The sequence below is a fragment of the Humulus lupulus genome, chromosome 3 (assembly GCF_963169125.1).
Source record: "Humulus lupulus chromosome 3, drHumLupu1.1, whole genome shotgun sequence".
Lineage (NCBI taxonomy): Eukaryota > Viridiplantae > Streptophyta > Magnoliopsida > Rosales > Cannabaceae > Humulus > Humulus lupulus.
Window position 1 is genome coordinate 39,861,530 of NC_084795.1, and position 72,089 is coordinate 39,933,618.

The following is a 72,089-nucleotide window of genomic DNA, read 5'->3' on the forward strand; positions in this document are numbered from 1 at the left end:
AAATAGAGCCAACAGACACCCAGAACACAAGGCCTAGCGATGTAGCGCCCAAAGGCTAGTGCTACAACGCTAGTCATAGCACAACCAACTCTATTTTTTCTTCCTTCGATTTTCCCCGAGCCAAACCTTTCCAAAACTCTTCCAAACTTCAACCAAACATCAAAGCAAGCCTACCAACATCTCCAACTCACCCCAAATGACCTAACCATATGAAATTCAATCACAGGCACCCCAAAATTCAAAAATCACCATGGCTGAGCTTAGAGCTCAAAAACTCAACAGAAAACAACTAAAACCTCAGGACTTTAGAGCTAGAATTTCATACCTTCAATGGAGATTCTCAACCTAGATTATCCCTCGTGTCTTTTCAGCCTCAAGCCCTTCACTTCCTCAAGCTTATCCCCCTTGTTTCAATCCAAAACTCAAGTTAGAAAATCATCTCAGCCAAAACCAGAAACACAAGAGCAGAACCTAGAAACTTACCTCACTTGGATGCCTACTCCCTACTGAATTCTCAAACTTGATCAAGGTCTCAAGTGCATAGCCTTAGCCAAGAGCTCCTCTGAATTTTAGTTCCAAAAGACCCCAAGAATTGAAGAAAGAACCCCAAACCGTGAGAGAGAGACTTCTATTTCTTTTCCTTTCTTTCCTTTCTTTTCTTCAGACTTCTACTACTTTCTACACATCCCACTAAGGCATAAAGCAGCATGACCCTTATCTCTGATTTTAAACACCAAAAGATGAAACTGCCCTCCCATGTAAAACTAAGCTTTTAAACCTCCTAAGGGCATTTTGTCATTACACCCAATTCCCGCTAATTCCTCGAATGTCTCTAATATTTACCGCTTACTTCCTGACACTAACTAAACACCAATTATATTCCTCAATATCAAAATATACTCCAATATATTTCCTAAATTCCCATAAATACCCCCAAGCTCGCCCCGAGCCGGATATAAATCCCCGCCGTGACTTTTTCGCTAAACCGCTCACTAGGATCGCCTCAAGTCACAAGCTACAAATATATCCACATAATGATGTGGTCTCGATAATTTATCACAGGTATTTACAGTTATGCCCTCAACTGGCCAAAATTACGAATATGCCCTTTTAACCTAATCAGGGCCTACATGCATACTAATACACATAGTCATGCATCACAGATATCTAAATTATCATATAAAATGCTTTTAATCATTTAATTCACATATAATCCAATTATGCCTTCCTAGCACACTAATTAAGGCCCTTAAGCCCTATTAGTAAATTTGGGTCGTTACAGAGACATTCTCTCCAACCTTTTTTGTTTTCTATTCCTCTTACAAGCCTTCTCAATCTAAGGATCAACATGCACTAGTGACACCAATCCTTGACGTCACATACACAGATTAACCCTAAAATCAAGTGGCAAGCAAGGAAATATATTAACTAAAACGTCAAAGAGAAGCCAAATTAGAACAAAAATCAATTATTTGATATTGATCAAATAGTCCACGGCAACGGCGCCAAAAACTTAATAGCGAAAATGTAACGCCCTACTACCTTAGAGCCATTACTAAGTGAGTTTAAAATGTGCAATTAACTCGCTCAGCGAGGTTTTTAGAACAAAAGTGTGATTAAACAAAAAGACAAGGCTGTAATCTTTAAAAGTACTCCATTTCACTAAAAGTTTCAGTAGTTTAACATTTGGGATCCCAAAACGAGGTTTGTAAACTATTTACAACTCAAAATAGATACACTGTTGACAAATTATCAAAAATAGAGTTTAGTACAGCCATTTCTCAAAAATGCCCCCAACCTAAGCAGTCGGGTAAGCCAAACATGTACGTGCCGCCCCCACGCTCTCCGTACTCATGGCTGGTTGACTTTCTCTTTGCCCTTACCTGCAACACAGAGCACCCGTGAGCCGAAGCCCAGCAAGAAAACTCACACAGCACATAACATATGCATAATATACAGTCACTATAGCAAATAGCTCATATCTAGTCAGACAGTCCATAAAATCTAAACACATATACGGCCATGCCGTCCCAAAAGCGTTACCAAAGCCTGGGATCTCGGTCTACACCGTAAGAATATCCCATGTATCCATTGGGGTCTCACCCTAACCACAAGCACTCCATGTGCTAAGTGGTATTCTCGGCCCCACTGCCGTTCTCAGCCTTCGCCATTCTAGGCCCTTCGCCGTTCCGGCCCCTTTGTCGTTCACTCTGCTATTACCACATTTAGCATTCTCAAATAGCAATCAAATATATAATCATTCATTTAAAGCTACATTCTAGCAATGATACAAACTAGGGCCGCGCCCTGCAACAATACTATGGGCCCAAGCCCTGCTCTACGGGTGCTACAGTTTTCTTACCTGTATCCCGAGCTTTCCAATGCACCAAGGCCGCGAGCACGGTCCTCTAACTCGAGCCTCTCCGAATACCTAGTCACAACACATATAAAACATCCTTTAATACTAACCAATCCAAAACCACTTCCTGGGACCAATCCCACACTCTCGGAATCCCCAAATTCCTAAAACAATACATCGAAAACATCCCCCGAACCCCCGGAGCAAAAGCTCAAAATTGCAAAATTCCTTGTTCTGAAAATAGCCTAGCGCCACAGCGCTGCCCTAGAGGGTCGCGGCGCCCAGCAAGTCAGAGAGCATTCCCCAGCTCTGAAGCAGCCTTGCACCGCGGCGCCAAAGAACAGGGCCGCGGCGCTCCTTCGCGAACCCAGAAATCTGGGTTTTCCCCTGCATTTTCCTCAAGCCATAACACTCCCAATTCAACCCAAACACATACCTAAACCCCAAAATCAATTTAAAACCCCATATAAACCATTTAACAACCTATAAACATCATAAACCAGCTCAATTACACAATCACCCCCATAAATCACACTTTGGTTCCATGCCTCAATAGTTCAAACCAGAAAGTTAGAAACTTAAACCAAAACCCAAACCATACTTCAAATTCCTTAAACCATAACAGAAATAAACCTTATAATTGCACAGAATCCTTACCTTAAGTGTAGAATTCAACCTTAAGCTCCCTTGCTTCCAGCTCCAAGCTAAGCCTTCTAATTTCACTAGCTGAATTCCCAAGCAAACCAGCCACAAACCATCTTTCAATTTCAATCTAAACTCTATAGAAACTTACTAAACACAGAAATTCAGAGATGAAACTTACCTCTGACCAAATCTTGATCCCTGCTTGGCTTTAATTACTTCAACCCACCTTGATTCCTCCTCCTAGGTTTCAAACTCAGCTTCCTTCCTTTTCTTCTCTTTTCCTCTAGGTTTCTCCCAATTTTCAGCTTAAACAAAACATGCCCAAGTGAAATAACGTAAATGATCCTTTTCCCTCAGCTGAAGTGATCTAAATCCCTGCCAAATTACTATTCTATCCTCCCATAATTATCCTCTCCTAGCTAAACCTCAAGGGCACTCTTGTCCTTTCACCTATATTACAATTCTACCATTTTTCCATCTAAACTTGTTACTCTCAGCAGTTACTAATGGTTACTCCATCACCAATAACCATTAACCACAAATTTTCAATTCAACTCATGAAATTCCCCAAAGTACCCTAGGCTCCTCCCGAGCCGGGTATGAAACCCCGTTGTGACTTTTGAGTTATCTAGCTCTCTAGGACCGTCTCGGCACGTGCATCACATTAATAACACCACACTCACGTGGTACAAATCACATAATACCATTAACACATTTATGCCCTCAGCGAGCTGAGATTACCAATTTACACCTATCATGCAAACGGGGTGCACATGCATATTTATACCACCTAAACATGCATTCTAATTACATATTCATTCAAATTCACATATTATCATGTTAATTCACTTATTGCCCTCCAGGCACGCTAATCAAGGTCCTAAACCTTATTAGCAACTTGGGGTGTTACAGAAAATATGACTTGCAAGTAAACACAATCGATTCAAGTAATATAGATAGTAAATAAGAGTCATTCCCATGGAGACTATCAATCAAGTACCAATAACCAATTCTATCTTTCTATTTCGCTGTCGAAAATAGAGTGATTTTTTAAACTAAGACTAAAAATTGAAATAAACTTTGCAATAATTAAGATTGATTAAATAATTAAATCCTAGGGTATTAACTTCATCAACTTTTCATTCTATTAATTTTACAAATCAGTTCTAAATCTCTTCTTCCTATTATAAGATCTCAACCTATATGCAGGTTTTCTACATCTCTGTGATAAACTTAAACACATAGCAGGCATTAAGAAAGGTTACCCAATTGATACACAAGTCATGCATGTACTCTCGTTCAATATGTAACATATGTTTATATAAAGATAACATATTCAACTCGCGTCTTTCGAATTTTGAATCAAAATCATAAATCAAGCAAATATTGATCAGGTACTTACAAGCATTAGGCAAACATCATACAAATTAGAATAAAGAAGAACAATCAATAGAACATCATAATAAAATTAAATCAAAATTCAAGCGACTACATTAACCCCTAGATAGAGGAATTGGTTCATATCAGGCATGACTACAATCATAAAATAATTATCAATACTCATACAATCCAAAAGCTTGAAGAAGAAATAAAAATATAAAACTGCAGAAAATAATGTCGCAACATAAGAATTGCTCTCTAAATTCGTAATAAAAAAATCTGACTTAATTCTCTTTTGAAAACCTAAAGTCTGAATTTATATATAAAAAAATGAATTCCTCTATGTTGGCAAAGGCAGGTCCTGACTTGGCCTTTCTTAGGTCGCAACCCGTGTCTTTTCAAGGCACTTCAGCATTCGTCAGGATCTTCAGACGCTGCGGCCCTCTTCACCCAGGTCGCGGCCCATGTCTCCATGCGCCTCCTAGATATGCCTCTATTTCTTCTAGCGTCGCGACTCTCTTTACCAAGACGGGGCCCTAATTCCTTTCAGCAGGTTATGCAGCCTCTGACTTTGCTAGAGCTACGACCCTTAAGCCCATGCCACGACTCTAATTCTATTTTTTTTTTCAGATTTTGACCATTTGAAATCCTTCCTTCATCAAAAACTTCTTGTAACTCATCTTAATGCCAATTTGACTCAAACAACCACAAAAATCTCCATTTTACCACCATTTCTTCTTCTTTTCTCATTTAAATCATGATTCATAGCACCGACCAACAACAAAGACAAACACAAGCATAATCTTGCACAAAACAAACAAAAAGACTCAAGATTACTACAAAAACACATCCTAAAACAACACTAAAATGGAGTTATCTAGGTTAGCGGGAATTGTGCAAAAAGATTAGAATGCCCTTGGCTTTGGATAAGGGACAATGTTTTGGCTAGGGGTAAAATAGTCAATTACCTTATACCTAGAGTAAGGGGTAATCTTTGCTAAAGGTTTTGGGGTCATTTACATTTCAGCTCATCTCTCCCTCTCTTGGTTCTCACTTAGAAGCTTTGAAGGGATTCTTATCTAGAATTCAAGCCAAGCTTAATTAAGGTGAAGGTTGGAGAATTCTTTGGAGATTAGGAGCTGCTAAACTAAGGATCTCACCAAGATTTTTGAATTTGGGTAGAGGGAATTCAGGTAACTCTCTAGTCCTTCCTTTTTCCAAATTGTGTTCTTGAGTCATTTTGGGTTTTGAATCCTAATTTGAGATTCTAGGGGATTTTGTGATGAGTTTGTTAGTAGGTTTTGTTGCCTAGGCTTAGTATATAGTTTATGTGGCTGGAATTATGTTAAAAACACTCAGATGGATCGGATTTGAGGTTTGTAATTGGCTGGAAATCACAGAGTTGCGATTTGGGGAAGAACACTTGTGTTCTGGCTAGATTTTTGAGTTCTGGCGACCCAGCGCGACCGCGATAGGTTGGGCACGACTGCGGTAGGTCAAGCATGGTCGTGCTGGTGTCCCAGAAAGGGGGAAATTTGGTTCCAATTTTGGGGCTCGAGTTGAGGGGCGCGACCGCGCCAAGGGTAGGGTCGACCTCGCCAATGGCCCAGAAGTCCCAATATTTCTGTGGGCTCGACTGCGCCAAGGGCCCCGAAATGATTAAATGCATATTTTTTTAGGGCTACACCCAGGGGATCAGGGAATCTAACTTGGGAGCCTGCTTGAGGGCTCGAGGGACATTTCTAGAGCCTCGTTAACTGGGAACCATGGTTTTAAGAGTTAGAGTTCAGTTTTTAACTCGGGTTCTGGGGTTAAGTCCTGATGAACATATATTTGTTTTGTGGCTAGGGTTTTCGCCAGGCTCAAGTCATGATTAGCGCTCAGGGTCGTTTCGTTATTCGCACGATGATCAAGGTAAGAAAACTGCAACTAACGCGTGATATATATGATTAGGGCTTGGCCCAATTGTTAAAAGTACATATGATTAGGGCTCAATCCAATTGTTAAATGTAATATGATTAGGGCTCGACCCAACTGTTTAATGTAATATGATTGGGGCTTGGCCCAACTGTTAAATGTAAACATGATTAGGGCTCGGGCCCAGGTATTATATGTATGTATGTTCCAGACTGGGAGGCTCGACTTATAAGTCGGGAGTCTGTTTGTAACGCCCTACTACCCAGGGACCATTACGTTGTGCATTTTAAACAATGCTAAACTCGTTAACCGGGTCATTTGGTCATAATCATGTCAATAAATGTGATTAACAGTTTAGGGTTAAAATTTTTTGTTAAAGATACAACGTTTCACTAAAACGTTTACTGTATACATTGGGATCCCAAAATATATTTTAAAGGGTAATTACAATAAAAGATTTACAACCAACCGACCTAAGCGGGAAAATAGGGGTTAACCCTAGTTCCTTTTTAAACCCTCGGTCGTGGTGGTCGAGCAACCGCATATGTACACATTGTCACCTAAGCTCTCCAACTCAAGGATGGTCTAGCTTTCTTTTGCCTTTACCAACACCACATAGCACCCGTGAGCCGAGGCTCAACAAGAAAACCCAACATGCTCATAAACAGGTAATTTCATGTCACTAAATCATAATAAGCAAGCCTAGCAGTAATAGCCTTATTCATGCATGCATGCAAGTCCAAATAAATGATTAAGGGCCCTGCCCCCTCTATAGATGACTATCAGTCAATCTGGGAATCTGTTCCCTGAATAGATGATTAATGAGTCTATCTCTAGGGATCTACTACCTCAATAGATGACTAATGAATCCATCTCTGGGGATATGCTCCCTAAATAGATGGCTAATGAGTCCATCTCTGGGGATCCGCTCCCCGAATACATGGCTAATGAGTCCATCTCTGGGGATCCGCTCCCTGAGTAGATGGCTAATGAGTCCATCTCTTGGAGTCCACTCCCTAAGCCATGTGACATTTCAGTCACCTGAGCCTTTTGGCCCTGGCTCTAAGTAACTAGACTTTATACCAGACAAGCGCTTTTAGTTTTCTTCGACCTTGGGGTCGGTCAAGCATTTAATGCTCATGTTGATTAGATCTAATCATTTTGGCTCTGCGTTCAATACGCTTATGTCATTCTTGACTCATTGGTCAATTCCATACGATCAGTGTCGTTTCTAATTAATGAGTCAGTACCATTCACAAGTAACCAATGCACCCAGGCATATATCATATGTCAAATATCAAAATATAAGGCATTCAGCATGCTTACTCAACATTCACTAGCATAATTATGAACATGCACATTTATAGAGACTCAAGCTCTGATAAATTCCATATTCTATATTCATGCCATGCCCTAATCACATGTATCATATGCATCACATGCATCACATACTGGGTGCAGTTTTCTTACCTTTGGTCCAAGCACAGGTTACCAATGAATGACCCTCAAGCAGGATCCTGTTTCCAAGCCCCTAGCGATAACCTAGTCACAACAATAATATAAAACCTCATCAAAATGAGTAAATAAATACTTCCAGACACAAACCTAGCCTCTGGGACATCAAATCATACTTAACTAGGTAGTAGGATCGATCCTAGGCCCTTAGAATTAAGTTCCCACGCCTAAAAACCAAATATGGCCAAAAATGCACAAACCAGTCGCGACTTGGCTCTGAGGGTCGCGACTTGCCTCAAGTCAGAGAACATTTTCCTGGGCTTCAGGGTGCGGGCCGCAACTTGGCCCCTCTTGGGTCGCGGCGCATGTTGCGTTATTTTTGCTATGCAAGTGCACATAGTCGCAATTCGTAATAAAATGGTAAAAACCAAGTATCGTCCTCAAGGACTGATTTATCAATTACCAATCAACCAATCTTTTTAATTCTATTTGATTGAACGATTTCAGAGATTTCAAACAAAGAAAAATACTAACGAAGCACAATGAAAATTTAAACAGAAAATAACAGAGAAAATGAAATTAGGACAATTATGATCCTCTATTTTCCACCCTTTTATTTCCTAATGCAATAATTTAAATCCCCTTCTCCCTATTCAAGAATAAGTTGCAAAAACAATTCATAATCTGGTCAAGATTTATGAAATTCAATCTAAATGACAACTTCCTATATTTCTATGGTAAGTTGAATCATGTAGAAGGCATTAACCACGCAACTCAGAAAAAAATAGGCAAACAATCTAGATACTTTCATTCTAAATTAAATTTGCATCCAAACAATCGAAGCATATCAAATTTCACTTTTCAGATTTCAATTTGATTCATGAAATAGCAATTAGAGGTGATCAATCAATAATCGCACAAATAACACAGATTGTAAGGAATTGAAAGAGATGAAGAAGAACATCAATTTTGCATTAAATCATAACAAGGGTTTCCAAAAGATTCACATAAAAGCCCTAAAAAAGAATTTAGCCCATGATATTCATTCTAGCCATAAGATAATTCAATTACAAACATAAAAATTTAAAGAAAAAGATGAAAAACACAGCAATCAATCCTCCAAGGTGGTATTCTTACTCCCAGCCGTCAAACCCCCTTCAGCCCTGTCTCAGTCGCATATATGTTTCCCAAGAATCCCTACTAAAAATTCCCTCTGGAAAAGACTCAATTGCTCATCAAAAGTACTCATATATGTCAAAAATTGCGAAACCAGCGCTGTAGCGCTACCCTTGTAGCGTTGTAGCACTACCCTTGTAGCACTGTAGCGCTACCCTTGTAGCGCTATAGCGCTAAAGTCAGAAATGAAATGGGGGAAATCTGGGCACCAGCACTGTAGCGCTAAAGTCAGAAACCAACTTCCTGAAAACTGCGTCCAAGCGCTGTAGCGCTAATGTTGTAGCGCTGTAGCGCTAAAGTCAGAGCCGAGCTTCTTCAGAACTTCTTCCTAGCGCTATGGCGTTCCCTTAGTGGCGTTGTAGCGCTACTTACAGAACCAAGAAAATTCACAAATCCGTCTCGATTTTGTTCCACTTTCGCTCCTTTTCATCAATTGTATCACTTTAACATTAATCACCCTGAAACAAAAACAAACGAGCATAATTCCGAAATAAAATAATCCTAACTAATAAAAAATAGCCTAAAAACTTGGACCATAAACGAGCCTAAAACTCGTTTATCAAACTCCCCCAAACTAAATCTTTACTCGCCCTCGAGTAAATACCAAGTTAAACTAACAAAAAGAAACAAACACAAAATGAACAAGCTAGACCATCATTACCATCTACACTGCTTTGCCAAACTCATGAAATCTCAATTGCAATAATAATAACCAGAATTTCAGCTCAATTGCCTTAAAGTCCAATTTGTAAAGTTCAATTAGGGAAATCAATAATATATCATGAAAATGACTACAACATTTGGACTCTGTCATATATGCTCAACTCATTCCAGACAATTCCACAAACCAATTTTTCAATATTCTTGCATTACTTGACCTTCTCCACTAATGTCAATAACACGTGTTTTGAAATCAAAAGGACTTTCACAGGTTATAGTGTTAGGCTTAGGCAAGGGTAGATGAAATTGTCATTTAGGCTCAATCGTTACCATAAGCATAAAAACCTTGAAACCAGCCAAATTTCTCTTCACCACACCGAAAATCACCCTTTTATACAATTAGAGAGAGAGAGATTACAACACTTTCATCATTTTCTTCTTTTCTTTTTATATCATTTTTTTTTTTGAAATCACACTCCCCCAAACTTAATATTTTCTATATAAATAAAATCAAGGAGTGTGACAAAGTGATTTTTTTTTCTCATAATCTAAAAAAAACTTCTCTCTCTTCTTTTCGTACAATCATACTACATTCAAATCATACCAATACCTCACTATTTTCCATTCTTCTTTCCCACAAATTATATGCTTATGATAACAAAGGAAAAGGAAAAAAAATAATGAAGTTAGGAAATTTAGGCTCAAATAGTATAATCAAGAACAAAAACCAAGTTTAAGGCTCAAAAAGGGTAACTAAGGATAAATTTTCACGGGTTAGCTGGAAAAGCACAATCGATCCAATAAAATTGCCTAAATCACTTTTCAAAACACATGTCATCAAGGATTTCGCCTCCAAGGCCAAATAATGCAAGTTCTATCAGATTCAAATTGTCATACCACCAACCCTAGTCAAACATATATAATGAAATCCAAAATGTTGCATTTTCAAAACATATTAAAAATTGCCCACAAAACTTTTAAATTAAACTCTAAAACAATTGAACCAAGCACACAGTTGAATTCAATTTCCTTTTCACGAGTAAGGACAAAGCAACAACAGACACGAATGATGGCTTAACAGTTACACTAAACAACACAGAAAATAACACAACAGACTAAAAGCTAAACTAAACAACGCACAAAACAAAAATAAAGCAAAATAAGCTCCCCCCCCCCCCCCCCCCAAACTTAGGATGCACATTGTCCCCAATGTGATAAAGAAAAGAACAAGGGAAGAGAACTTACCTGACGCCACATCAGTATGGCGGAGGAGGTGGTGGAGGCGGCCACTGGTATGGAGAGTACTGTGGCGGAGGAGTGAAGTAATTCTCATCAGCAGAGCTCATAGTCCACCTCGTTACTAAGGCATTCAACTCCTCTATGTGAACCCGCCCATACTCATTTTGTTGCACCATGAAGTCATTATAATGCTGATTTTGCGCATGATGCAATTGGATTAAGTATTGATTTTCCTGAATAAGGTAATCCAATCGATCATGCGTGCGCTGCGTGTGCTCATCAATAGGTCCACCAATTGCCAAATTCAAAGGTGGGTTACTGGGACCTGCTTCATCTACTTCCTCCTCCTCAGCTGGATCAATGTCCACTGGTTCATTAGCCCGGCTACACTTATTTGGCTGGCTAAAGGCAGGCGGCGTAAGAGAAGCCGAAGGGAAAGCCGTAAACATAGTCTGATTGATTTCCCCCATTGGCCTCCGGACTAGATCGCTTGGGTAGACTGGTACCTCATAAGTGTTGCATAGGGTCGAGAGGAAAGTACCATGGGCAACACCAGCTGTAGTATTGAATCTGCTGATGTTGTGAATACTGTAGCGAATTATTCAGCCCACATCAACTTTCATTTTGGTCATGATAGCATAAACCAACAAGCAGCGCTCTCTATCAACAGTAGACAGATGAGAGGTCGGAAATAAACGTGAACTTACAAAATAAACCCATGCCTTCGCAATTGGATTGAGCTGCCACCTGTTCATGTCTTTGGGCTTTCCATTATGATAGTTGAACCGTGCACCTTCCACACTCAGAACTGCAACCACAGCATCATAGTCTGGCTCATCAAAATGGGCCAACTGCCAATGTTCGTCCTCTTGTGCAGACAATGAAGGGAGGTCCAGTAATTGGTTAAATGAATAAGATTCTGTAGGCACCAATTGACCCCTAACAAAAAATTTCTTTTCTGCATTAAGATATGGGAAGTTGGCAAAGAATTCATACATCTGAGAGTAGTTGGCTGGTCCCACATAGGTAGAGTCGCAAAAGACACCCCAATTACGTCGCAATATTTCAGCTCTGATGATATCATAGGCAGGGTTTTGTACCAAGGGTGCCTCATGAAACTCAAATCCCCTTTCCCTTACCACAGATTTCTTATGAATCTTTTTAAACAAGTCAGCTGCTTCCTTATTGACAAATAATTGCGTGTCATAATCAGCCGGGGGAGGTGGTGGTGGTTGAGTGCGGGATGAGGAGGCTTTCTTTGAAGAGGTACCTCTCGAAGGATTTCTCTTATGACCCATTGGTTTTCAATACAAGAACAAACTAAACCCCCAAATTGGTTTTCAAGAACTTGAGTACAACTTCCCCTTGGTTTCACTCCCCCAAAACTTTCTGAGTAACAAAATCAACATCCCAACCACTAATCCCAGAAAAACAATTGACAAACCCCTTAAATGTCTCACAAGAAAAGCATAGCACAGTCCACAATACCACAATGTAATCTATTCTCCAATCAAAAGCACTAGAATAGATATGAGACACTTACTTGAATGGCACAAGACTTCTTCTTTTTGTCTCTTTGGCTGATGGAAGTCTCAAGAATTGAGAGAGAAAAGGAGGTTTGAGTAGGATGGCAGATTGTGAAAGTGGAAGTGAGTGAGAATGATGGCTAATTTAGGGCTTTTTACCCCAAATTTCGGACTCGGGCCGCGGCATTACTTTGACCATGCCACGGCCCGCATCAAATTTCCAGCCTAGAATGTCGCAGCATCATGGTATCCATGTCGCGGCCCGCCTCTATTTTCTGGGAAAAACTGGGTTTCAATGCCGCGACCCCCCTCAGCCATGCCGCGGCCCACCCCTAGACTTCAAAATCCGTGGGCCTCTGGAACCCCCAATGTCGCGGCATTATATGGCTATGCTGCGGCCCTTAAGGATTCTCCATTTTTTTGATTTTTTTTTACATTTTTTTATTTTTCACGTTTTTCACGATTCTAAAAGGCCAAAAATAAACCAAATATACATTGTTTACAAATACAAAAGTAAAATAAATAACAAGTAAAACATAGGGTGCCTCCTACAAGCGCTGTCGTTAACGTCATTTAGCCGGACGCTGAACCCCTCTTCAGAGAGGCTTCAGAAGGAGGATAGACTTTGCTTGATCAAAACTACCACCCAAGTAGGGCTTCAATCTCTGACCATTAACTTTAAAGGAATCACCTGAGTTGCCCTGAACTTCTACAGAACCATATGGAAAAACCTGAACAACAGTGAATGGCCCTGACCATCTTGACTTCAATTTTCCAGGAAACAGTCGCAGTCTTGAATTAAAAAGAAGTACCTGCTGCCCTGGTTGGAACTCTTTTCTGATTAAGTTCTTGTCATGCCAAGCCTTTGTTCTCTCTTTATAAATCTTGGCATTCTCATAAGCCTCATTTCTGAACTCGTCAAGTTCATTCAGTTGCAACAGCCTTCGTTCACTAGCGGCACTCCAATCAAAATTCAACTTTTTCATAGCCCAGAATGCCCTATGCTCCAATTCAACTGGTAGATGACACGCTTTACCAAACACCAACCTGTAAGGAGACATGCCTATTGGTGTTTTGAATGCAGTTCTGTAAGCCCAAATCGCATCATCTAACTTTTTCGACCAATTTTTCCTCGAACTGTCAACGGTCTTCTCAAGGATGCTTTTGATTTCTCTGTTTGAAACTTCAGCTTGCCCATTTGATTGAGGATGGTAAGGCAAAGCTTTTCGATGATATACTCCATAACGAGCCAGAAATGCATCAAGTTGTTTATTCACAAAGTGTTTCCCTTCATCACTAATCAGAGCTCGGGGAGTGCCAAATCTAGTAAAAATATGTTTATGCAAAAAATTAAGCACAGTTTTACCGTCATTGGCTCTAGTTGCTGCAGCCTCCACCCATTTGGATACATAATCTACTGCCAATAGAATGTATTCATTGTTGTAAGATGGTGGAAAAGGCCCCATGAAATCGATGCCCCATACATCAAACAGTTCCACTTCAAGAATCCCCTGTAAAGGCATTTCATTTCTCCTCGAAATATTACCAGTTCGCTGACACCTATCACATGCTTTGACAAAAACATTGGCATCCTTGAATAATGAAGGCCAATAGAAACCACTTTGTAATACCTTGGCCGCTGTTCTTGATGCTCCAAAGTGCCCTCCACATTGTTGAGTGTGACAGTGATTAAGAATGGACTGCATCTCTTCTTCAAGAACACACCTTCTGATAATCTGATCAACACAGTGCCTATAGAGAATAGGTTCCTCCCAATAGTAGTGTTTCACCTCAGAAAAGAATTTCTTTAATTGCTGCTTTGACATTTCAGGAGGCACAATCTTGGCAACCAAGAAGTTCACTATGTCAGCAAACCAAGGGACAGCTAAAGTCTCACGTACCCCAAACAACTGCTCATCAGGAAAGTGATCATTGATTTGCACTGCTTTCTTATTTTCAGTCTCCTCCACCTCAAGTCTAGAGAGTTGATCAGCTACCACATTCTCGCTGCCCTTCTTGTCACGAATCTCCATGTCAAATTCTTGAAGCAAAAGAATCCATCTAATCAGGCGGGGCTTGGCATCTTTCTTTGACATCAAGTATTTAATGGCAGAGTGATTAGTGTAGACAATCACTTTGTTACCAATCAGATACGGTCTAAATTTATCACAAGCAAACACAATAGCTAGCAACTCTTTTTCTGTAGAAGCATAATTCAGCTGAGCATCATTTAGAGTCCGACTAGCATAATAAATAGACTTGAATACCTTGTCAATTCGCTGTCCCAAAACTGCCCCCACTGCATAGTCACTGGCATCACACATCAACTCAAAAGGTAATTCCCAATTCGGAGCTATCACAATTGGAGCAGAAATAAGCTTTTCTTTCAAGAAATTGAAAGCCCTCAAACACTCATCATTAAAATCAAAGACAACTCCATTCATAAGCAGATTTGAGAGAGGCTTGGACACTTTAGAGAAATCTTTTATGAATCGTCGATAGAACCCAGCGTGACCAAGAAAACTTCTAACACCTTTGATTGAAACTGGTGGAGGCAGCTTTTCAATGGTAGAAATTTTTGCTCTATCTACCTCAATTCCCTCACTTGAAATTTTATGGCCAAGAACAATCCCCTATTTCACCATAAAATGGCATTTCTCCCAATTCAACACCAGATTAACCTTTTCACAACGATTCAGCACGTTCTCCAAGTTACCCAAACAGAGGTCAAATGATGAGCCAAAAACAGAGAAATCATCCATGAATATCTCAATACACCGGTCTACCATATCTGAAAATATGGCCATCATGCACCGTTGAAATGTGGCAGGGGCATTACATAGTCCAAATGGCATTCTCCTGAAAGCAAATGTGCCATAAGGACATGTAAAAGTTGTTTTCTCTTGATCCTCTGGTGCAATAGCAATCTGATGATACCCAGAATACCCATCCAAGAAACAGTAGTAGCTATGTCCTACCAATCTGTCAAGCATCTGATCAAGGAAAGGCAAAGGAAAATGATCCTTCCTTGTTGCCTTGTTGAGCTTGCGGTAGTCTATACAAATCCGCCGCCCCGTTACAGTTCTTGTTGGAATGAGTTCATTGTTCTCATTTTTCACCACAGTCATTCCACCCTTTTTAGGTACCACTTGCACAGGGCTCACCCATGCGCTATCAGAAATTGGGTAGATCACCCCAACATCCAACCATTTAAGAATTTTCTCCAATACTACTTCCTTCATGGTTGGATTGAGTCTTCTTTGGACCTCTATGGATGGCTTGCTATTCTCCTCCAATAAGATTTTATGCATCACTGTCGATGGGCTTATTCCTCTAATATCTGCCAAGGTCCACCCAATGGCCAATTTATGCTCCCTTAGAACCCTCAACAGTTTCTCCAATTCTATCTTTGATAGGTCAGCTGACACAATGACAGGTAAAGTTTCATTCTCTCCCAAATAAGCATAATCGCAAGTGATCTGGGAGGACCTTTAATTGCAACTGCGGTGGCTTCTGAATGGATGTTAGCAGTTTATCAGTCACATCTGCTAGTTCTTGAAACTTCTTCCAATATGGCAAGAAAGAGTTGATCCAGTTTACACAATCTCTGATCTCAGCATCATCATCATCATCGACCTCTTCACCCAATAATACTGCCTCTAAGGCATCACTGCTCATCCTTCTCTTGGAGACTGCCTTCTCTATCACATCCACACTAAAGCAACTGTCACTAGCCACTGGATACTTCATAGACTTGAAGACATTAAAGACCACCTCATCTCCTTGAACTCTAAGCTTTAGCTCTCCTTTGTGAACATCAATAAGAGCTTGGCCTGTGGCTAGAAATGGCCTACCCAGAATAATTGGTACATATGCATCCTCTTCCATGTCCAAAACGATAAAGTCGGCTGGAAATATGAACTTATCCACCTTCAGAAGAACATCTTCAATGATACCCCGTGGATGCATCAATGATCGGTCTACGAGCTGTAAAGTGACAGTTGTTGGTTTTGCCTCCCCCAAACCAAGTCTTTTAAACACAGATAAGGGCATCAGATTGATACTTGCCCCCAGATCACATAAGGCGTGCTTACATTCAAACTTGCCAATGGTTCAAGGTATGGTGAAGCTCCCCGGATCTCTCAGCTTTTGGGGTAGCTTTCTCTGTAATATCACGCTGCACTCTTCAGTGAGTGCTACAGTCTCATAGTCCTCCATCCTCCTTTTCTTTGACAGAATCTCCTTCATGAATTTCACATAGCTGGGCATCTGCTCCAAGGCCTCAGCAAAAGGAATGTTTATGTGCAGCTTTTTAAACACCTCTAAAAACTTAGAAAACTGTTTATCAAGTGTAGTCTTTCTAAGCCTCTGAGGATATGGAACTCGAACTGGCTACTCAATAACAACTGGCGGACTCTTTTCTGACTGCTGGTGGTCTTCAGTAACCCTTTCTGAATCAGACTGTTCACCCATCTCTTTATTCTGAACCACTGCCTGTGGAGGTCTAGGTTGCTCAGTTTGCTTCCCACTCCTCAGAGTAATTGCCTGAACTTTCTCCTTAGGGTTGACTTCAGTATTACTGGGCAAATTTCCCTGCAGTCTGTTATTGAGCATATTGGCCAACTGCCCAACTTGTGTCTCAAGGTTTCGAATAGAGGATCTGGTCTCAGTCATAAATTGCGTCTGAGTATTAGTGAGAGTCAACAAGGCTGCTTGCAGTTCATTAGGCCTTTCAGGTTGAGCTTGATTCATTGATTGTTGCGGCCTAGGCTATTGTGATGACGAAGCTTGATACATAGGTGGCTGAGGCATGTTATTCTGAAATTGGCCCTGAAACTGAGGTTGTTGGCCTTGATTATTCTTCCAAGAGAAATTGGGATGATTTCGCCACCCAAGATTGTAAGTATTGGAGAATGGATTATTGAGTGGCCTTTGAAAGTTTCCCACCGCTTGAACTTGAGCATGATCCATCGGAGTGTTATTATTCATACTGATAGGGCACTGATCGACAGAATGAGAACCACCACACATTTCACACCTAACTTCCATTTGAACCGCATTAGCAGATACAGTGCTCTGTTGTAACTGCTTTGTCAGAGAGGCTACTTGTGCTGTTAGAGCAGTGATTGCATCTAGCTCATGAACCCCAGCTACCTTTCTGACGCCTAATGATCTTTCCTCAGACCACTGATGATTGTTTGTGGCCATGTCCTCCAGTAGCTCATAAGCACCAGTTGCACTCTTACTCATAAACGTACCACCCGCTGCAGCATCAATAATGGTTCTGGTTGTAGGACATAAACCATTGTAGAAATTCTGTACTAGCATCCACTGTTCAATGCCATGATGAGGACATCTTCTCAGGAGTTCCTTAAACCGTTCCCAAGCTTCATACAATGACTCTCCGTCATTCTGGCAAAATTTATTGATCTCTCCCCTCAATTTAGCAGCTTTGGACGGAGGGAAGAATTTAGACAAAAAAATTTGAGCTAGATCTTGCCAGGTGACAATAGAGTTTGGTTGCAGCGAGTTCAGCCAACTTTTAGCTCTGTCCCTCAGAGAGAATGGGAAAAGCCTAAGCTTAATTGCGTCATCACTCACCCCATTGTATCTGAAGGTTCCACACAATTCCAGAAAATTAGACAAATGGGTGTGAGGATCTTCTGAAGGCAACCCATTAAATTGCACAGAGGATTTCACCATTTGTATAATAGCTGGCTTGATTTCAAAATTGTTGGCCTCTACAGCTGGTGGACGTATACTGTTTTGTACTCCCTTCAGAGTGGGCAGTACATAATCTCTCAGGCTCCTCTCAGCATTATTCTGAGCCTGACCCCCTTGTACAATTCCAGGAATTAAAGCATTCCTGCCATCCCCTTCATCCTGTGCCATTTTCACAGATTTCTGGGCCTCCCTCTTGTTCTTTCTGTTTTGCTTACACGACTTTTCAATCTCAGGATTCAAAGGAACAAGTTTGTCTTTTCCTCTTCTACTACACATATAACACAGTTCGCCTGAGATAGACAAATTAAGCAACTAAACATATTAGAAACAAGAGAAATTAAAATCAAATTAGAATAAAAATTAATTAGACTAATATTGATAATTATTTTCAGTCCCCGACAACAGCGCCAAAAACTTGTTGCGTTATTTTTGCTATGCAAGTGCACATAGTCGCAATTCGTAATAAAATGGTAAAAACCAAGTATCGTCCTCAAGGACTGATTTATCAATTACCAATCAACCAATCTTTTTAATTCTATTTGATTGAACGATTTCAGAGATTTCAAACAAAGAAAAATACTAACGAAGCACAATGAAAATTTAAACAGAAAATAACAGAGAAAATGAAATTAGGACAATTATGATCCTCTATTTTCCACCCTTTTATTTCCTAATGCAATAATTTAAATCCCCTTCTCCCTATTCAAGAATAAGTTGCAAAAACAATTCATAATCTGGTCAAGATTTATGAAATTCAATCTAAATGACAACTTCCTATATTTCTATGGTAAGTTGAATCATGTAGAAGGCATTAACCACGCAACTCAGAAAAAAATAGGCAAACAATCTAGATACTTTCGTTCTAAATTAAATTTTCATCCAAACAATCAAAGCATATCAAATTTCACTTTTCAGATTTCAATTTGATTCATGAAATAGCAATTAGAGGTGATCAATCAATAATCGCACAAATAACACAGATTGTAAGGAATTGAAAGAGATGAAGAAGAACATCAATTTTGCATTAAATCATAACAAGGGTTTCCAAAAGATTCAAATAAAAGCCCTAAAAAATAATTTAGCCCATGATATTTATTCTAGCCATAAGATAATTCAATTACAAACATAAAAATTTAAAGAAAAAGATGAAAAACACAGCAATCAATCCTCCAAGGTGGTATTCTTACTCCCAGCCGTCAAACCCCCTTCAGCCCTGTCTCAGTCGCATATATGTTTCCCAAGAATCCCTACTAAAAACTCCCTCTGGAAAAGACTCAATTGCCCATCAAAAGTACTCAGATATGTCAAAAATCGCGAAACCAGCGCTGTAGCGCTAAAGTCAGAAACGAAATGGGGGAAATCTGGGCACCAGCGCTGTAGCACTCTTATGGTAGCGCTGTAGCGCTAAAGTCAGAAACCAACTTCCTGAAAACTGCGTCCAAGCGCTGTAGCACTAATGTTGTAGCGCTGTAGCGCTAAAGTCAGAGCCGAGCTTCTTCAGAACTTCTTCCTAGAGCTACGGCGCTCCCTTAGTGGCGCTGTAGCGCTACTTACAGAACCAAGAAAATTCACAAATCCGTCCCGATTTTGTTCCACTTTCGCTCATTTTCATCAATTGTATCACTTTAACATTAATCACCCTGAAACAAGAACAAACGAGCATAATTCCAAAATAAAATAATCCTAACTAATAAAAAATAGCCTAGAAACTTGGACCAAAAACGAGCCTAAAACTCGTTTATCAGCGCGCCCCCTAGGCTTCCTCTTCCTTGCTTCTGATTCATCCCAGTCGCGACTTGACCACGAAACTAGCCATTGCCCTACGATTTTTCCCACTTAAAACCTTCCAAAAGCCTACCCAAACATATCAAAATCCCTAAATCAAAGTTCCCAAATATCCTAATCTCCCAAAACCTATAAAACCCAATTCTCAATCCATCCAAAAACTCATCAAAACATAAAATCCAATCAAAGCTTAAAAACTTTAAAAACTTAGAACTTAAAACTTGGATTACCTCTGATTGATTCGTTTCCTAACTAAATCCTCCGGGCTAATAAGCTTCTAATCTTTCATAGAATCCCTATGCCTCGATCCTTGCCTGAATCCGAGTCCTAAAACTCAAGTTTCCTTCGAAAATGCGAAGGGGTGTCGAAAAGGGAACGAAAGGGAGAGATAACGTTTTGAACGTTCTTTTATAACTTTGACTGGTTACTTCAAGCTTAAGTAACCTGAAGCAAATCCTAATGCTTAGGGTCCCAAAAACGCCCCCGGGTAAAATGGTCAAAATTCCCAGAATTTCCCCCTGATCTCACCAACTCCCAATTTATCATCAACTATTTATTCCCATTACCCAATATCTTGGTAATGTACTAAATACCCAAAACACCCATTGACTCACTCCAAGTAAAGTATGGATCTTGTTGTGACTTTCCCACTGGCTTGCCTCCTAGGATCGTCTTGTGTTGAGTAACCCAAGCATATCCAAATAATAATGAAGTACCACACACATACCACATATATTCCAAATATACCCATAACGATCCAAATTATAAAAAAATGCCTAATTAAACAGAAATGGGTCCACATGCATATTTAATACACCTAAACATGCATATTAAGTCATATTATAATGATATTCACATAATCACATAATGATACACATGAATATCACATAATCATATAATTCCAAAATTTTCCATCCTGGTTCTCTAATCAAGGCCCTAAGCCTTATTAGGAAATTTGGGTCGTTCAACTATCCCCTCCTTACAGAAATTTCGACCTCAAAATTTTATCTGAGTAGCCTGGAATATCAATCCTGCATATATGATTCTAGTTTCCAGGTCGCTCCCTCGACCCTACTGTTTCCTTATAATACCTTAACCCAATGTATACCTTTGTCTCTCAGAACCTTGTTCTCTCTGTCACATATCTGACTTGGCTACCCTTTACAGGATAACTTACCCTCTTATTCTAGATTCTCATAACTCAACACATGAGTCTCATTTAACACGTGTTTCCTCAACATGGAAATATGAAATACACTATATACGGTCGACAGTGCCAAAACTAAGGCCAATCCAAATGCAACCTGACTGATCCTATCCAAGATTTCAAACGGCCCTACTAATCTAGGGCTTAACTTGCCCTTATTTCCTCACCCCTTTCCATGGTAATATTCTAAGGAAGATACAGTCTTCCACCTGGAACTCCATGTTCCTATATTTCAAATTACATAACTTCTCCATTTACTCTGAGAAGCAAGCATCCGAGCTCTAACCTTTCAATAACCTCAATGGTCCTCTAAATCACCTTAGGATCCAAACATAACCTCTTACTCATCTCATTCCAATGAATGGGTAATATACATTCTCTACCATACAACATCTCATAAAGTGCCCTTCCAATAACTTGATAACTCTCTCTGATTTACCATCAGTCTGAGGATAATGAACTGTACTAAACTCCAACTATATACTCATCACCTTCTGCAATCTTCCTCAAGACTTGGAAGTAATAACAAGGTCCTCATCTAATAAGATAGATCTTGAATTCCATGAAGGCGTACTACCTTTCTCACATAGAGGTCTGTATATTGATCTACTATATTACTTGTCCTTACTGATAGAAGTGAGCTCACTTTAAATATTGGTCCATAATGTCCTAAACCAAATCACGTTGGCCCACTATCTTGGGCATCCCCACCACGAAATCCATCGCAATTTTTCTTTACTTCCAGTATGAAATACATAAAGGCTACAATGGCCCTACTGGTTCTTAATACTCTGTCTTGACCTGCTAACAGGTTAAGAACTTTACCACATATTATGTTACGTCCATCTCCATCTCAGGCCACCAATATAAAGCTTTCAGACTCTGTTACATCTTCATGATGCCTGGATGAAGAGAATAAGAGGTAGTATGAGATTCATCCAGAATTTCCCATTTAGGAACCAACCTCAGTCTCAGTCTCTGACTGCATCGGAGCGAACACTCGAGCTGGAGTCGAGCTGTCCACCCCCTTTTGCTCATCCTTCCTTCGCCTTGGACAATTCCTCTTACAGTGCCCAACCATTCCACAAAAGAAACATGTCCTTGCTCGGCATTCTCCCAGATGTCGCCTCTTACACCAAGTGCATTTTGGGTAAAGTTTCCAATCTTTGTCCGATCCAATAAACGGAGGTATTACTGCTTGAGCTCCGTGCTCTTTGGCACTCTCCTTCTCAATCTGATTTCATGTGCTCTCAACCATAAGAGCCTTCCCTACCACCTGAACGTAGGTAGAGATTTCATGCAATGGGGCAACTCTACCGCCCTGAATTATTCTGGGATTCAATCCCTGGATAAAACTTTCCTACTGAGCCACATCCGTGAGTACCATATCAAAAAAAAACTTGGCCAACCCATCAAATCTATTAACGTACTTTGTTACTGTTGCATTTCCCTGAACCGGATTCAGAAACTCATTCATTTTAGCAGTCTTAACTGCATCACAGTAATATCTTTCATTAAAGAACTGCCTAAATTCTTTCCAGTCCATCACAGCTGTATCTCGTGTCTGGGATACCACCATGTTCGGGCATCATCCCGTAATACAAATGTAGCACAGATCACCCTATCGTGACCTACCACCCCCATACTGTCGAGGATGGAATTGATCATGCCCATCTATTGCTCATCTCTGAACAGATCTAGGCATCCCTCAAAGACTAGAGGGTAATACTCTTGGAATCTTCCACAAAGAAATTCCTACATGTTCTCAACCCTAGGCTGAGCCAAAACTTGTGCCACTCCTGGCATAGCAAAGGAAGAGGTATTCCCGGATTGATTCTGCTGTTGTTTCAAACACTTAATATATTCCTCTTGCCTCTGCAATCTTAATTGCACATCTCTAAACACCTGCTGGAAATTCTGAGGGGCAGGTGAAGAACTCAAACCGTGGCTGTAATTCCCAGCCTTGGTATAACCACCACCAGGTCTCATTAACTGCGTTGGATACATAACATCTGATTGAATCTACAGTCAATAACTGACCCACTAAACATGATGAGCATATTCAAAAGCCTTCCCCACGGAAATAATCATACCACACTACATTCACAAACCACTGCAGTGTTAAAAACATGCCCATAGCATTCGTTCATCAATTCATAACCCGTGATCTTCCAACATACATACCACGCTCTCACTTCCATCGTGCAAATGACACATTCATATATTCACTGAGAAGGTAATCATCTAATCATATCAATAATCAAGAATCAGGCTCTATCAGAATCTCATGCTCCCTAATACAATATGTAGGTAAAGCATTTACTGCACATAACCACATAAATAGTTACCATACCCTGAATGAAACTTGTCTTTAGTGACGAGCGTACATGTCCAGCTTGTCTATAGGAACCCTTAACCTTGTCTCGCTCTGATTCTAAGTTGTAACGCCCTACTACCCAGGGACCGTTACATTTTGCATTTTAAACAGTGCTAAACTCGTTAACCGATTCATTTGACCATAATCGTGTAATTAAATGTGATTAATGGTTTAGGGTTAAAAATTTTGGTTAAAGATACAACGTTTCACTAAAACGTTTACTGTATACATTGGGATCCCAAAATATATTTTAAAGGTTAATTACAATAAAATATTTACAACCAGCCGACTTAAGTGGCAAAATAGGGTTTAACCCTAGGACCTCTTTAAACCCTCGGTCATGGTGGTCGAGTAGCCACATATGTACACATCGTCACCTAAGCTCTCTAACTCAAGGATGGTCCAGCTTTCTTTTGCCTTTACCTACACCACATAGCATCCGTGAGCCGAGGCTCAGCAAGAAAACTCAACATGCTCATAAATAGGTAATATCATGTCACTAAATCATAATAAGCCTGCCTACCAGTAATAGCCATATTCATGCATGCAGGCAAGTCCAAATAAATGATTATGGGCCATGCCCCCTGTATAGATGACTATCAAGTCAATCTGGGAATATGTTCCCTGAATAGATGACTAATGAGTCTATCTCTAGGGATCTACTCCCTGAATAGATGACTAATGAGTCCATCTATGGGGATCCGCTCCCTAAATAGATGGCTAATGAGTCCATCTTTAGGGATCCGCTCCCTGAATAGGTGGCTAATGAGTCCATCTCTAGGGATTCGCTCCCTGAGTAGATGGCTAATGAGTCCATGTCTAGGGATTTGCTCTCTGAGCCATGTGACGTTTTAGTAACCTTAGCCTTTTGGCCTTGGCTCTAAGTAACTAGCCTTTAGACCAAACAAGCGCTTTTATTTTTCTTCGACCTTGGGTTCATTCAAGCATTTAATGCTCATGTTAATTAGATCTAATCATTTCATCTCTGTGTTCAATACACTTATGCTGTTCTTGACTCATAGGTCAATTCCATACGACCAGTGTCGTTTCTAATTAATGAGTCACTACCATTCACAAGTAAGCAATGCACCCAGGCATATATCATATGTCAAATATCAAAATATAAGGCATTCAGCATGCTTACTCAACATTCGCTAGCATAATTATGAACATGCACATTTATAGAGACTCAAGCTCTGATCAATTCCATATTATATATTCATGTCATGCCCTAATCACATGTATCATATGCATCACATACTGGGTGCAGTTTTCTTACCTTTTGTCCAAGCACAGGTTACCAATGAATGACCCTCAAGCACGATCCTATTTCCAAGCCCCTAGCGATAACCTAGTCACAACAATAATATAAAACCTCATCAAAATGAGTAAATAAATACTTCCAGACCCAAACTTAGCCTCCGGGATGTCGATAACTACTCAACTGGGTAGTAGGATCGATCCCAGTCCCTTAGAATTAAGTTCCCATGGCTAAAAACCAAATTTGGGAAAAAAGGCACAAGCCAGTCGCGACTTGGTCCTGAGGGTCGCGACTTGCCCCAAGTCAGAGAGCATTTGCCTGTGCTTCAGGGTGCAGGCCGCGACTTGGCCCCTCTTGGGTCGCGGCGCGCCCCCCGGGCTTTCTCTTCTGGACTTATGGTTCATTCCAGTCGCGACTTGACCACAAAACTAGCCATTGCCCTATGATTTTTCCCACTTAAAACCTTCCAAAAGCCTACCCAAACATATCCAAATCCCAAAATCAAAGTTCCCAAACATCCTAATCTCCCAAAACCAATAAAACCCAAATCTCAATCCATCCAAAAACTCATCAAAACATAAAATCCAATCAAAGCTTAAAAACTTAGAACTTAAAATGTAATGACCAAACTACTCTAGACTTTGGACCATTAACGAAAACTATACATAGACCCTAATCTTTAATAGAACTTACAAGTGAAAAAGATCATACTTTATTAAAGACTTGTAAAAACAAATTGTTAAACTTACATAAACTCAAAGCAGGATATGGGATCCCATTGTTTTAAAACCAAAACATGACATAATGATAATAAAAAAAAGATTACATAATAAAATGCAGAAAAATACATATAAAGACCATAAGAACAAAAACTACATCCTCGAATCGAAACTCTCAGCTCTTTGAATCCATTCCGCCTCAATACACATTCCCCAAGCTGCCAAGAACCTTACCCACCACTAAAACTATTTTCCTGCACATATAAACAAAAAGGAGTGAGCCTAATGCCCAGCAAGGAAAATCTAACATATAGCCATATACATAAAAATTCATAATGCAACATAAAAACATACCATAACTCTTATGTCACATACATACTATAATGGCCATTATTACTTGGGGTCCCATAAACTAAACAAGTCATATCCCATTAGATTAGTGGGGTCTTGCTAGCTAGGCAAGTCATATGCCCATAATCTATTTGGGGCTTGTTAGTTGTATAGGTCATATGCCCAAGTCTACAATCATACTTAACATAACATATTACATAACATAAAATCATAAGATAACATATAAAAGCATATAACACATAAATCCTATCCTATTTTCCTTACCAAAATAACCGGGATATGAGAACTGATTTGGGACCTTGGAACACTCCTAAAAACCATTTATAATATGGTGAGTATATTGAAGAAAAGGGATGAAAGTGAAGAAGGAGATATGCTATCAAAATATACTTACCAAAAACCTTGTGCTTTAAGAACTTAGATTTCCTAACCAAGAATAAGAATAAGGTTAGAATGAGTAGAAGACTATGAGAACTTTAAAGAACATAATACAGAAATGGACTACAGTTTGGGATACCTTGAGTACTTCTATGATCAATCTAAACCTTGAACCGAAATGTGAATAAACCTTACTTCCCTAAGTTAGCAGATGATATGACCAGAGCTAGTATTGAGTTGCTGGTGGGCCAGTTGGCTAACATTGCGCTACAGTCTACATTGTTAGAGAGAATCAAAGAAGGTCAGTTGAGTGATCCACAGCTGATCAAAATTAGAGAGGATGTTCTGGCTGGAGCATCCAGGGATTATACAGTGTCTGAGGTAGGCTTGCTGAGATACAAAGGGCAGATATGTGTTCCGTTAGACACTGCTTTGAGGCGAGAGATTCTGGATGAATCTCATACTACACCTTACTCTTTGCATCCAAGCACCACGAAGATGTATCAGGATGTGAGATTGCTTTATTGGTGGCCAGGGATGAAGAGAGATGTAGTAGAGTATGTGGCTAAGTGCTTGGCATGTCAACAGGTCAAGGCTGAGCATCAGAGGCCGGCAGGGTCACTGCAGCCTCTGGATATTCCAGAGTGGAAGTGGGAAGACATCACAATGGACTTTGTGGTGGGCTTACCCAGGACTACTGGTCAGCATGATTCCGTTTGGGTGATAGTGGATCGCTACACCAAGTCAGCTCACTTTTTGCCAGTGAGGACTACATATACAGTTGATCAGTATGCAGATCTCTATGTGAGAGAGATCGAGCGGCTCCATGGTGCACCTAGGTCGATCGTGTCAGATCGGGACCCCACTTTTACTTCCAAGTTTTGGGGGAGTTTGCAGAAAGCCATGAGGACAAAGTTGAAGTTCAGTACAGCTTATCATCCTCAGACAGATAGGCAATCTGAGAGGACGATCCAGATTTTGGAGGACATGCTGAGAGCATGTGTACTGGATTTCGGTGGATCTTGGAGTAAGTATCTGCCTTTGATAGAATTCTCCTACAACAACAGTTACCAATCTACCATTGGAGTAGCACCTAATGAGATGCTATATGGTAGGAAGTGCAGATCTCCCATCCATTGGGATGAGACAGGAGAAAGGATATACCTAGGTCCTGATGCAGTTCAGAGGACCAGTGAGGCTATTGAGAAGATTAGAGCTAGAATGCTTGCTTCTCATAGTAGACAGAAGAGCTATGCAGATCCCAAGCGCAGGAACGTGGAGTTTCAGGTGGGAGACTATGTTTTCCTCAGAGTTTCACCATGGAAAGGGGTGAGAAGGTTTGGGAAGAAAGCAAACTGAGCCCTAGATTTGTAGGTCCATTTGAGATCCTGGAGAGGATTGGTCAGGTGGCTTACAGATTGGCTTTGCCTCCGGCGTTGTTTGCCGTGCATAATGTGTTCCATGTATCAGCTCTTCGGAGGTATGTATCTGATGTGGGCCATATTTTGAGTTATGAAGATCTGGAGCTTGAACCAGATCTCTCCTTTGAGGAGCAGCCAGTTCAGATACTTGACAGAAAGGACAAGGTCCTCAGGAATAAGACAATACCTTTAGTTAAGGTATTGTGGAGGAACAGCAAGGTCGAGGAGGTGACCTGGGAGCTGGAGTCAGATATGCAGAGTCAGTATCCCAAGCTGTTCAGGTAAATTTCGGGGACGAAATTTCAGTAAGGAGGGGATAGTTGTAATGCCCCGAATTCTCCGATGTGTTTAACAGCCTGAATAGTAGGCTGGGAGGGCCATACCTGCTTAATTATGCTATTAATTGATAAAATGCATGTATATGTTGATTATATTATGATATGATGTGAAATGCATGCATGCAAGTCCATATTTCTTATTACAGGGGTGTGATGGTAATTTGGCCCGTTGAGGGTAAATTGTTTATTTGCACACATGTTGGTGATATAATTTGAGACCACATTATGATGTGGGTTTGTTCGAGCCATTTGGCATGAGACGATCAAGGAATGTAAATTATCGGTTTGGTCATAACAGGCTTAAGTTCGGGGCTCGGGGTGAGTCTCGGGGTGTTTTAATGGTTAGAGTGTTACCGGGCATTAAAGGGTAACGGGAGGTGAATTATTGGTGTTTGAGGATATTGAGATTAGCGGGAATTGGGAAGCGTTAATTATGATTAATGGGATTAGTGGAAAGTGCCAAAATTACCCTTGAAGTGGTTATAGAAGCTTTAAAAGACCTAGGGGTATTTTAGTCTTTTGGCTTGGATATATATGAAGTTTGGAAGGCTGTAGAGTAAACAGAACAGGAAAAAAACAGAGCAAGAACTTCCTTCCCGTACATTCATCTCTCTCATTTTCTTCTTTGGAATTTTGAGCTCAAAGGGTGGAATTAAGCTAGGAGATCAAGGGGCTAAGGTTGTAGACTTATTTTAGCCATTGAAGAGGGTTTGGTTTCGAATTTGAGGTAAGTTTTATCCATTATTTTTCTGGTTTTGCCCTGTTTTAGTATTAGATTTCAACTTGTGTTTTTATGGTGAATTGTTGGAATTGATGGAAGTTTGATTGGGGTTTGTCTTGGGTTTTGCTAAGGGTGTGATATGGAACAAGTTTAGGGATTTTATTGGAGGTTTGGGTGGTGTTTAAACTGGGTTTGAAGGGTAGGTTCCAAGAGAAAACGCAAGGGAAGAAAAACAGAGGTTTTGGCTGAACTGGTGGTTGCGCCGCGGCATGGCCAGGGTGAGCCGCGGCCCTTGGGGAAAACTGAGTTTGGGCGCCTCTGTTTGAGGGGCGGGCCGTGGCATGGCCAAGGAGGGCCGCGGCCCTTAGTGGCTTTTTGGCCAGAATTGGCTTTTTGGCTCGGGGATGCAAGCTTAAGGCCTCGGGATTGAACCTACTTCCCGGTTGAGTAGTGTTTGATGTCCCGGAGGTTAGGTTTTGGTTTGGGAACCTTTTATTGTTCATTTTATTTATGGAATCCCATAATTGGTTATGACCAGGTAACCGCTAAAGGACCAAAAGGGTGATCGTTATCAGGGTTGTTCTTTTATTCATTCTAGCTCGAACCAGAGGTAAGAAAACTGCACCCCAAGTGTGACATGCGTGGATATTTGTGAGGCATGTTGGTTGTGTAATATGGACATCGATTGAACATGGAATACTTAGCATATGTTGCTCACTCGTGCATAGCACTGACTTATTAGTCAGGTTTGGCAAAGGTGCTAGTATCAACTGTGAAGCTGTGACTCATTAGTCAGGTTCGGCAGTGGTACTGGGCACTGGTCACGTTGCACTGACTTGTCAGTCAGAATTGGCAAAGGTGTTGGCATCAGTTTTGAAGCTGTGACTTATTAGTCAAGTTCGGCAGTGATACTGGACACTGGTCACTTAGCGCTGACTTATTAGTCAGAACGGTCTTAGCGTGGTTCACGCAAGCCAACGGAGATTAGATCTAATCGACCATTAGCATTGAATGGCTCAAAGAGCATTAATGCCAGACCGACCCCGAGGGTCGATGAAGGAAATAAGCACTTGGAGGCTAGTGGCTTACCTAGCAGCCACTCTCCCCCGCTAGAATCATGTGATGTTCACTCGCTTGTTTGAAAGCTTAATGTTCAGTGTGATTATAATGATAATCATTTGATAATGTTTATGAAAAGTATTATGTTTTCTTGCTGGGCTTTGGCTCATGGGTGCTATGTGGTGCAGGTAAAGGAAAAGAAAAGCTCACCTAGCCTTGAGTGGAGAGCTGATGTGGTGATGTGTACATATGCGGCCGCTTGACCACCACGGCCGAGGAGTTCTCAGAGGAACTAGGGGGTTTACCCTATTTTTGCCGCTTAGGTCGGCGGGTTTGTAAATTTAAAACAGTAGTGACCATTTTGTACTGAGAACCACTTGTAAATGTTTTGTTTAGCTATGCAGAGCAGTTTGTAATGAAAATCTCCATTTCCTTTTTATTGGTTTTATACCTTAACCTGTTAATTACACTTAGAGCACGTTTTGACCAAAGGACTCGGGTAGCGAGTCAAATTTCCGGTCCACCGTTCACCGTAACTGTTCTGGGGTAGCCAGGGCGTTACACTTGCCTCCTATGATCGTCTCATGATGAGTAACCCAAGCATAACCAAATAATAATGAAGTACCACACACATACCACATATATGCCAAATATACCCATAACGGGCCAAATTATGAAAAAATCCCTACAAACAGAAATGGGTCCACATGCATTTAATACACCTAAACATGCATATTAAGTCATATTATAAGGTTATTCACATAATCACAAAATGATACACATGAATATCACATAATCATATAATTCCAAAATTTTCCATCCTGGCCCCCTAATCAAGGCCTTAAGCCTTATTAGGAAACTTGGGTCATTTCACTGTCTATTGCACCTAACCAAAAGCTCGGCTTGCTAGTCGAGGGTATATTTTATTCAAAAAGGGCTCGGCTTATGAGTCGAGGGGTTTACAAGGCTCGACTTAAGAGTCGAGGGGTTCACAAGGCTTGATTATAAGTCGAGGATTTACAAGGTCGTCTTATAAGTCGAGGATTTACAAGGTCAACTTATAAGTCAAGGATTTGCAAGGCTCAGCTTATCAGTCGCGATCGGCATTATGCACACTGAGCACAGGTCGTTATGGCTAGGCGACCCTGGGAGTGCATTAAGCACTTGACTGGCTCAGATGCCATATGAATGAATGGGAGTGTGACACGCACTTGTTTGACACTATGGTCACTTACTGGTACAGTGTGTATGCTTGGTTTCAGTTATTACTGTCAAGCATGTGGTTATATTATGATGACTATCGAAATCTGTTAGTATACTTTCTTGTTAAGTCCTTTGGCTCACATGTGCTTCATGGTGCAGGTAAGGAGAAGCTTGGCCAACCATGAGTTGGAGAGCGTTAGGGGCGATGTGTACATATGCATTCTGCTCGACCGCCACGACCGAGGTATCGCAGGGGAACTAGGGTTGGACCTTGTTTTGCCGCTTAGGTCGGCTTACTTTGTAATTCTTGAATTGTAACAAAATTTTAAACTTGTATTTTGGGATCCCATGTAAATACTAAAGTTTTTCTTTTGTTGGAAATGCCTATTCATTGACCAAGATTTTTAATACATGAACCTTTAGTGGCTTAATCACATGTTTTCGTCCAAATGACTCGTTTAGCGAGTCCCACACTAATTTAAACACACGTTGTAACATACCCTAATTACCAGGGTGTTACAATTTGGTATCAGAGCTGCCAAGGTTTAAGGGTTCCTGATGATGGACTGGGCATGCACACTCACCTCTAAAGACAAGCTTGACTCAGGGTTCGGTAACTATTAATATAATTATGTGTGCAATTGCTTAATAGAAATATATATGCCTTACCCGCTTGTTTAAATAGAAAGCATGAGCTATTCTGATAAGGCCTAGACCTTGACTGATGTGTCCACGTTAAGGATGTGCTTATTAGCACAAAATTCGCTTGTAAATTTTGTAGGATTACTTATAAGCATCACTATTACTTTTTGATGTCAGAAACGCTTATTAGCGATGCTATATGTGCATGTATGCCAGGAGATGCTTATTAGCACCATTAAAATGTTAAAAGGAATGCTTATTAGCATCGTTATTTTCCTATGTGTGTCAGAAAATGCTTACTAGCATCGTTATTGCTCTTGAATGTTAGAAATGCTAATAACATTATGTTATGTGTATGAATGCCAGAAACGTGCATATTAGCACTTTGTTTGAGCATGAATATGAATTTCCATGCTTATTAGCATGACTGTATATGTGTGAGATTAAGGGGATGATTATTAGCATTGACATTGCTTGTGAATGCAAAAGGAAGTGGTTATTAGCATTGTTATATGGACATGTAGTTCAGGACACGCTCACTAGCGATGTTATAGATACATGTATGCTAGGAAATGCTTATTAGCACTGTTAAATGTTAAAGAAAGGCATATTAGCATCGTTATTTGTCTGTAAATGTCAGAAAATGCTTATTAGCATCGTTAATTTTCTATGAGTGCCAGATAATGCTTATTAGCACCATGTTTGGATATAAATATGAATTGACATGCTTATTAACATGATTGTTGAAGTTTGAACGTTTTTTTGTTCAATCTTGGGTCATAGGGCGGCAAGAGGTTTAGTTATTACTACCTAAATGGCCGAATTGATTACTGCAACAAGGTACATGTTTGGAAGTATGCTTCCAGGGCAGTCAGATCTGCAAATCGGCCAGGGAATACAGGCCAAAAATGATAATTATGGTCAGACCCCACCACCAGCTCCTGAAAATTGGCAACAGGTGCTTGTTGATATCCAAGCTAGGTTGTAGAGGCAGGAAGAAGAGATTTTTCAGTGGGGACAGCAACAGGTTCTTGCAGGGAACGTTGCGTCAGCTGCACCACCTGTTACTATAGTAATGGTCGTATAGCAGCAGTCTGAGAAAGAGAACTGTTGGGAGTTGTTATATGAACGGTTCAGGAAGTAGCACCCTCCAGTTTTGAGGGTACCAAAGATCTACTCAAGGTAGAGTAGTGGATGAGTATGATTACATCCATCTCTGAATTTATGACGATGGTAGGCAACGAGCGAGTGTCTTGTGCCACGTTTATGTTTCTAGAGGATGCCTGGATCTGGTGGGAGGTAGTATCCCCAACTAGGAACATTAATACCTTGGATTGGGAAGAGTTTAGAACGCAGTTCAATGAAAAGTATTATAATGAGGCAGTTAGAGCTGCAAAAGCTAAAGAATTCAATAAACGACTGCAAGGGAATATGACAGTGACAGAGTATGCATTGAGGTTTGATAGATTAGCCAAGTTTGTTGTAGACTTGGTGCCCACCGATGGGACAAGGAAGGAAAGATTCCTTCAAGGGCTACGGTCTATGATAGCCCTGGATGTCAGAATTACAACAGTACCTGGAGTGACGACATACGCTCAGGTAGTAAAAAGAGCCCTTACTACAGAGGGCATTGAGAACAAGATCTGTCACGAGAGTGCAACCAGAAGGGATACCGGGAGAATGGGACCTCCCCTTTAAAGGATCTGGTAGGGGTAGAGGCCCTGGTGATAAGAAAAGGAAGACCCCATATACTATGTTGGCTTCCATCCCTGATAGGAGGCCACGGGGTGTACGAGTTGGCTGCCATAGCAGTAACGAGAACTGGAGAACATATCTAGAGTGCGCCAGATGTATAAGACGTCATCTGGGGGAGTTGGTAGTATCCAGGAGATGGGTTAGATCGCTGTCAGTGATAATAGACGACAAAGAGTTCTCAGTTGACCTAGTAGAGTTGGTTATGACTGACTTTGACATGATTTATGGGTATGGATTGGTTAAGAGAAGTATGGGGAAACCATAGATTCTATGAAAAGGATGGTAACCTTTGAGCCTGAGGGTGAGGACCCATTTGTATTTGTTGGCAATGTGCATGGACCCCGAGTACTTATGCTTTCAACATTGAGGACTAGAGACCTATTGCGAGAAAGTTACATAGGATTCCTGGCCAGCGTGGTGGATAACACTCAGGTTATGCCAGTTGGACCAGAAGAGACTAGGTTAGACTGTGAATTCCTAGGTGTGTTTTCAGAGGAATTACTAGGGTTGCCGCCACACAGAGAGATAGGATTTGTTATTGAACTGGCACCTGGGGCATAGCTAGTGTCTAGGGCACCTTACAGAATGGACCCAGCAGAGTTGAAAGAACTAAAGATACAATTATAGAAGTTGTTAGACTTGGGTTTTATTAGACCCAGTTTCTCACCATGGGGTGCACCAATTCTATTTGTGAAGAAGGAGGATGGTTCTCTAAGGATGTGCATAGACTACAGAGAACTGAGTAAGTTGACCATTGAGAATAGGTATTCTTTACCAATGATAGATGATATGTTTGATCAGTTACAGGGAATAGAGTTGTAGGTGGGCCAGTTGGCCAACATTACGCTATAGTCAACACTGTTGGAGAGAATAGAGGAAGGTCGGATATGTGTTCCAATGGATACTGTTATCAGACAGGAGATTCTGGATGAGTCTCACACTACCCCGTACTCTCTTCATCCCGGAACCACGAAGATGTATCAGGATATGAAGACCTTATATTGGGTGGTCAGGGATGAAGAGGGCCAAGTGTATGATGTGTCAGCAGATCAAGGCTAAACATCAGAGACTAGCAAGGCTACTACAGCCCTTGGATATCCCGGAGTGGAAATGATAAGACATCACAATGGATTTTGTGGTGGGATTGCCCAAGACGATGGGTCAACATGATTCGGTGTGGGTTATTATAGACAGATACACCAAATTAGCTCACTTTCTACTAGTGAAAATGACTTATATGTTTGACCAGTACGCGGATCTCTATGTGAGAGAAATAATACGTCTTCATGGAGCTCCGAGGTCGATCGTGTCAAATCAAGACCCCACATTTACTTCCAAGTTTTGGGGAAGTTTGCAAAAGGCAATGGGCACGTAACTGAAGTTTAGTACAACTTATCATCCTCAGAAAGATGGACAATCTGAGAGGACGATACATATATTAGAAGGCATGCTGCGAGCATGTGTGCTAGACCTTGAAGGGTCCTGGAGTAAGTATTTGCCTTTAATATAGTTTTCCTACAATAGCATCTATTAGTCGACCATTAAGATGGCTCTTTATAGGAAGTTGTATGGTAGGAAATGCATATCGCCCATTCATTGGGATAAGACAGGAGAAAGGAAATACTTGGGTCTCGAGGCAGTTCAGAGGACCAATCAGGATAATGATAAGATCAGAGCTTGGATGCTCGCTTCTCAAAGTAGATAGAAAAGTTTATACTGATATGAAATGTAGGAACGTGAAGATCCACGTGGGAGACTGTGTCTTCCTTAGAGTCTCACCATGGTAAGGGGTGAGGAGATTTGGGATGAAAGGCGAGCGAAGCCATAGAATTGTGAGACCATATGAGATCTTGGAGGGGATCGGTCAGGAGGCTTATAGATTGGCCTTACCTCCAGTGTTGTCGGTCGTGCACAATGTACTTTATGTCTTGAAACCTCATAATTATGTGGCAGACGCGACTCATGTATCGACTTACGAGGGTCTGAAGCTTCAGGAAGATCCCTCCTATGAGGAACAACCAGTCCAAACACTAGACAGGAAGGACAAGGTCTTGAGAAACAAAACCATACATTTAGTTAAGGTATTATAGAGGAACAGCAAGGTCGAGGACACGACCTGGGAGTGAGAATCCAACGGGCGGGATCAGTATCATGAGCTATTCAGGTAATGTTTCAGGGACAAAATTCCTGTAAGGAGGGGATAATTGTAACGCCCCAATTTCCCTAATATGGCTTAGTGCCTGGATCAGGGGGCCAAGAGGGAATAATTGAATTAATTATATGCTTAGAAATTACGAGCATGCTATTATGTGAATTATATGAATTATATTATGATATGATTTTGCTTGCATGTTTAAGTGTATTAAGTATGCATGTGGGCCCGTTTCTTATTAGAAGGGTATTTTCGTAATATTGACCCGTTGAGGGTATAATCGTAAATATGTGTAATATATAATTGCGAACACATTATTATGTGGATATCTTTGAGTTACCCAGCATGAGGCTATCCTAGGGAGCTAGTTAGTGGAAAAGTCACACAGGGTAAAATACTCGGCTCGGGGTGAGCTTAGGGGTATTTTGGTAATTTGGCAAATTATCGAGATATTTTGATTTTTAAAATTATGGTTAATTTTTTGTTATTGTCTTACTATTGTTTTTTAGTTGTTTCATTGCCACTGTATTTTTGTAAATATAAAACTTTAAAAACGTATTTTATGAAAACTTAAGGTAGTATTTTTGAAAAAAAAAAATAAGAACCGTAAAAAAGTAAATCAACACCAGAAAAGGTATCTTTTTGAAAAAATCTCATAAATTATTTTATAACATTTAAGCTCCTAAAAAATAAAATAAAATTACTAAAAATAATTATAATTGTTGTTTGAAATAGACAATTATAATTTTTATAGTCATTAATGACAATTAGTATATATATTTTTATTTCAAGCCCATATATATATATATACTAGGTGAGTCACAACATAAAATGAATTTGTTGACTTTATATTTAATGCAAAAATACCAACAATACCGATGCATTAGATCTTCTTATATATACTTCATTTTCTTTTATATTCAATATTCATTTGGTCAGCACCATTTCTTTATTTTTGGCCTTTAGAATATGACCATTTGTCCCATAAAATATCCATATTAAATTATACAAGGAAAATTATGTTCAAGTTATTACTAAGTTTAATAACTACCAGACTCCCAATTCCTCAAAAAAAAAAAAAGTACCAGTTTCCCAAAAAATTGAAACTAAAAATTAATTTAAGAACTTTTATTTTTTTATTATTATTATTGTTATTTGTACTAAACCTTGGATTCTAAGTAATTTTCAAATATACATATATTCCGGATTTTAGTTTATGCTTTGATAATTTTTTATATTTTATGATAAAAACTAACCTATTAATATTATATTATTATAGAATATTCTAGAATAACAATGTCTATTTTACTGATATTTGAATATTTTTTTACCGAATTTTTAGGAAATAAAAAAAACATATATATCTATAATTTGTTTTAGGTTTGACATTATATATTCCATAAAATAAAATAAAATTTTGAAAATCTAAATTGATATTCAATTTTTAAAATCGAGAATATTTAGAAATAAAAAAACAAATTATAATCTATATATTTGACTATATATATGGTATAGGGCTTTACATAATTAAAAAAGAAAAAGAAAAATAAATCAATCAATAATCAATATTGAAGATGAGGAAGAAGAGAGGACGAGAAGAAGAAGATGGTGTTGATGAAATTGGTGAGTGTAAGTTAGAAAGAAGTATATATAGTTATGGCAGTGGATGGTGGCGCGGTAAGTTACTGGGAGAAGGAGGCTTCGGGTCTGTTTTTGTAGCCATTCTCCCGGTTGAAACTGGTTGGACAGCACGATTCAGACACTGCCCTCTTCTTTTGGCCGTAAAATCTGCAAAGACTTGCTGTTCCGACGAGCTGTCGATGGAAAAGGTGGTCTATGACTCTCTGGGCTCCAGTCCTCACATCATCAAGTGCTACGCCCATGATTATACCCTCCCCGACGACGACGACGACGACGACGAACCCATTCTCAATGTCTTCCTTGAGTATGCCTTCGGCGGATCACTGAGTAGTTTGATCAAGAGAAGCACCATTGCTACTGTGTCTGCATCTGTGTCCGTGTCTGTAGGGATGCGTGAGTCGCAAGCAAGACCACACACTCGCTCCATTCTTCGAGGGCTTGAGTTCATCCATGGAAAGGGATATGTCCACTGCGACCTGAAGCCGGACAACATTTTACTGGTGCATTGTGATGATGATAATCCTTATGGAGTTGATGGTTTCATGGCCAAGATTGGTGATTTGGGTCTAGCCAAGAAGGCCAAGACTGGTGATAGTAATGGTCATAATAATAATAAGTCAATGCTTAGAGTGAGAGGCACTTCAATGTATCTGTCTCCAGAGTCGGTGTTGGAAAATATTCAAGAGCAAGCCTCTGATATTTGGTCTCTGGGCTGTGTGGTTCTTCAAATGTTGACTGGAAATCTGCCATGGGATGAGAGGCTGCAGAAAGAGGAGCTGTTGCTCAAGATTGGTACAGAAACGCCGCCTCTGCCACAATACCTTACGCCCACTGCTAGAGATTTCTTAGACAAGTGCTTTACCAGGAACCCCAATGAGAGACCCTCTGCTCAGATGCTCTTGTCTCATCCCTTTGCTATGTATGGAGTCTGCAGTGAAACCCCAAGACCTTGAGTAGTTTGCTGGTGCTCGCCACTTCATGATTATTCCTCTTGCTCTTGCTCTTGCTATTGCTCTTGGTGAATGAAGAAGAAGAAGAATATCAAGTGGTTTCTGCTGCCACTTATGCATATATCCCCAAACACAACAGACAAAGATATAGCATACCTACACTTTATTTGATTATATTAATTCTTCATTCATTCAGAACTTTTACATGTAATTAATTTTATTCAGATCGATAATTTATGTTTATATTTGCCAATTCATTATATATAAAATAATTCCATCTATATTTATATACATATATGTGTGTTTGTGTGCTTATTCTTTACTGCTCTGCTCATGCGCGTAATGTTTTATGTTTAATTAATTACCATGCAGTCTTACTCTTAATCTATATCTCTTTTATATCTATCTATATCAACTTAATGAATAAGATACTTTCTGCATATATAGGCATATGTAATTATTATAATTTATTATTTGATGAATCTTAATTAGAACACCCCTGATGAGAAGTCATATATATATATGCAGAAAAAACATGCCTTAATTCTCAAATATTTTTAACCTTCGGTTGGTCATCAACTATATTATTATTATTAGTAGTAGTATGGATTTTTAACCTTCATGACATTAAACCATTAATTTGGACAGAATCTATTAGTATGGATTTAAAAGTAATAGAAACCGCACCTGATTTATAAATTCATTTTAAAATTGTAAATATGATAAGGAAAAGTGAATTAATAAATATCAAAATTTAGCCAATAATATAATATAACGGAAATATAATTTGGTATAAAAATGCATCTAATGAGAGTTCAAATTCTCATAGCATCACTTCAGTCTAGGTCTTAAGAATAAGGATGAGGATGTGAATTTTACCATGTGAGGCCTTGCATTGCCGTTATTTTTATTTTTTATCAAGAAAAGGAAAATTTTATTGATCAAACAGACAAGTACAACAACAGGCCAGAGCTAAAGCTCCCCCTCAATTACAAGCTAACAATAAACTGAATCATGAGATTAGCTCTGGAAGACAAATTCTTGGATCTAAGTTTAAGACCAAGAATTCTAGCTATTAAAGAGGTTTTAATCATATTAACAACAGAACAAAATGTGAAGCAGCTGCTGTCAAAATAACACCTATTTCGGGTATACCAGATGTGATAAATAGAAGCAGCAAGAGCAGCTACAATGATCCAGTCCCTAAAGCTTTTCCTGTCTGCAAACAGCCAATTACACCAGTTAATAAATTTGAGGGCCAACAGAGACCACACAACCACTCAAAAACAAACTGAACCACTCTCTTAGAAAAGACACACTCAAAGAAACATGGGAATGACTTTCATCTTCAACCTCACAGATCGGGCACACCAGAGAAGGAAGAGACATGTGACAGTGGTGCAAGACTTTCCCTGAACTGTAACTGAGTCCAGTAGAGAAATAGACAATGATTTGCTTATCTTGATCAGTTTTTTCCAATACCAACTTGAATCTTGGTGCAAACTATAATCCCAAATATGAGTCCCCTTCAAGTAAATACAATTAACCCACTTAACCCATAGAAAGTCCTGTTTAGAGGAGATTGCCCAGATGAATTTAGCAAGCAGTACTCTATTCCAAAGAGGCCCCTCCTTGAAACCTAAACCACCATGACTTTTTGGGCAACAAACTTGCTCCCAAGAGGTAAGATGAAACTTGCTCCTGGTACCTTTTCCTCCCCATAAAAACATTCTACAGAGGTGGTCAATCTCTTTAATGATACACTGAGGTAAGAGAAATATACTCATCCAGTAGTTCCTAATGCCCAACAGAACAGTTTGAATCAGCTGGACACGCCCTGCATAGGAGAGATTCCTACTGGCCCAAACAAATAATCTCTGTCTAATTTTCTTAAGGATTAAATCACAATCCATTGCTTTCCATTTTGTTGATCTCAAAGGCATACAAAGATAGATCAAAGGAAACTCCCCTTCGGCCAGCTGAGTAAGCTTCAGCAGAACACTTTTATCTGAAACCGAAACACCACCAAAATAAATTCTAGACTTATTTTCATTGATAAGCAGCCCTGAAGCAGAGGAGAAATCATCTAATGTTTGTTGAATAATCTGAATAGAGCTGATATTAGCTTTGCAAACAATAAGAAGGTCATCAGCAAAACAAAGACTAATTATATTCAAGCTTTTGCATAAAGGATGAAACTTGAAACCTTTTTCCTTAGCAGCTTGAAAAAGAGATCGGGTAAGGTGCTCCATAACTATTGCAAACAGCAAAGGTGAAATGGGGTCACCTTGACGAAGACCTTTACCACCTTGAAAACTACCTTGAAGCCGACCATTCATCATTAGACAGTAAGAGGAACCTCTCATACAGATCATGACTCATCTGATAAAACGACCAGGAAATCTTAAGGCTTTCAGCAAGTTCTCCAAGAAATTCCAATCTATGGAATCATAGGCTTTGCTCAAATCAATCTTCATCAGACATCGGGGTGAACTATGTTTCCTTTTGTAACCCTTAATGAGATCTTGAAGAATAAGAACATTATGAGCAAGAGACCTGTCCTTAATAAAAGCTTGGTTCTGGTTGATCAAATTAGGAAGAATATCAATCAGCCTGTGACAGAGCATTTTTGAGATGCATTTGTAGATGGTGGTACAGCAGGCAATCGGTCTATACTCAGCTGCAGTAGTCGGCTAATCAACCTCAGGAATGAGGGTAAGGATAGTATTATTCAGAGATTTAGGGATATGACCAGTATCAAAGAATTCTAGTATTGCCTTAGACACCTCCTTCCCTATGTCTTTCCATAAGCTTTTAAAGAACCCAGCCCTAAAACCATCAGGGCCAGGACTCTTAATGGAGCTAATACTGAATAAAGCTTCCTTAACTTCATGGCTTGAAAACGGTTTAATTAACTTCAGCTGGTCTTCAAAGCTCAAACTCGGACCCAGCTCAGTTATGGCAAGGCCAATACATCCAGTAGCTTTATTGGGACAACCCAGAACAACTTTAAAATGATCAACGAAATGACTAACCACCTTTGGATAGTTATCCTCAACTCGGCCATCTGCTATTACATATGAATCTATTTTGTTGGCTTTCTTCCTTTGTTTCATATAAGCATGAAAATAGGAGGAATTTTCATCACCAAATTGGAGCCATTCAATCTTACTTTTTTGTCTAAGAAAACTACCATAAATTTTCTCTTGTCTTTTAAACCTCAAAAAGGAGGTTCTTTCAGCTGAGCAAAGACTTTGATTCTGAGGGTCATTGAAAATATTAATTTTAGTCTTTTGATAATCAGCTTTACTGTCCTCATACTTCCTGGCCACATCTCCAATAATCCTCCAATTAAACTTCTTCAACTCATGCTTAAGTCGAAGGAGTTTCCAAGAAATCTGATACAAACCACGCCCCTCAGTTCTCAAAGCCTTGTTCCAGTTTGTCAAAACAATACCCCTGAACTGAGGATGGGTAGTCCACATGTTATAGAATCGGAATGGAGAGATACCCTCATTAAGAATTCCTGTTTGTTTCAATTCTATTGGAGTAATAATTTTTTACGAGATGATAAAGATGTTTAATATCTCATATTTGAATCTAATATCTTATAGTTTATTTGAGTACTAGTACTTGTTTAAATATACATACATAATAATTTCTATTAAGAATATAATTATATTACAATTCTCCTATAGGGGCTTCACTTTAAACCCTACCGGTGGGGCTCTTAGTGTTCTCGACACGTAAACAATTTTCGGCGCAATTTTTTTTATGATTGTGTATATTGTAGTTATTTAGAGCATCGACGCGATTTTTAGAAAATTCTGAATAGTTTACAGTACCGAAAACTATGTTCAAACATGTTACCCGCGTGACTAATTTTTTTTATGCGCGTGGAAAACAAAATATTTGAACCTAGTTTTCGGTACTATAAACTATTCATAATTTTCTGAAAATTTGCGGAATGCTCCAAATAACTACAATATAGACGGTCATAAAAAAAAATTCGTGCAAAAAACTATTCACAAGTCAAGAACAGTGAAGAGTCTCGCCGATAGGGCTTAAAGTGAAGCCTCTATAGGAGAATTCCCCTATAATTATAATGATTTTGAATGATTCTTTTATGAATGAATTTAACTCAAACCATCCATTGTAAATCAAATAATAAATACAACAAGGATGGCACAAAAAATAGTGGGGATGATAGTGGTAAATGAAACTACTATTTACACATGTAAGACCATTTCCAATGGATGTGTATAGTTAGTGTCAAATTTGACTCAAAATATGTGTCAATGATATATATTTGACTCACTTTTTACATTTGTACTCCAATGCACAAGTTGAAAACTAGCTAAAAAAATCAATATAATTATTAATGTTTTGATGAAAATATACAAAAATAAATAATTTTTTTATTAAAAGATAATTTAAAAATTAAAAAAATTAATAATTTGTCTTAATGATTGGCAAAGAAGTAATTAAAAAAAATGTGATATTTATTGTGGGCTAAATTTGGCATATATTTTAGACTGTCATTGGAGTTCAATTTTATGAAGATATGCTAAAAAATGACTATACACCACTTTTATAGCACTCCATTGGAGATGCTTATTAGAATTATATGTATATTATTTAGTTTTCACCCTTGTAAAACATTAGCTTGATAGGATCTTTTTGTTAGCCTTTCTTCAGTTATATCTGTTATAGATAGTTAGGCTAGTTAACTAATTTCTGTTTTGCTTATCTTGTTCAGCTATTTATATAGCCTATGTTTTCTCTTTTGTAATTACTTCTCTTTCGATCAATACAGATTTTTTCATTCCTTTTCTTTTCACACTATGGTATCAGAGACCGAAGGTTAAGCCTTCCCTTCGATCCCTCATCTTCTTCGGTGACCTCTCCGGCAATCCTCCCTATTGACCGTGCTCCCTTCTCCGGCAAACAGTGTTGTTCTCGATCAAGCTCTGACGTTTTTCTCTTGGAGTGTTCTATTCTCTATTCCTTCGAATCCTCTAAATTCAAAAATGTCTACTACTGGTCAATCCACATCTTCGCCAGATAATCGTGATACATCAGCCATTGATGAATCCCCAATTCCTCCGACATCAACTCAACATATTCCAATATCTTCTAACACAAGAACCCACCTTAAGGATCCATCAGATCTATATTATCTCCATCACTCCGACAATGCCGGAAACATTCTTGTTTCACAAGTTCTTATAGGTCATGATAATTACGCTTCTTGGAGCAGGGCAATGAAGTTGTCTATTTCAGTCAAGAACAAAATTGGATTTCTTGATGGTTCGATTTCAAGGCCGTCACTTACGGATACTTCTTTATACAATGCTTGGTGTCACAACAACAACATTGTAATCTCTTGGATTCTGAACTCGGTTTCAAAGGAAATCTCAGCAAGCATCTTATACGATGACTCTGCAGCATAAATTTGGAAGGATCTTCAAGTTAGATTTCAAAGAAGCAATGGACCACACATCTTCAACCTTCGAAAGGAATTGATGAACCTTAAACAAGAAACTCAAACCGTGAGTATCTACTATACAAAGCTTCGTACCATTTGGGAAGAGCTCTCTAACTACAGACCAAATTGTACCTGCAATAACTGTACCTGTGGAGGAGTTAATAAGTTACACGAACATTATCATATGGAGTACATTTTCTAATGGGACTCAAGGATTCTTACTTCCAAGTCCGAGGGAACATCTTGCTCATGGATCCCTTACCTGATCTCAGCAGGACTTTTCATTTGATTACCCAAGAGGAGAATCAGAGAAGTAATATTACAGCAGACCCTACCTCTTCCATGGCCTTTGCTCTTCAAAGTAATAGATCCTCCACTCAAAGATCTGATTCAACAGCATCAAAATCATACCCTCAAAGAAGAAATAGACCCTTTTGTACCCATTGTAATACACTTGGACACACCATTGAAAAATGTTCAAGTTGCACGGGTATCCTCCTGGTTACAAGCAAAGATCGTCCAAAGAAGCTCAGTAAATCAGTTCAATGCCTCTGAGGATGTCAACAATAATGCAAGACCTGAGCAAGCACAAATCAATCCCAAAGACGCACCAGCAAACCAATTCAACACTACAACATTCTTGCCTCAACTTACAGCCACTCAATATCAACAATTACTCAACATTTTTGCTACGCAAGCACCTGGTATGACTTCTACAGAACCAAGATCTTCTATAGGTAATCTAGAAATTGTATTATCTACCAATTCATTCATACCTGTGATTGATTCTTGGATTGTAGACATAGGAGCTACAAGACATATTTGTTCTAATGTAAATGCTTTTCAATTCCTAAATCCTATATGTCCTACTAAACTAATACTGCCTAACAGTGATTCTTTGCTTGTTCATCACAGTGGATCTATTGCTATTAATCAAGATTTAGTTCTCACTGAAGTGCTTTATGTTCCTTCTTTTAAATACAACATTATATCAGTTAGTTGCTTGACCATTCAAGGTTCTATTTCCCTTAGCTTCAATTCTAATTCTTTCTATATACAGGAGATGCCCACCAAGAGGATGATTGGCACGGGTAAAGCCAGCAATGGATTATACATTCTGGACAAATCTTTTTCCACATCCAATTCATATTCTCCTTGTCATGTATTTTCTATTTCTGCATAAATTTGGCATTCTAGGCTAGGCCATCTTTCTAATAAAAGATTGGGTTTACTTAGATCTGTTTTGCATTGTAATGTTTCTGAATTGCACAAAAAATTTCCTTGCTTTATCTATCCAAAGGCAAAACTTAAGAAATTTCCATTTTCTAGTAATAATCGTTTTTCTGATCACCCTTTTGATCTTGTGCACTGTGATATATGGGGACCTCACCACATATCTTCCCATACCAATCATAGATATTTTTTTACTCTTGTTGATGACTGCTCTAGATTTACTTGGCTATACTTTTTAATACAAAAATCTGATGCTCTACTTATTGTACCACAATTTCTTTCTCTTATCAAAACTCAGTTTAACTGTGTTCTTAAGAAATTTTGATCTGATAATGCCCCTGAGCTTGCTTTCACAGATCTTTTCACTCAAAAGGGAATTTTACATCAATTTACTTCCGTCGAAACACCTAAACAAAATGCAGTGGTTGAACGAAAGCATCAACATTTGTTTAATGTTGCTCGGTCTCTCTATTTTCAAGTTAACATTCCCATCAAGTTTTGGTCAGACTGTGTATCCATAGCAACTTATATCATTAACCGTATCCCCATGCCTAATCTAAAAAAAAAACACCTTACGAGATTCTCTATAACATACCTCCTGATTATGACCACTTTAGATCTTTTGGATGTTTGGCTTTTGCATCTACACTAACTGCACATCGCACCAAGTTCGATTCTCGGGCTAGGACTTGTGTTCTTATGGGATACGCCCATGGTATAAAAGGATATAAACTTTATGATTTAAATACCAAAACTTTCTTTATTTCTAGAAATGTTATTTTTCATGAACATATCTTTCCTTTTCAAAAACTTAATTCCTTAAATTCTCTTACTGATCCTTTCTCTAATATAGTATTACCTTCTACTGAAGTCACTACTACTCCTATTATTGATTATTATCATGATGAAACTAGTCCTATTTCTACTGACAATTTTATGCAGGATATTGACTCACCAAATCCTTCCACAACTAACTCATCTCCTAATGTTTCTCCTTCTGTCAATGATTCTTCACTTGATGCTACTGCTGAAACCTCAACCCCATCTCAGCCTCTACTAAGGCATTCAAGCAGGCCCTCAAGACCACCTGCATACCTACGTGACTTTGAATGTCACTCATATACTCATACTAACTCTTCTCTTCTCTATCCTATCCATAATTACATGTCCTTTTCTAAGTTATCACTTGCTCATAAAACTTTTATTTGTGCAGTTTCTTCCCAAAATGAAGCTCAGACATATAAACAGGCCATTGCACATGAGCCTTGGATCAAGGCTATGAATGACGAACTACAGGCACTACAAAACAATAATACATGGACCATTATGCCTCTTCCACCTAATTAACATGCAATTGGTTGTCGATGGGTCTACAAGCTTAAACTTCACAATGATGGCTCCATTGAACGATATAAAGCAAGACTAGTCGCACAAGGATACTCACAACAAGAAGGCATGGACTATTTCGACACTTTCTCGCATGTTGCCAAGATGGTGACACTAAAGTTTCTCCTTGCCATCTCTACTGTAAAACAGTGGCATACTCTTCAAATTGATATTAACAACGACTTCCTTAATGGTGATTTAAATGAAGAAGTCTATATGTCCCTTCCCAGAGGCCTTACTGTTTCTCACTTTCCTTGTGCAGGTCCACCTCTAGTTTGCAAACTCAACAAGTCAATCTATGGCCTCAAACAATCCTCTCGCCAATGGTACACAAAACTATCAGATGCTCTACTCTCCGCTGGCTTTAAACAATCACAAGCAGATTACACTCTCTTCACACGGGGACAAGATCAACACTTCATTGCTCTACTTGTCTATGTAGACGACATCATCGTAGCCGGACCAAATCTTAAGATACTCCATCAACTTCAGGACTCACTTCATGCTCATTTCAAACTTAAGGCTCTCGGTACACTCAAGTACTTCCTTGGTTTCGAAATTGCTCGCTCCAAACATGGTTTGTTCCTCTCACAAAGACAGTACACCATCACTCTACTTGAAGAGACACGGTATCTAGGCAGCAAACCTGCTAAAACGCCTATGGATCCTAAACTAAAGCTCGACAAAGTACAAGGCGAACCTTTAGCAGATCCCTCTCAGTATCGACGACTCATTGGACGTTTGCTATACTTGACGCTTTCTAGACCAGATATCACCTATTTGGTTCATACATTAAGCCAAATCATGTATGCTCCTCGTACCACTCATCTACAAGCAGTCCACCACTTGTTACGATTTCTGAAAGGCAGCCCTGGACAAGGCTTACTCTATTCTCCTACTTCTTCTCCTCACCTCCGAGCATTCTCCGACTCAGACTGGGCTTCTTGCTCTCTTACAAGGTGTTCAACTACAGGTTTTTGCGTGTTTTTAGGAGATTTTTTGGTGTCTTGGCGCACCAAGAAGCAACCTACAATCTCCAAAAGTTCTGCTGAAGTAGAATATCGTGCTCTAGCTGCCACCGCAAGTGAACTCACGTGGTTGTAGTACCTCTTAGCTGACCTCCACATTCATTCATCCACACCTTCCTTTATTTATTGTGATAATCTTTTAGCTATCCACATAACCAATAATCCTACATTCCATGAGAGAACCAAGCATAGTGAGCTTGACTGCCACTTTATTCGGGACAAGATCAAGGCTGGTTCTATACGCCTCATTCTTGTTCGTAGTTCCCTCCAACTGGCAGACGCTTTTACTAAGGCTCTCTCCGTTACCTCTCTCAATTCCCACATCAGCAAGATGACCGTTCATGACATACACTGTCCATCTTGAGGGGGGGTATTAGAATTATATGTGTATTATTTAGTTTTCACCCTTGTAACACATTAGCTTGATAGGATCTTTTTGTTAGCCTTTCTTCAATTATATCTGTTATAGATAGTTAGGCTAGTTAACTAATTTCTTTTTTGCTTATCTTGTTCGGCTATTTATATAGCCTATGTTTTCTCTTTTGTAATTACTTCTCTTTCGATCAATACAGATTTTTTCACACCTTTTCTTTTCGCATTAATGCTCACCCTCTATGCAGTGAGAGATATGAGAGGTATGATAGAACTTTAGAATTTAATTGCTAGTTTTGTAAAATAAATAAAAAAAAACTCTAATAATTCTCCATATTACAATAATTGAAAAACACAGCATTGATGCAGTAATGTTTCAAAACTTTTTAACTCTACCATAACAGAGGTAAATAGAAGGAAAATGGCTAGTTTCACTTACTCTTTTCCAAACACACTTTCTATCCCCATTATCCTAATTGTCATACATCATTCAACTCATTAACTACTGAGTTTGGTAAGTCGATTCAATTGAATGACTATTACATATTTACATAAATAGGTGATACAATGATTATTTTATCTTAAAAAATTAATAATAAATACTGGAATGATTAAGGAAAATAACATATTTTATAATCATAATCAAAATAACATTATAATCCAAAAGGTAATAATAAGAATATTATATAATTTTATTTAAGAAAAAAATAATATATGATTAATATTAAACAAAATATTATACTAAGATAATGAAAACAACAATTCAAAAAGATAAACGTATATAAACTTGTGAGATATTATACATCTTTTTGACTAACTTTAAGAAGAAAAAGAAAAAAGATATTATATATAATTAGTTATATGTTTAATATTAATTGGAACCAATGCAAGTTTGTTTAGTTATATTTAGAAAATTTATTGATTATTTTTATTATGTTTTTATGATTGTTATATATATTTTTTTTTTTAAAAACAATATTATATATAAAATAATGACACAAATATATTAAAAGAAAAATTAAACCAAAAATTTGTCTGGCTTTTTTAAAAAAATAAATAAAAAATAATATTATAATTTTTTAGAACACAAACTATCATATCCAAGGTACAAAACATTCATGACATTATTTATTCAAACATTAATGATTGGAGAACAAACTTGTTTATTTTTTTATAAAAGAGAAATGGTATTCTACTTTCTTATATAGTTACACAATCATATTTTTTTATACACACGACACTAATATGTAATTTATTTATAATATTTTTTGTTATTTTATATGAATATATATATATATATATTTATATAAGTTAGATTATACAATAAAAAAAGTAACATGTTATTTTTAAATATAAAAAATTAGAATTATGTATTAAATATTATTATAATGATGATATTTTATTATATTTGAATTTTTATTAATATAATTATTAAATATCTAGTTTTGTATTAAATATTATTGTAATAATGATATTTTATAATATTTAAATTTATATCAATATAATTACTAAATATTTCTTCTATAAAAATTAGGATTATATATAATATATTAAGAAATTAACATTTGAATTTATATTAATATAATTATTAAATATTTAGTTTTATATTATATATCATTATAATAATAATATTTTATAACATTTGAATTTATATTAATATAATGATTAAATATTATTATTATAATAATAATATTTTATAATATTTGAATTTATATTAATGTAATTAATAAATATTTATTTTTAATTAATTTTAAAAGTATATTCAGTTAAATATTTGGAATATTCCGTTAAAGTTAATAAAAACTATTAAAAATAAGAAGAATACACATGTTTATATTGAAATTGAAGAGATATGTTTGATATTATATTCTATAAAAAAACATTATTAATAATTTCTTAAAATCTAAATTGATATTAATTTTTTTTAAATCAGAAATTATAATCATAACACAATTAGAATATCACTATACATTTAAACAAATACATTTAAATGCATTACTTAAATAAATATCCCTTAAAAATATGGTTGTTTACACATGGTTTCAACTAAATTCATAAGAATAAGGATTTCCAACCATATACGCATTGTTGATCCAACGTGCTTTCAAGCTTACATTATGCTTTGAGCTCAACATAATACTAACATTGCCTCTTCATTTGTCAATCCATCGATACCATCCATCAACTGTTGGCTGTCGTCGACCCTCTTCGTCCTCGCAGCTTCCTCCTTGAAGCGCTTGATGTAAGTTTTGAGGGTCTCGAAAGGTCCCTACTTTATGTTGGTCAAAGCGTTGACCTCAAAGCTCACCTTCCGAGCAGCTACGAATTGTGTTCGGAATGAAGATGACAGCTGGTGCCACGAATGAATGGATCTCGGGTTGTGCTTCTTGAACCATTCATCTACTGTTCCTGTCAAGGTTAACAGGAGCACATGACACTTGGCATCTTCGAAGACGCAATGCACTGACATCAACCTATTGAACTTCGAAAGGTTGTCGGTGGGATCTGTGTTTCCATCATAAGATGTGATTGCATGCATCTTAAAGCCCCGTGGTAATGAGGCTTCCACAATGTGATGAGTGCATGGCTTCCCCTCCGAGTCTGAGTCATGGCCTTGTCGTCGGGCCATTATGAGCATTATCCTCTTTAAGCTCTCTAACTATGCGCGGAGGGGGTCGAGGTATAGGTTGGAACTTTGTGTCGGGTTATCTCTCTTACAAGCATTGAGATTGTCCCAGAGGTCTAGTTGGTCCTTTCTCTCGGGTTCGCGCCCGGGATCCTTTACCCCTTCGAGCATTCAGGTCGTCTGATAGGTCAATTTGACCTCGGAATGTACCATTACCCTTGAGGTATGCTACTTCTGTTACCCCGTCGGACTCAATATTTTCATTGTTAACCGAGATGATGATTATGCATTCTCGGTTAACGGGGATGTTTTGCTTGTTTTTTCATTGGCCATTGTTCCTATGGTGATGGCGAGGTGCTGGTGGGACACCACCTCCAGGCCTCGCGTGATCCGTACTAGCGCGACTAGGTGGAATGCTCTGGGCTCCATAGGCGCTGATGGCCTGGCGGTGTTCTTGGGCACCTAGGCCTTTATCCCTACTGATTGGCCTCAGGGCCTAGTTGTCTACAGGGGTCTGACGAGCCTTCTTTTGTTTGGGAGTAGGGTTGTCGTCGAACTTACCTTTGCCACGACCTTGTGGCACAGGTGGGGCTCCAACTACAGCTGGGTGTAGGGGGCACACCAGCTTGCAAAACTTGCACCACATCGGCCGGGTGCTCAGGAGGCACACTAGCTAGGTCAATATGTGGCACTCCAGCTAGGTGCATAAGTGGCACACCAACTAGCTGCCTAGCTGGTATTTCTCCATGGGGGTCCACTCACAGCCCTTGGGCTACCATAGTAGCCTTCATGGCATTAACCATCTCCTATAGGGCAGCGATATTACCCTCTTGGGTGTCAATTTTCTACTGTTGAGTAGCCACCTGGTCGTGAAGCGCCACCACTTCTAGCGTCTCCTCCTCATCCATGGGCTGAGGATATTCCTCCTCATAATACTCATCGTCGCCTTCATCATCTACGACATCATATTTGGCATTTTTGTCGTAGACTTTCACCATCTCAGGGAGGTCCTGCGGTGGTGGATGACTGATTTCTCCTCCCTCAACTCTGGTGGGAGGAGCTACATCGTCTGATGCATTTCTCCGAGTGGTCACCATGACTATGTTCTTCAAGCTCTCAATGAAAACACCAAAATGTTGACTGCCTTTTTTTCTATCAATCTAATACGAGAGTGTAAAGAAAATAATGGAAAAGAACACAAGGATTTTACGTAGTTCAGGCTATAAAAGAGCCCTAGTCCATGAGTCTGGTATTTAGTGAGCTTGAAGCTTGATTGAGAAAGCTTCAATGGTGATTCTCTGGCAGCGTATTTATTGCACTGAGTTACAAAGTTTCTCTCTCTAAAATCTAGACCATTTACAAGGAGATACCCCAACCTTATTTATAGAGGTTGTGGTTATTAATACCAATCATATATTATTAATACGAATTCCCCTATTATCGGGGTATTAATGCTGAATTAATACAAAAAGGGCTGCACTAAATAGAGACTACAACCCAGGCGGATTGCACGGGGCCCATTGCAGAAAGCTGTTTACCAGCTTTATGGGGAACATGCCTTTGATGGTGTCAAAGTGTGGTTGCATGTTTCTCCATCTCAGACAGCGTAGTGGGAAATACTGATTGTCGAGTTTACGACTCGACACCACTACTCGAGGTTTCCCAAAAGGTTGTCAAAAGATCTTCTGGTGGCTCGTATTCACAGTGACTGACATGTGGCAGCTCTTTTAGATCCCAAGGACAAAATCTTAGACCTAGAGGACAGCTGATTGAAGAAGGCGTGAGGACTTCTAAAATGGATCTCGGGACGTGACCTCACCTGGAGACATCCATACCTTGAGCACCGACCTCAGAGGATGGCCTCCCTTGGACCGCGTCTAGCCGGTTCGCGGGTACCTAAAGGAGTTCACACTTTTAACATCCCAATTTCTGTAATATGGCTTAGTGCCCGGATTAGGGGGCCGGGACGCAATAATTGAATTAATTATATACTTAGGTATTATGAGCATGTTATTATGTGAATTATGTGAATTATATTATGATATGATTATGCTTACATGTTTAAGTGTATTAAGTATGCATGTGGGCCCGTTTCTTATTAGAAGGGCATTTTCATAATTTTGACCCGTTGAGGGTATAATTGTAAATATGTGTGATATATGATTGCAACCACATTATTATGTGGATATATTTTAGTTACCCAGAACGAGGCGATCCTAGGGAGCTAGTTAGTAGAAAAGTCACAACAGGGTAAAATACTCGGCTCGGGGTGAGCTTAGGGGTATTTTGGTAATTTGGAAAATTACTGGGAATTATAGATTAACGGGAATCAATTGATGAACATTGGTTTGATAGATTATTTGGGATTGTATGAGATAATTTGAGGTATGATAGTGAAAATATGATGTGCAAGTATACACAATCGATTCAAGTAATATAAATAGTAAATAAGAATCATTCCCATGGAGACTATCAATCAAGTACCAATAACCAATTCTATCTTTCTATTTGGTTGTCGATAATAGAGTGATTTTTTAAACTAAGACTTAAAATTGAAATAAACTTTGCAATAATTAAGATTGATTCAATAATTAAAGCCTAGGGTATTAACTTCATCAACTTTTCATTCTATTAATTTTACTAATCAGTTTTAAATCTCTTCCTCCTATTCTAATAGCAGATTAACAAAAATTGATTCCTATTCTTTTTCAAGATATAAGATCTCAACATATATGCAGGTTTTCTACATCTCTGTGATAAACTTAAACACAAAGCAGACATTAAAAATGGTAACCTAATTGCTACACAAGTCATACATGTACTCTCGTTCAATATGTAACATATGTCTATATAAAGATAACATATTCAATTCTCATCTTTCGAATTTTGAATCAAAATCATAAATCAAGCAAATATTGATCAGGTATTTACTAGCACTAGGCAAACAACATATAGATTAGAATGAAGAAGAACAATCAATTAAACATCATAATAAAATTAAATCGAAATTCAAGTGACTACATTAACCCCTAGATAGAGGATTTGGTTCATATATGGCATGACTACAATCATAAAATAATTATCCATACTCATACAATCCAAAAGCTTGAAGAAGAAAATAAAAATATGAAATTGCAGAAAAAAATGTCTTAGAATAAGAATTGCTCTCTAAATTTGTAATAAAAAAATCTGACCCAATTCTCTTTTTAAAACCTAAAGTCTGAATTTATATAAAAAAAAAATGAATTCCTCTATGTTGGCAAAGGCTGGCTGTGACTTGGCCTTTCTTAAGTCGCAGCCCGTATTTTTTTTAAGGTCCTTCAGCATTCGTCAAGATCTTCAGGCGCCGCGGTCCTCTTCACCCAGGTCGCGGCCCATGTCTCCATGCACCTCCTTGATACGCCTATGTTTCTTCTAGCGCTGCGACTCTCTTCACCAAGTCGCGACCCTAATTCCTTTCAGCAGGTTATGCAGCCTCTGACTTTGCTAGAGTTGCGGCCCTTAAGCCCATGGCGCGACTCTAATTCTATTTTATTTTTTCAGAATTTGACCATTTGAAATCCTTCCTTCATCAACATCATCTAAAAATTCTTGTGACTCATCCTTAACACCAATTTGACTCGAACAACCACCAAAAGCTCCATTTTCCACCATTTCTTCTTCTTTTCTCGTTTAACTCATGATTCATAGCACCGACCAACAACAAAGACAAACACAAGCGTAATCTTGCACAAAACAAACAAAACGACTCAAGATTACCACAAAAACACATCCTAAAACGACACAAAAATGGAGTTATCAAACTCTCTAACGAACAAAGGACTCAACTCACAAAAACAACACTAAACAAGACACTACACAACTTTTAATGTGAACCTACATGAACCACATTTTTAGTGCCTCCAAATCATGAACATAAATCGCATAATTCTTAGAAAACTACTAAACATTAATCTTAACCCATATTTTCAGTCAACTACTACTCTAAAACACTTTAACCTGTAAACATCTAAGACAACTTAATCATGCTCAACATATAACATAGCGAATTCATCAATACATATCGAATTTCAACCAAGCATATCGCTAACCAATTATGTACTCCATATGCTTACTTATTTGCCATTCTTTACTAATATACACCAAAACATGCTTAGGAATCAATAGGAATTTATAAGCTTGTAATTAAATGGCTTAGGTAAAGGTAGGTAAGAAAGACTTTTTAAGCTCAAAGTTACCACAAGCACATGACCTTTCTCTTCCACCCAATTAATAAACCCCCCAATAATTTTTCCTTTTTTTTTCCTAGAGAGATATATGTGTTACCCAATAAATCAGCATTGGTGACGTGGCAAATAATCTCTGGACACGTGGTTGACACCTGGAAGCGTCTGCTAGAGCATCGACCAGAAGACACAGTAGAGGCAGGGTAAGCCCTCTTACCCGCGACCAGTCTGGTCGATGGTTCCGTGTACAAGGCAACTTTTATGGGAAAATCTTTATGAATCCCGAATTTATCTCATACAATCTTTTGGATATCCGACTATTCAGGGAAGAATATCTGTAACAATCTCTTGTAACCCTCCTTGAGCCTATAAATAGCAAGAGATAGCTCAAAGGAAGGGACCTTTTCTTCGCTTTTTAATCAGTCAAAACTATAGTAATTTTCCAAGTAAACTTGTATTGTTCTTCAGAGGTTAGTGAAACTCATTGAACCCAGGTTCTTTGATCACCCTTCTGATTCTTATATCAATATCAGTCTAAGTGGACGTAGGTCATTACCAGATCTTGGGGCCGAACCACTATAAATTGCTGTGTTTTCTTTACTTTTGTCATTACGTTCTTTTCTATACACTCGTTCATATCAATCACGTTTCGACTCTGTGTCAGTTGGCCAAATCGTGGGTCAACATTCTGGTGCTTTCATTGAGAGATTGACTTATTGCTGTTAAGAAAACCAATGGTGAAAGCAGGAAAGAAAACTGGGCAGGCGGCCGCCGCTGCGCCATCTAACCCGCCACCTCCTCCTCCCCCTGCAAGCATGGCGGAGGATGAGCCTCAACTGGACTTTGAAGAGGAGGAGATGGACGATGCAACGCTGAAGAGTACTCTGGGCGCGTTGCAAGAAGAACTGGCTAATCTAAGGGCCAGTCAGGAGACCGCCGCTGAAGTTATGGCGCGGCAGCAGCAGGAGATAGAAAGGCAGCGCGCGGAATTGAGCAAAAGACAGGCGGAGGTGGATCGCCGCCAGAGCGAAGCTATGGCAGCCTTGGAGGCAGCCTTGCTGTTGGCAAGAAATCAAGCTGCACCTGCTTCACAGCCTGACCAACCGGTGAATGTGCCACCCCAGAGGGGTCCTAATCCGAGCCCACCGATTCAGCCTTCAAGTCCGCAAAGGCCCGAGCAGCCTCAGATGCCTCATGATGATGTCCCACAGGACCCTGAGGCGCAGCCACCATCCCAAGCTGCTCGGGGTAATCCCCCGCAACAGAGCCAGAATAGGGCCGAGCATCAGCCTCGCAGCCCTAGACGCCATGGGGATGATGGGCCGAACCTACCAAACAGAGGTCAGTACCCTCCTGGCAACAGGAGAGACTCAGAGTTAGGCTCTGCGGTCCGGGGCCCCCCACGGCACGCTGATGCACGAGGACACCACGACCAGCGCAGACCACCCTCTAATGCTCGGGATGGTTCAGCCAGGAACGGGCCTCGAGGGAACAGCCGATCTCACCATAGCCAGTCAAGATTCAGAGATGGCCATGGATACAATGAAGCTGACTCAGGCAAGGGAAATGTCGGCGGGAGGAATGGAGAAAGAGGTAAAAGCAGGAGCCAAGTACCTCAAGACGACCAGCCAAATAGACGGGATGCTGGGGGGCAGCCCAGACAAAATAATGTCTTCAACCGGCTCGGTGGTAGCGAGCAGCGAAGAAGAGAGGAGGACCTGAGAGATGTGCTCAATGATCATCGCGAGAAGCACGGCGAGAACATCCCCCCAGCAACAGAGGCCACCGCAATTCCTACCGCAGTGCAAGCCCAGATAGACGCACTCAATCAGGCTGTGCAGCAGCTGGTCGGAGGTAGGACTTCTTACATCGACCACGATAGGAGGAAAGGCACTCCTTTCGTCCAAAGAATAGTTAATGCTGAAACTCCCAGCAAGTTCAAGATGCCTACGCTCCCAAAATTTGATGGATATGGGGATCCAGTCTCACATGTGAATAAGTTTGAGATTCAGATGGACATTCAGAAAGTGTCCGAAGACGCTCGGTGCAGGATCTTCCCTGCAACACTTTCTGAAGCGGCCCAGGAGTGGTTCTTTAAGTTTCCGCCTGCAAGCATAGTTTCCTGGGAAATGTTCGTAAGGGAGTTCTACGGACAGTTTTATGCGGGTCGTGTGCACCCAACCGAAGCAAACCAGCTAGTCGAGATTCGTCAGCAGGACGGAGAGTCAGTGAAGGATTACGTCCAACGTTTTATGCGAGCAGCAGCTAGAGCGAAAACAGTAGGAGACGAAGGTAAGATGATGGCCATTGCCGCAGGGGTAAAACGTTGCTCTCCCCTCTGGAAAAGTCTCCGAAAGGAAGGAGTTAAAACAACCCAGGAATTCTTGGACCGAGCTGATCGTTACATCAAGCTCGAAGAGGCCATTGCTGATGATGGAAAACCCTCGAACAAGGGTAAGAAAGCCACCGAACCCGCCAAAGCCACCAATAGTTCTAAACCTAACGGTAACGGTAAAGGTAACGGAAATGGCAACAGTAATGGCAAGAATGGTGGGAAACGGTCGTATAACGAGCCTCCCACCTCCGACAACAAACGAGCCAAGGGTAATCGTTATGAACCTAGGTTCACTAACTACACTGCCCTCGTTGAGTCTCGGGGAGAGGTTTACCAGGCCACAAGCTCTAGTGTGCCTTACAAGAAACCTGGACCCATTCGAAAGGACATTTCGAAAAGAGACACTACCAAGTTCTGTCGTTACCATAACGACTACGGACATGACACTAACGAATGCAACCAGTTAAAAGACGAAATCGAGTTCCTTATTAGACAAGGACACTTGAGAAGGTACGTACGGGCCTCGGGAAGTTCCCAACGAGAAGCTCCAGGTGGCAACGAGCAGGCGTCCACACGCCAACGCTCGCCACCATTACAGCCTGCCCCCGTGGCCGGAACACTCTTAACCATCTATGGAGGTCCGCACCTCGCGGGAAATAGCGGAAAGGCCTGAGAACGATATGCTCGGACTCTGCGCCACGACCAGGACATCGAGATGATGACTGTGGAGGACTGTGCACCAAAAAAGGCTCGGTCAGAGGAGGATGAGATTACCTTCTCTGAAGGTGATGCCCAACACGTCCGGTTCCCACATTCCGATCCGCTGGTCATGGACATCCAGATGGCCAATATGATGGTAAAGAGAGTACTGGTCGATACAGGAAGTTCAGTGAACATCCTGTATAAGTCAACACTGGAACGCATGAAGCTGTCCGTAAAAGACTTAGAGCCCTGCAATCAAACAATATATGGCTTCTCTGGAGAAGGACTCGCCCCGGCCAGGATGATCAAGCTTCCAGTAACGATGGGTACATCGCCCGCAACAAGGACATTACTCGCCACCTTTGTAGTGGTCGATTGTCCTTCGGCGTACAACGCCGTTATCAGAAGACCCATACTGGTCGGTCTACGGGCCGTCATCTCTATGTGGCACCTAGCCATGAAATTCCCAACAGACGCGGGGGTAGGACGCGTCTTAGGAAATCAAAGGGAAGCCAGGGAGTGCTACAACGCCTCAATCACAAAGGCGAAAAGTGGAACGCCAAGGAGCACTACCTCAGACCAGTTGCAGATGGCAGTAGATACGCAAGCCCAATCAGGTGGTGAAGCCAAAAAATAGGGTGTTGCCCAAAGTGAGGATATAGATTTGGATCCTCGCTTTGGGGATTTTGAAGAAAATGTTGGACCCATCGAGGACCTGGAGGAGGTCCAACTCGACAATAAAGACCCGACCAGAGTCGTGAAGGTTGGGAAAAATTTAGAGTCTACCACGAAGCATGCGCTGGTGGAATTCTTGCGTAGGAACCAGGAAGTTTTCGCCTGGTCACATAAAGACATGGTGGGGATAGATCCTACGGTAATCAGCCATGTCTTGAACATAGACAAAACTTTCCCACCCGTGCAACAAAAGAGAAGGCTGCTCGTTAAAGATAGATCAAGAGCCTTGAAGGAAGAAGTCGAAAGACTTAAGGAGAATGGATTCATCAGGGTAGCGTTTTATCCCTCGTGGGTCTCGAATCCGGTACTGGTCCCCAAGCCTAACGGCAAGTGGCGTACCTGTGTGGATTTTACGGACCTCAATAAAGCCTGCCCAAAAGACTGCTTCCCACTCCCAAGGATCGACCAGCTGGTCGATGCAACTGCAGGACACGAGATCCTCTCATTCATGGATGCATATTCAGGCTACAACCAGATTAGCATGCATCCCCCTGACGAGGATCACACCAGCTTTCGGACCGATACGGGCTTATACTGTTACAAAGTCATGCCCTTCGGACTGAAAAACGCAGGTGCGACTTACCAACAGCTAGTCAACCACATGTTTAAAGAGCTGATCGGTGTAAACATGGAGGTATATGTGAATGACATGCTGGTAAAGTCTAAGAAGGCAGAAGGGCACGTGAGGGATCTACAAGAGTGCTTTAATGTGTTAAATAAGTACCAGATGAAGTTGAATCCCCTCAAATGTTCCTTTGGAGTTGGGTCAGGGAAGTTTTTAGGGTTTATAGTAAACTCAAGAGGAATCGAAGCCAACCCTGACAAGATAAAAGCCCTGATCGACATGAAGTCGCCAGAGAAAATCAAAGATGTACAAAGTTTGACCGGAAGGATCGCTGCCCTAAGTAGATTCATCTCCAAATCAACTAACAAATGTGTCCCTTTCTTCAATCTACTCAGGGGCAATAAGAAGTTTGAATGGACAGGAGACTGCGAGCAGGCATTCCAGGCCTTAAAAGCTCATTTGGTGCAACCTCCCATCTTGTCAAAGCCAATCGAAGGAGAAACTTTGTATATTTACCTGGCGATTACTGAAGTTGCTGCTAGTGCGGTACTAGTACGGGAAGAAGAAGGCATACAGAAAGCAGTCTACTATATCAGCAAATGGCTGATTGGTGCAGAATTAAGGTATCCGCCAATCGAAAGGTTAGCATATTGCTTAATTCTAGCCTCCAGGAAGTTGCGTCCTTACTTCCAAGCCCATCCTATCACAGTTTTAACCGACCAGCCCCTTCGGCAAGTCCTCCAAAAACCTGAGGCGGCTGGAAGATTGTTAAAATGGGCAGTCGAACTAGGGCAGTTCGATGTAACTTATTCACCGCAAGCAGCAATAAAGGGACAAGTCTTGGCCGATCTTGTTGCGGAGTTCACCGAACTCCCAGGCAGGGAGCAGCGCGATCAGCCTGAAGCGCCCGTACCTCAAGACATAACTCCTTCGTGGAAGCTATTCACGGATGGTTCATCCAACGAATCCCACGCTGGAGCGGGAGTGATATTGATAACGCCGGAAGAGCATCGATTTCACTGCGTAATCAGGTTCGACTTCGCAGCATCAAACAATGAAGCGGAATACGAAGCACTCCTCGATGGACTGAGAATGGCCAAAGATATGAGCATAAAGACGCTTGATATTTGCAATGACTCTCAGCTAGTCGTGAATCAAGTCCTGGGAGAATATCAAGCGCGGGGCTTAAAGATGATGGCCTACCTGAATAAAACGAAGGATTTACTAGCCCAGTTTACAAAGTACACCCTCCAGCAAATTCCGCGAGACCAGAATTCAAATGCAGACGCCTTGGCTAAACTCGCGAGCGCAAAGGATGCTGATACCTTGAACATAGTTCCAGTAGAAAGACTGAGTAAGCCAAGCATTGAAGCGGCCGAAGCCAATATGGAGATTCGTATAGAAGATACGTGGATGGCGCCATACTTGGAGTATTTGACGAATGGCACACTGCCAACAGATAGAAACAAAGCCAGAACTCTGCAAAGGCGGGCCGCTAGGTACATACTGGTCGATGGCATTATGTACCGAAGAGGATATTCAATGCCACTACTCAGGTGCGTTACACCAGAAAAAGCTAAGGAACTCATGAGGGAGGTGCATGAAGGCTTCTGCGGGGATCACGCTGGGGGGCAGAGTTTGGCAAAAAAGATTCTCAGGCAAGGCTACTTCTGGCCAACAATGAACGAGGATTTGATGGAGTATGTACGAAGATGCGACAAATGTCAAAGGTTCTCCAAGATTCCACGAGCAGCTCCAAATGAACTAAAACAGATGTAGAGCCCGTGGCCTTTCGCGGTATGGGGGATAGATTTGATTGGATTCCTTCCCACAGGAAAAGGTGGAGTAAAGTACGCAGTTGTGGTAGTTGATTACTTCACCAAATGGGCCGAAGCAGAACCACTCACAACCATCACGACCAAGAAAGTCCTTGACTTCGTCATCAAGAACATTGTATGTCGGTATGGTCTGCCCAGAAAGATAGTTTCAGACAACGGGACCCAGTTTGACAGCGACTTATTCACCGATTTCTGCGAAAGGCATGGCGTTATTAAAAGTTTTTCTTCAGTCGCACACCCCCAAGCGAATGGGCAAGTTGAAGCCATGAACAAAACCCTCAAAGACACCCTGAAGAAAAGACTTGAAGAAGCTAAAGGAGCGTGGCCAGAGCAGTTGCCTGAAGTCCTATGGTCGTATAGAACATCTCACCGAACAGCAACAGGCCATACCCCATTTTCCTTGGCCTATGGATATGAGGCCATGTTTCCTGTCGAGTTAGATCCCCCCTCACATCAGCGTTTGACTTACGACCAGGACCAGAACACCCAGCTAATGATGGAGTCCCTAGACTTGATTGACGAAATGCGAGAAAAATCTCAACTTCGAGTTGCTGCTTACCAGCAAAAAGTCGCCCAGTGCTTTAACTCCAAAGTTAAAGAAAGAAAATTCAACGTCGGTGACTTGGTGCTACGACGAGTTTTCTTAAATACCCGCGACCCCACTGCTGGAGTGCTCGGACCTAATTGGGAAGGACCTTATCAGATTGAAGAAGTCCTTCACCCAGGCACCTACAAACTTGCACGCTTAAACGGAGGTCTCGTTCCACATTACTGGAATGGAGAACACCTGCGCAAGTATTATCAATAAACAATCCTTTTTAAAGGACTGGCTTGTGTAAAGATTTTCAATTTTTTTACAAGTTTTGCAAAGAGGGTTAGCCACGCTGTATGGCTAACTGCTCGTATATGTAAGGTTCTATTAAAGAATCACTCGTAAAGACATGTTTAGTCCATTTTTAATACGAGATTATAAGGGACTGTGCTCAGCCAGTCATTCTTGCCAAACTTTGTGAATTTATATTTACAAGTATTTGTTCATTACGTGTGTTGCTTTGCTGTATTACAAGTATCAATTTTCATACGAACAGAAATGTTCGAACAGGCCATGGTCAGGGCAAGTGACCAAGGACCTAAAGCTCCTCGATCACTTGGGGGGCATATAAGGCACATCGATAGCAAAGCATACTCTCAAGGTATGTAAACACATGAACAAAATAAGTGAAAGCATGCTGCAGTACTTAGAGTATTTTTCAAAATTTATGTTTTGTTAAATCATGGCAAAGTACTATGCTAAGTTCGGTCATACAGAAAAATGTTATAATAAGTAAAAATATTATAGCATCAAAGATTTAAGTTTTTACACCGCAAGCATCGCTGCTTGGATGTAACTGTTCAGGTAAAAGGATTTACTGCCCGTGCAGCAAAGTTTAAAAAGAAACTATTATCTTTACATCACGACCCATAGGTCGTATACCCAAAGAGAAAGAAAAAATAAATGAGAAGAATTCAAGAGGCATTCGAAGCCGGAGGGTCCTGGGCAGCATCCTGGTTAGTCGCGTCCTCGACAACTTCTTCTTCTACACCAGCGACGCTTGGAGTGGCAGGGGTTGCAGCTCTTGCCTCCTCTTCGGCCAGTTGGGCAGCACATCGAGCCAACTCCGCATTTCTGACTTCCTCTGAAAGGTAACTAAAGTCAACACCCTGATTGTGTTTCCAGAAATTGTAGAAACATCGGAGTGTCGTCCTCTTGTACTTTTCCAGATTTTTGGAGTTATCAAACTCCAACTGCTTCACCTTGCCCCCGAGAGTGAGAATGGCCTCGTCCTTGGTCTTGAGTACCTCCCCCAAATGCTTGATTTCGCGGAGAAGAGCTTTGTTGAAATCTCGGTACTCCTGCCTCAACTTGACTGCTGCTTCCTTCGCAGCTTCAGCCTCTGACAGCTTAGTCACCGCCGCATCCCTCTCTCGGGCCACTGCCTCCAACTCCATGGCATGCCTAGCCTCAGCAGTCGATAGCTCCTCGGCCGCCTTCACCTGATACCTCTCGATGGCTTTTGCCTCGGCCTGCTCGAGGTAAGCCTGGGCTCGAGTACGAGCAGTAGTGGCAGAAAGTAAGGCCTGTGTACAAAGAAAAAGGAGTTAGAACTTATCATAAGGACTAAAAAACTAAAGCTTGAAGAGTAAAAAAGTACTTACGCTGGAGATCTCGTTCAGAGCCCTATTTAGGAGCTGGTCGACTGGCAGCTCTTCAGCTTGGACCATTGCGGCCCTAACACGGTCGCCTTTGCCGATGCGATCGAGGCGGTCCCTGGCAGATCGAATGGCGCGGCTCATGAGTCTGGCCCCATGAGCCTCTTCACGAGAAAGCTGCTCTCTGGCAGGTGCGGCTGGAGGGTTCGACGAGGCGGGAGCATTTTGCTGCTCGGAAGGAACTGGAGGAGGGGTAGGAGTTCGCCCGGTAGGCGTGGGACTTTGCCCAGTTGGCATGCCCTGAGGAGGGTCTTCTGATCGACCCTTCTTGGCTGGAGGGCCTCGACTGGATTCACCAGTTCTCTTCTTAGGCTTCCGTTGGAGTTGAGGAACTTCCTCTTCGTCCTCAACCTGATACATGTCGAAGATGTTGGGAGTTGACATATCTGCATGCAAGTAAAACACAAGAAGTTAAGGAAAAAAGAGGCAGGTGAAAGTAGGCTATACAACAAAAAGAAGGTAATAAAGTAAATACCCGAGCTACAACTACTGGTCGCTACACTATTGACTCTATTAGTCATATACTCATTATCTGGCATGAAGAAGTCTGGCCCTAGATTTGGAGCATATGTAAAGTTACCATCCCCGTCAAACATATGACAGGGAATTGGCAAACCATTTAAAAGCGAAATAACTTTACCATTGTCATCGGAAGATTCTCCCAAATCAACAATAGGCTCTTTGGCCTTTTCTTTCCCCTTGCCTTAAGGAGCAGAAGGCCTTTCTGTGGAAGGGCTACCAGTGGGTTCCCTGATCGTAACTCCTGTTGACCTCCTCCTAGGAGGAGGCACAGGAGGTTACTGCTCGGGAACCCCCTCGGCAGTGGCTTCGTCCACCACGGACCCTCTATTTTCATGGCGAGGAGCCAGGAGGCCAGACGACCTCAAGTTCTTTTCAGTTATCAGGGTCTTGACACATTTTGCTGCGTCAGACATCCTGTCCAGGGTGCTAGACCTCAACACCATGTCTGGTGTTGGGGTCGAACGTAACCAAGGGCCTGAAAAAACAGATTAAGTCTGAGAAAAATGAAAGGAAACACTTTAGGTTAAAAGTATCGACCAATCAAGGAAAAGCTCCTACCTCCTCGGGCAAAGGCCAAGTTGTTGCTGGTTATGTCTAGAGTAAGGAAATACTCCTTATTGGAGTGCCCCACGTTTGATATATGGGTAGTGCCACTCAAGAACGTCCGGCCGGTCTCATGGTGGCAGAAGTGGAAAAAGCCCGTCCCGTTGTGCTGTGGGTTAGACTTAAGGTCAAAAAGATAGTTGACCTCGTGGGGCGAAGGTTCTGGCCATTTGTTAAGTTTATACAGGATATAGAGTGCGGCCAGCATCCTATATCTGTTTGGAGTTATTTGGAAGGGGGCGACACCGAAATAATTGGCCACCCCCACAAAAAAGGGATGAAGAGGGAGATAAGCTCCCGCCTCAATGTGATACTGGGACCAGGCGCTGTTCGCCCCTCCTGGACGGTTAGCCCTCTGGTCCGCGGTAGGACATATAATGGTTACCCCCGTGAGGGGGAATTTCCTGAAGCAGTTAGCAACCATTCGAAGGGTCACTGAACTGGCTGGGGAAGTATACCACTCGACATCAGGTGGATTCCGATGTCGAGGGCGGGCCCTAGTTTGGATGTTAGGGTCAGGAACGAAATTTTCTCGACCACTGGTCGAGGGAACCCTAGCCTACGAATCAGGCTGGGCAGGAGAGTTGCTTTCGGATCCAGGTCTTTTCTTGCCAGTAGACTTGGAGCGGGCCATGGGAGAAGAAGGATGAGGTCTGGAAGAGGATCGCGAGAAAGGAATCTCGTGGACACGGTCAGCTGGTTGTTCTTCTCCCTCGAGCAGCTGGGCGAGAAGGTCGTCGTCGATGGGTCTTTCACCTCCCCACAAATCTGGCATTAAAATCTGCAAACAGAAGAATGGGGAGGTGAGGATATAGAACTTTAAAAGGCTTTTTAGAATAACGCTGGTCGAGTATAAAAGTTAGGCTTTTATACAACAGCATTCTAACAAAAAGCTAAATCTTTCTACATGAATAGTTTGAAAAACGGATCAAAGGGTGAAAGTAAAAAGTTTTTCTGAGAAAGCTTTTTCAACTCCCCTTAGGGCGGGAAAAATTTATTTTTCAACTGGCATAAAAATCGAAATGTTACTTCGGTTTTACGTCCTAAAAAGCATGATCCTGGATTTTAAACTAACTCGTAAATCTATTTTGCCTACAAAACGTCCTATCTACAAGCATCTTAAACAAGAAACAAAAAGACCTAAAACAGTACACCATCAAAAGCATGCACCGCGAGAAATTAGAAGCATGGGGTTTTGAAAACTTACCAAGAAAAGTGATCGTGAAGGTGGAAGGAAGGTCTTCGGAGATTAAAGAGCCCGCGGTCTGAGTCTTGGAAAGTGTAGGAAAATGGTCTCCGGAGGAGGTTAAAGCTCTGGTTTTTAGGGTTTTCTGCAAAGATAATGGCATGCGTAAAAAGAAAGAAGAGGCTTCGACGGTCTTATATAAGTATTCTCTGATATTAAAAAAGTGTAATCATTAGTTTTCCTTTTTCTAAGTATGGGGAAACGGGATGGCCGTCGAAATCGTTTCTGGGGAACTGAAAAGACATGATTAGACAGAAGTGGGTTGCTTTTTTCAAGAACACGCGAAGGGTTCTGACACGTCAGGAGGGGTTACCGAAGAGTCGTCCGTTCAAAGTTTATTTGCTGTTCGTAGTAAATAAACTTTGGGGGGCAAATGTTACCCAATAAATCAGTATTGGTGACGTGGCAAATAATCTCTGGACACGTGGTTGACACCTGGAAGTGTCTGCTAGAGCATCGACCAGAAGACACAGTAGAGGCAGGGTAAGCCCTCTTACCCGCGACCAGTCTGGTCAATGGTTCCGTGTACAAGGAAACTTTTATGGGAAGATCTTTATGAATCCCGAATTTATCTCATACAATCTTTTGGATATCCGATTATTCAGGGAAGAATATCTGTAACAATCTCTTGTAACCCTCCTTGAGCCTATAAATAGCAAGAGATAGCTCAAAGGAAGGGACCTTTTCTTCGCTTTTTAATCAGTCAAAACTATAGTAATTTTCCAAGTAAACTTGTATTGTTCTTCAGAGGTTAGTAAAACTCATTGAACCCAGGTTCTTTGATCACCCTTCTGATTCTTATATCAATATCAGTCTAAGTGGACGTAGGTCATTACCAGATCTTGGGGCCGAACCACTATAAATTGCTGTGTTTTCTTTACTTTTGTCATTGCGTTCTTTTCTATACACTCGTTCATATCAATCACGTTTCGACTCCGTGTCAGTTGGCCAAATCGTGGATCAACAATATGTTTTTATTCTTTTTTTTAAGATACTAACTACACTCCCCTAAACTTATTTCTTTTTATACGTTGGGAGTGTAATTCATATATAAACAAGAAAATTTCTTTTTTAATGTTTGTACATATACTCTCTCTATTTTTTCTCTTTCGAATCCCACTAGCCTTCCTCAAATAACCCCAATACAAATCCCCACCATATTGTCATCACGTGCATCATAATATCTTTAGGGAAGGATTTATATCAAGGTTTCAATTCTTAGGCTTTATTAGTGTCTTAGAACAAAAAAGTACAAAATTAGGCTCAACAAGGGTGATAAATGGAAAATGAATTTCAGGGTTGGCAAGAAAAGCTCAAACGATCAAAAAATGGCCTAAATCATTTTTTCAAACAAGCATGATGTATTATTTCACCTCAAATAACAAATAAGAAAGTTCTAGAATTTACAATTCTCACTATACAATCCACAAATCCATTCAACATGCATAAAAAAATTGAACTGTACAACTCATAGAGCATGAAAATGTTTTCTAAGTATGTTGGCACACTAAAATGAAATACAAAAGCAGTTAACACACTTCACAAGTTTTCATGAATTCATTTTCTTTGAATTATACTATCTATCATTCACTTTATCTCCATTGGCAATCATGGTTCACAATAAATTCACTTTAGACTCAAACTTAAAACTTAAAACTCATAATGACATAAACAAAACAATGACTAGGAAAGGAAAGAAAACTTAAGGAAAATAAAACAAAATGCCCCCAATGTTTTATAAAAGAAAACTTACCTACTACGAATATCTCATAATGGTGGTGGTTCTAGGAAAGGATTCCATGGTGGTGGATAAGGAAAATAGTGCTTGCCTCCTCTTGGTTAGACCACCGATAAACCAACTCATTTTGCCGGTTCACTTGGGCTCGATGATAATCGTGAAGTTCCCCCAAATAATTATGGGTATGTTGGTTTTTCCGGATAGTTCTTCTTGTTGAACATTGACATTGGAAGGTTCATTAGGGTGATCTCCCTTTTCTTCAACTCTCTCTTGTCGGGGTTGTGCTACAGGAAGCTCCAAAGATGGTTCGTTGAACTTGAACACAGAAGCACAAGAAACAGGCCCCATTGCTTTCCTATAAATATCACTAGGATATGTAGGCACCTCCCACACCTCACACAAATCTGTAATCATTGAACCATGTCCCAAACTAGGAGTAGTACTCAGTCAGCACAAGTAGCAGATACTAGTGTGTATGACTCGTCCAATATCCACAGAGAGTCCCTTCATTATAGCATACACAAGGAGACACTAATCAGCCCCAACTTCAGATAGGTGAGTGTTGGGCATAAGCCTTGGACTCACAAAAAGAGTCCAAGCCTTAGCCACTCTGTTCATTTGAAACCTTCTGAAATTCTTCGGTTGACCATCTTGCATTACAAAAAGAACTTCGGGAATGCCCAATGTTTCAGCCACATCAGTCTAATCGATCTCACTATAATAGGTGATCTGATAGTATTCATCATCCTCCTAGGACAACATCGGTAATCCATATAAAGCATCAATATTATCAATATGACACTCCACGCATACCCCTCTCAAAAAGACCTTCCTATTTACCGCTCCTGAAAAATTAGCATAAAATTCATAAATCATGGAGCAATTGGCCTTGGTCATTCGATGGTCCACAAAACTCTACCAATTGCGACCCTTAATTTCGGCTTGAATTATTTCATATGTTTCCTAAGGATACGGTTTGTCTTGATATTCTAGTCCTCATTGTTGAATGACTTGTCGTTGAGACAACCTGTGATAATGGTCAAAGACATCTTTAATAATGAATCTAGTAGGGTCAAACTCTTGAGGAGAGGGTGGTGGTGGTTGTGGGGCTGGCTGTGGTTGTGGTGGTTGGTTGCGGGATGTGGAGGGGAAATTTGCATTTTTTGATGAAGCAGCCCTAGCGGGATTTTTTCTTGGTCCCATAATAACACAATTCACTAAATGCCATTACAAAAATTCTGCAGCACTTCCGCTAAATTTTCTTACTTCCCTCAACTGAATAACACCCCAACAATAGGAAAATCGTAATACCAACTCAAACAACACAATATATACTAACAATTTATCCCAAAATTCCAATGAAATCTCTTGTCTATCTAGCACAAAACTACTTCAAACCCAGAACTTGAAGAACATAGAAAATTAAAGACTTATTTACCTTTGATTTGTTGATATTTCCCACTCTTCAAATACTCCTCCTGTCTTCAAAGCCACATATAAAACTATTTAGGGTTTGGATTAGAAGAAGGAAGGGAGGGAATATGAATCTATGAAGTTGTGAGTTTGGCTTTATGGTGGTTTTAAGAATGAGAGGAATTCTGAAGAAAAAAATGGGTTTGAAGGAGAAAAAAATTCGAAATGTGGGTTATGGCTTGAGAAAAAGTGGGTTTGTAATGAATTTTCCCTTTCTGATGGAGGCACCTAAAAAAATTTTCTCAAATTTTTGTAGTACAGGCACGGGACTCAATTGTAGCAAGTCGTGGTCCACCTCTTCTACCAAAACTCGCATGCTCTCTAACTTCGTTTAGGACTGCGACCTATAAGATCAAGTCACGACCCGCCTCTTCCTTTATTTTCTGAGCTCTCTGACTTTTTTTAGGGCCGCGACTTATAAGAGTAAGTCGCGACTTGACCTCCAGACGTATTTGAAAACTTTCACAAATTGCACGGTTTCTACATACAACCTACTCTAAAACTAAATAAAAACAAAATTAATCTATACAAATCCAAACACACAACCAAATAGAATTGTTCAAATAATTAAGAATTAAAAAAAAAAATTATAGTAATCCCTCCTACAGTGTTGTAGTTAACGTCATTTAGCCGAACGTTGAACACCCAACTCAGAGGGGTTCCAAGTGCAACACAGACTTGCATTTTTCTACCGGTCCTTCCAAATAGTGCTTCAATCTCTGAACATTCACCTTAAAATGTCCTGTCATCTTGCTATGAATTTGCACCTCTCCATAAGGCAATGAGACAACAACTGTGTATGGTCTAGACCATCTCGACTTCAATTTTCCCGGAAAAAGCTTCAATCGAGAATTAAATAATAGCACCTTATCTCTCGGTTAGAAATCCTTCCTAAGTATCCTTTTATCATGAAATGCCTTAGAATTTTCTTTATAAATCCTTGCATTCCATAGGCTTCATTCTGAAATTCATCAAGCTTGTTCAACTCCATATGCCTATTTTGTCCTGCAATAAATAGATCAACATTCGGCTGTTTTATTGCCCAGTAAGCTATGTGCTCAAGTTCCACCGGTAAATGACATGCCTTTCCAAACACCAATCAATACGGTGACATACCGATCGGAGTCTTAAAGACTGTGCGATATGCCCACAGTGAATCATCAAGCATTTTCGACCAATCCTTCCTTGATGTTTTAACAGTCTTCTCCAAAATACTTTTTATCTCCCAATTTGACACTTCTGCTTGACCATTGGCAAGTGAATGATAGAACAAAGCCCTTCGATGACGAACTCCATAACGAGCGCATAGAGCAATGAATTACTTGTTGCAGAAATGACTTCCTTTGTCACTAACAATTGCTCTTGGAGTACCGAATCGGGTAAAAATATTTTTATGAAGGAATTTAAGTACCTCTTACCATCAGAAGTACGAGTTGTTGTAGCTTCCACCCATTTAGAAACATATTCCACTACAAGCATAATGTACTGGTTATTAAAAGATGACATGAAAGGTCCCATAAAATCCATTCCCCACACATCGGAAAACTCAACTTCAAGAATTCCAGTCATCGGCATTTGATCTCGTCTTGATATGTTACCGGTCTTTTGGCAACGATCACAACTCTTGACAAAGGCACTAGCATATTTAAATAACCTGGACCAATAAAACCCACATTGCAAAACTTTTGCTACTGTCCTTGTTCCTCCAAAGTGATCGCCAGAATGTAAAGTATGGCAATGAGTAAGAATGGAAATCATCTCCTCTTCTGGGACACATCTTCTACTTACTTGATCAACACAATGACGAAAGAGAATGGGCTCATCCCAATAATAATGCTTGACTTCCGAATACAACTTTTTAAGTTGTTGCCTTGACATATTCAGAGGCATAACTTTAGCTACCAAATAATTGGCATAATCATCGAACCACAGTAACTTATCTTCACTTTCAATGGAAAATAACTATTCATCCGGGAAGTTGTCATCAATTTGTTCCTCTTTCTCATTAGGCTCTTCTCCTTTTTCCAATATAGATAAATGATCTGCAACTAGATTTTGTGTCCCCTTTTTGTCACGAATTTCCATATCAAACTCTTGCAATAATAGGACCCATCAAATCAAGCGGGGTTTGGCATCCTTCTTGGTCATAAGGTACTTAATAGAAAAATGATATGTATAAAAAATCACCTTATTACCAATTAAATATGACCTGAACTTATCAAACGCAAAGACAATTGCAAGTAATTCCTTCTCAGTAGTTGCACAATTTAATTGAGCATCATTCAAGGTTTGACTAGCATAATAAATTGTTTGAAATACATTGTCAAATCGCTGTCCCATAACCGCTCCTACTCCATAATCACTCGCATCGCACATAAGCTCAAAAGGTTGATCCCAATCCGGTGACACAACAATAGGAGCAGAAACCAATTTTTCCTTTCGCGTATTAAATGCCCTTAAACATTCAGCATCAAAGTCAAACACCACACCATTCATAAGTAGAGTGTATAAGAGCTTCAAAATCTTTGAAAAGTCCTTTATAAACCTCCTATAGAATCCAACGTGGCCCCAAAAAACTACGACCCCATTTACAAACACTGGTGGAGGTAAGTTTTCTATTGTAGATATCTTGGCCCAATCTACCTCAATACCATGGCATGAAATCTTATGGCCCAAGACTTTTCCTTCCGTCACCATAAAGTGACATTTCTCCCAATTTAATACTAAGTCTGATTCCTCACATATTTTCAAAACCATCTCCAAATTAGCCAAAAATCCATCAAAAGAGGACCCAAAGACGGAAAAGTCATCCATGAATATTTCTATACCTTTTCCCACAATGTCTGAAAAGATAGACATCATACATCTCCGAAACGTTGCTAGAGCGTTACACAACCTAAATGACATTCTCCTAAATGCAAATGTTCTATAGGGGCACGTGAAAGTGATGTTTTCTTTGTCCTTCGGTGCAATGGGAATTTGATGGTACCCTGAATACCCATCCAAGAAACAGTAATAAGGATGGCCTGCCAATCTGTCCAACATTTGATCTACAAAAGGCAAGGGGAAACGGTCCTTCCTGGTTGCCTTATTCAGTTTATCGTCATGCCACCTTTCTTCCGGACTACCTGAATAGGACTAAACCATGCACTGTCAGATATTTGGTAAATCACCCCTACATCCAACCATTTAAGGATTTCCTTCCTTACCACCTCCTTCATTGAAGGATTAAGCCTCCTCTGAGCATCGATACTAGGCTTACTATTATCCTCCATTAATATACAACGCATCACGATTGAAGGGCTTATACCCTTAATATCCGCCAAAGTCCACCCAATAGCTAGCTTGTGAGCCCTCAACACCCTAAGTAGCTTATCTTCTTCCACAGTAGACAACGATGCGGAAATAATAATTGGCAGTGTGTTGTTCTCACCCAAATATGCATATCGAAGGTGATCGAGTAATGTCTTTAACTCAAGGGATGGTGGTTTCTCAATAGAAGGGAGCAGTCTTTCAGGCACTTGCCCCAATTCCTCATATATTTTTTTATAAACTTGCCCCCCCTGAGTTCAACCACTTAACATATTCGCTGGCTTCAATACCATCACACTCCTCCATGCTTGCAACCAAACTCAACTCAAGTGGGTCCTCAATAGACTTGACTCCTTCACTTTGTTCCTCC

General features: G+C 40.1%; 3 protein-coding genes and 1 non-coding gene across 4 annotated transcripts; 3 read left to right on the forward strand and 1 right to left on the reverse strand.

Moving 5' to 3' along the window:
* Nucleotides 1-17,695: 17,695 nt before the first annotated feature.
* On the forward strand, nucleotides 17,696-17,802 carry LOC133827907 (small nucleolar RNA R71). The gene has a single exon (XR_009890555.1). It is a non-coding gene; the product is annotated as a small nucleolar RNA R71 (small nucleolar RNA).
* Nucleotides 17,803-37,270: 19,468 nt separating this feature from the next.
* LOC133823976 (mitogen-activated protein kinase kinase kinase 20-like) lies at nucleotides 37,271-38,044 on the forward strand. Its single transcript, XM_062256837.1, has one exon. It carries the CDS (start codon nucleotides 37,271-37,273, stop codon nucleotides 38,042-38,044), a length of 774 nt encoding a protein of 257 aa, XP_062112821.1.
* Nucleotides 38,045-46,217: 8,173 nt separating this feature from the next.
* LOC133823977 (uncharacterized mitochondrial protein AtMg00810-like) lies at nucleotides 46,218-47,252 on the forward strand. The gene has a single exon (XM_062256838.1). It carries the CDS (start codon nucleotides 46,218-46,220, stop codon nucleotides 47,250-47,252), a length of 1,035 nt encoding a protein of 344 aa, XP_062112822.1.
* A 19,817-nt stretch (nucleotides 47,253-67,069) lies between these two features.
* On the reverse strand, nucleotides 67,070-70,297 carry LOC133823978 (uncharacterized). Its single transcript, XM_062256839.1, has 5 exons — nucleotides 69,819-70,297; nucleotides 69,524-69,684; nucleotides 69,274-69,412; nucleotides 67,775-67,779; nucleotides 67,070-67,338 (listed from the first exon to the last, which is right to left on the reverse strand). The coding sequence occupies exons 1-5, from the start codon at nucleotides 70,295-70,297 to the stop codon at nucleotides 67,070-67,072; spliced, it is 1,053 nt and encodes a 350-aa protein (XP_062112823.1).
* Nucleotides 70,298-72,089: the final 1,792 nt, after the last annotated feature.

Bases quoted from the DNA above. Each gene is read 5' to 3' on its own strand.
- LOC133823978 (XM_062256839.1), bottom strand. From the start codon at position 70,297: ATGCCTCTGAATATGTCAAGGCAACAACTTAAAAAGTTGTATTCGGAA. The intron at 69,685-69,818 runs GTACTTAAATTC...TCGTCATCGAAG, and splicing joins CGTACTTCTGATGGTAAGAG to GGCTTTGTTCTATCATTCAC. The intron at 69,413-69,523 runs GTATGTCACCGT...TATTTATTGCAG, and splicing joins AGTCTTTAAGACTCCGATCG to GACAAAATAGGCATATGGAG.
- LOC133823977 (XM_062256838.1), top strand. From the start codon at position 46,218: ATGGACTATTTCGACACTTTCTCGCATGTTGCCAAGATGGTGACACTA.
- LOC133823976 (XM_062256837.1), top strand. From the start codon at position 37,271: ATGGAAAAGGTGGTCTATGACTCTCTGGGCTCCAGTCCTCACATCATC.